Source organism: Acipenser ruthenus, chromosome 12 (genome assembly GCF_902713425.1).
Source record: "Acipenser ruthenus chromosome 12, fAciRut3.2 maternal haplotype, whole genome shotgun sequence".
NCBI lineage: Eukaryota > Metazoa > Chordata > Actinopteri > Acipenseriformes > Acipenseridae > Acipenser > Acipenser ruthenus.
The window spans coordinates 1,281,236-1,353,324 of record NC_081200.1 but is presented as its reverse complement, the minus strand read 5'-3'; the positions used below and the strand labels follow the sequence as shown (position 1 = coordinate 1,353,324).

The 72,089-nt window shown below is 42.0% G+C and overlaps 1 protein-coding gene across 4 annotated transcripts; it reads right to left on the bottom strand.

Moving 5' to 3' along the window:
* Positions 1-15,182: 15,182 nt before the first annotated feature.
* On the bottom strand, positions 15,183-55,080 carry LOC117417149 (ephrin type-B receptor 3-like). 4 transcript variants are annotated; one of them, XM_034029021.3, is made up of 16 exons: positions 54,447-55,080; positions 35,598-35,662; positions 31,727-32,399; positions 28,927-29,082; positions 27,501-27,836; positions 25,866-25,990; positions 25,567-25,729; positions 24,988-25,096; positions 24,096-24,148; positions 23,818-23,940; positions 23,212-23,501; positions 20,236-20,451; positions 19,977-20,126; positions 19,422-19,615; positions 17,586-17,741; positions 15,183-16,530 (listed from the first exon to the last, which is right to left on the bottom strand). In XM_034029021.3, exons 1-16 carry the CDS (start codon positions 54,508-54,510, stop codon positions 16,422-16,424), a joined length of 2,982 nt encoding a protein of 993 aa, XP_033884912.2. In that variant the 5' UTR covers positions 54,511-55,080; the 3' UTR covers positions 15,183-16,421. The 4 variants fall into 4 exon arrangements, with proteins under 4 accessions (XP_033884912.2, XP_033884913.2, XP_033884914.2 ...); XM_034029022.3 differs by having other exon boundaries at positions 23,212-23,459; XM_034029023.3 differs by lacking the exon at positions 17,586-17,741.
* Between the last annotated feature and the right edge of the window lie 17,009 nt (positions 55,081-72,089).

Here is a 72,089-nt window from a genome sequence, read left to right as displayed (position 1 = left end):
AACAGAAAAGTATGCTGTATATACACATTCATTTGGCATCAAACCTAAACTTGGTTTGAGGGTTCGCTGCCTGGCCAACTGGACGAGGCTGAGACCCCCATTTGATAAAACATAAAAACTGTTAAGAAAGGTGGAGATGGGGAGGTGGTGGGTTACGATGAAATCAAAACGCAACTGAGAGATAAGTGAAGAGGGTATTTATAGTGCTAACAATTTAAATTAGCTAATGTGTAAATTGAATGATTCAATTTGGTGATGCGGAGATTGGTGTCTGACCCTCCTCCCGAACTTTAATTATAAATTTCATTATATATATATACTGATTTTCAAAATAATTCTGTATGGGTGGAAATATTTAATTCAACCATGGTGAAACATACACACACACTGTATCTGTACTAATGATGGTGTAACAGGATATTAAAGGAAAGGAATTGAACAAAGTCTCCCTTTAAATCCCACTAGTGTGCTGTTGTTTCTTCTGTCTTATTGCATAGTTGCCGTCTCATTACTGTATTCTACAGTCAAATAATGGAACAAAAGCGACACTTCCTCTCAGTCAGGAATAATACTATATATATATATATAGATAGATAGATAGATAGGTGCGTGCTATTGGAGCTCCCTGCACAGGTCATGCACGTTCCTTTATTCAGGGCTCTCTAAGTAAACCCAATCCTCTGCTCAAAGAGCTGAGTAAATAGTGAGGGCAAACAAACAGCCTCACTGCCTGCTCCATTATGAAATGAAAGGACAGCAATGCACAGAGACGGGGCTGCATTCAATAAGAAAACATATATACTTTACAGAGACTGGAGACATTGTCATTATATCTATGCTTTGCAACCTGTACAGCAATCTGCAATGGTCTAATAGATTGCGATAATGAAGAGAATGTAATAGTTTGGATATAGTTTAGTTTCCTGGCTGTTTTGGGTCCAGCGTGAGTCTAATATTTTAATAGCTATGAGAAATGGGAGAGAAACGAATGAATCACTAGCAGCACCAGTGCTGAAGTGGGATTTACTGCCTCCCTCCCAGTCCCTGAACTTAAAGCACTGGACCACACTGGCTGCCACAAAGCTCCAAATACTTGAAGAGAAGTAGATAATACAAGTGAAATATGTGGAATCGGATTTGTTTACTGCAGGACTGCCCTGGCCAGACAGTCTAGGATATCAAGGTACATGAGGCACAGTAACTGGCCCTACTTACTGTACTGTTTGTTTTTCTTTCATTTTCCCATCAAGTGGTGTTAGATGTGTATTTTGGAAGAAATAAACTCTCTTCAGTTATCCCAGCAATGCTTCCTCTGGCTGTTGCCTAGCTACGGCACAGCCAGGAAGTGAACCCCACTGTTGGCTGGGCTTACACAACTGGAAAACATCAGGGAGTGGGCCCTGGGCTAGGCCCCATCCTTGGAGACTGTGGATGTGCCAGGATCCAGATTGGATTCTGAATTCAGCCTCTTTTTTTAATAGACACCCCCTGCTGGCATGAAAGGGACTTCTGGGAGCTGTTACTCATGCTGAACTGGCGAGCTGATGAAAATATTTGATCTCAGAGTAAGAAACAATCAAAGCAATATGGAACTGATTCGCAGATAGAGGGGGATGGTGAGGGGAAAGAGAGGACATGTCAATCAACGACAGTATCCCTACACAGCTGAATTAAACAGTCCTGTTGCATTTTACATTAACGAAAAATTACTTATTGAGCGTATTATTAGACTCTGCTGCTGCTGGTAGATGCAATAAAGGGAGCTTTGCAGGTGATGACATGTTATTGTCGTTGATCGGTTCAGGGCAGACCGCTGTGTAGAAGCTCCTGGGGGGCAGGAGGTTAATCTTTATTTAATCAAACTAATCATGAGGTCACTGAGATCTACCCCAAAAATGTCTAATTTAGCAATGAAGAACACAGTATAAGCTTTTAAAAAAAAGTAATTTACAAATGATTAATATGATTTTATATCACTGTGTATTCATGTTGAGCTCTTTTAACCTGTTGTTTTTTCTTCCTTTGCTGTGTTTTACTCACATGCACTGAAAGGGCCAGCCTAGCACAGAAGAGCTGGAGGTCGTTGCTGGAGGTTGTAAGGTTTGTTCCCGGTACAATTTAAATAATGATTTTAGATCCTGGAGAGCTGAGGTCTCCCCTCCTTGGGATTTAAACGGGATTCTGCTCTCCAGGGATTACGGTTGTGATGACTGTACAATTTGAATGGTTAAAGCAGAACTTCTGCTGGTTGAATGATTTGGGCAACGGATTGAGCAGATCCTGTCTGTGAAACTCACCTCAGCCACTGAGAGATGCCCGAGGGTCACGTCACAAGCCCCCCCCCCCCCCGAAACTGGGAACAAGCACTGAGACCCTTCATGACAGTAATGTACTGCTGCTTTCCATGGAGTCATCCTGGGTCAGAAATCTCTAACATGAAAATGTTACAATGTCAGAGCAGATTAGTGAAAGGAACAGCAGGCTGCTGATGAGGTTTGAGATGCCAGGGGGCAAGACCCTTGTCATTAAACTTTTACTTCCATGTCTCTGTTCTGCTATTAGATGCCAAGGTATGCCCCTGGACAAGCTGGGTTCAAGAGCACAAGGAATGTGCATTAAACCAAAACCAGACAGAATGTGGGACCGGACAGAATGTGGGACCGGACTGAATTGGTGGTATTCTGTTTTTTGGACAAAATTTGAATCACTTTTTGTTTAGGGAGAGCGAGGCTGGTCTTGTATCTACCAGGGATTGTCTCACAGAACTCGTAATGCTGTGAATTATTAAAGAAAGCAGGTGTCTCTTTTTAAGCAGAACTTCAAAGACGAGAATGTGCATTTGAAGTCTCCCACGAATACCTGGTCTGACTGGATTTCAGGAAAAAAAAAACAACAACATCTGACTGTGGATCTTGAACCTTTTGTTAATCACCCACTCTCAAACTGAATGGATTAGGCAAGAAAAATGAACATGTTTTATACAAAGGAAAAATACTCGTGGTAAAATGGAGAATTAAACCACAAGAACAGCTATGTCATTTTGGTATTCTGCATTAAAAAAAAAAAACTATAGAGAATAATATTTTTTAACAACTTGGATTAAGTATGTTACTCCATTCCAGCACATCTGGGCACTAATGGCAACACCATGCATTATTTTGGCAAAGGGTTCATAGCTTTCGCTATTTTTTCAAACATAATTTAACTGGAAATTCACAGCTCCTGACAGCTACCATGGGACTGATACAGACAACACATACAATCTTCATTTAAGAGTCATTTATGGCATAAGCACTTTCCCCTCTGGAACTGTGTGTCCCTGATACCTGCCAATCTCCTAATTTACAACAGGGAGAGTAAATGGAGCATTTCAGTTTTACAGACTTAAAACTGCCAGGAAATGGACTGGTCTAAAAAAACTTTCCTGGTTTAAGACATGCAGTCATACCTGGGCTAAACAGCGAGCACCTATTGAAGAAGATCTTTAACCGTGTAGTTAACATACAATGGATTGTACAGTGTAAGTAATTAAATATGGTATTATGTAAGGAAACGTAGAATCTGTGGAGCCTAGACTAGACTAGGGGGCAGTGTGGCCTATTGGTTATATATTTGGGACCAGAAGGCATTGCAGCCTATTAGTTAAAGGCGAGTGACTAGAATGCAGGGTAGCATAGTTGGTAGAGCTGAGAGACAGATGCAATGTTGTCTTGTAGAGCTGAGGGACTGGGTGGCAGTGAGGTCTTGTGGTTCGAGCTGAGGGGTTGGGAAGCAATGTTATCCCGTGTTTATGAGGACTGGAAGGCAGTCTTCACTAGAACATCCTGCTGTTTGCTTCACTCTATAAGACGTTACAAACAACTAGCAACAAAAAGCGGCCTCTCAAAGCGGCTAAAAAACCTGAAACAAGGGCCATTCAAGGAAAAAAAAAAGTGTTGCTAAACAGGATTAAGTGGGAAAGTGAGGTAATGAATACGTATGTGAAATGTATGTGAAAGGGTAGATTAGTCATCTGTGTGTTTGCAAGCCACAGCGATTAGCAGACTTAGATCTCTAGACTGGGCTTCACTGCCAGAGCACTGTGGACAATAGGACAGCTAGGCTGCAGGGACCGAGTGAGGGAGAGTGGAAGAGAAAGAGAGAAAGGGTGTGGAGGGTTAGGGAGAGAGGGATGGATTTAAAGAGATAAAAGAGAGAGAAGAGAGGGAGAGGAGGGTAGAGAAGAGGAAGAAATGAATATGAGAACACAAAGTACTGTCTGTCTGCAGCACTGCAACCTGGGTCAAACCTTCCCCACAAGAGAGAACTGTTCTTCATCGATCTCGACTGCAGAGATGTGCATTCAAAACAGTGCGTATTGTGTACACCGCTCAGTGAATGGGCCACTCTTCTTATCTGTGTTAAAAATCAGGTTCAATTTAGAATTTTAGTCTGGCTTTATACACAGAGTAGAGGGGTAATTGGGTTCTATCTCATCAGGGTCCTTAACAAATAGAACTTCAGAAGCTTTACATTTTAATAGACTTCCAATGACTACACTATGTTAAAAAAGGAAATACCTTTATTTCGGTTTGGTATAATAGCTACACAATACAAAGATACATCACTCTGTCAGCTTGCTTAATAACTCACTCATTTATTTATTTGACACCAGTTTCAGATGAAAGTGGGTTTAAATTGTTGAGTTGTTATCACTGCTGGTGATGCATGGGATCTGCTAATGGTTCTGACAGTCTTTCCCCAGGGTCATACACTGGGATTATAATGGTTTCCCAGTGGAGTTCAAACATTTCAGTAAAGTGAGGTAATGATTTTTACAGAGTGGGGCCACTATTGATTAATGTAATATAGCTTTATTTGAAGGACTTAATTATGGCAGTATGGGAGCTCCTCCGCCCCTGGGATTCCTGCAAACACACAGACACACACACACACACACACACAAACACACACACACACACACACACACACACACACACACACAAACACACACACACACACAATAGCTATAAGGCTAGATGTTTTATTGGTGTTTTTTCCTCAAAAAAAGAGGATTTGGCGTAAATAGCTTTGAGAATGTAGTCCTATGTCTTTTATTTGAGTTAGCAGGCCAGACAGATATGTGTACCGAGCTGCAGCTACTGATGAAATTCAATAAGCAGGATTGCCATGTTTAGAGATGGGAAAACCCTTCATAGTGTAGTCCTGAAATGAAGCCGTCTATGACTGATTCTATGGATGTGTACAGATCATAGTGGTAACCATGTGGGCTCTGTATTATTTTACACATAAACTGTACTTGCCGTGCTTTCTGATGACTATTGAGTATCTCGCTGTGGGCAAACAGACAGAGCTGGTCAATACCAGCCTGCTTGATGAATGTGCCTCTTTTCTGCTGTTGGAAGCAGTAAATAGGATGATCATCAGCAGTAAATAAGGGGATCATTAGTAATTTACCATTGAAAACACCACACTGCAAACAGACTTTGTCACCTTCTATGAAGCTCCAGTCTCGATCTGAAATGTGCGCTTACTGTGTTTTGTTATAAGAGCAATATTAGCATCAGGTCTTTAGGACTCCACCTACAATCAGCTGTAATTGAAGCTTTTCCAAGAAAGTGGTGCCGAGAAGCCTGTTACACCAGCAGAGAGAGGCTGTTAGCTCTTATCCTTACAAACTGCAATATATATATATATATATATATACATATTGCAGTTTGTAAGGATATATCCAGACAGATAAGTAGGTGTTGTGTGTATCTTAAAAAAACACAGAAAAATAACTGCAGCTGGACAACTCAAGTCTTTAAGTAGCAGGAAGCAGCTGCAACCTTTCATTCATAGCGTTGCATCTTCCAAACTGAAGTACAAAATCCAAGCAGAGAACCAAAGAAAAGATTGCAAGTGCTAAAAGTGATAACATTGCTGGTTCTACTAAGAGGTAGTTAGCGCTTTTTGGAAAACAGCTTAATTTATCAGATGCAATAAAATGGTCTAAAAATTTGAAGAGGCAGAGGGGTCCTGTGCGTCTTTCACCCAGGGATAGGGTAAGAGCCAGGGGGTCATGTGACTTTGACAGACACACTTCAGAACTCAGCATACAAGAACTGTGGGTGTGCGTTTATGTCTGTGTGTGTGAGCACAAAAAAAACATGAAATGGAAAGACGTCTTTCAGACTGTAAAACAACAACTAATCAGGGTCATTAAATCAAACAAACCTACAGTGGAGTGGAGCAGGCAGCTGGAATGCACAAACTGACATCAATCTAACCTGCCCCAGCCCAGGTACTTCAGCACGGGGCTGTGGAAGGGCTGTCTGAAGTCTTTAAATAGTAAAAAGCATGGTACTACATGCATTGCAAGCATAGGGATAATGGTAAACCTTGAAAAAAAGAAAACAGTAACATGCTGAACACATACAATGGATTTGCTATGAACGGTTTACCACCTTTATAAGGGCTGCTTGTTTAAATTAAATGGTAAGAAATAAAAACTGTGTAGTGCAGTGTCTGAACACTATAATTACTGCTCTGCACATCCCCAGCGGTAACGTAGACAGAATGATTAAAAAACAAACAAAGAAAGCTCCAGCTCGACCTCAAAGCGTCCCTGAATGCCAGTTATTTCCTCACATCGCTGGTATAATTGTGTGTGCTTGAAGGTACTGGAGCTGCATGTCAACACATTGTGTACACTGGCACTGCTGCAGGCAGGCAACTCTGTGCTGGCACCGTCTCACTGCCTCATTCTTTTAACTTATTTTTCTTTTTTAAATGGTTTACTCAGTTATTTTACACAGTGGCCTCCTTTAGTGCTCCATGTAAAAACATTAAGCTGAAGGTAAACTGTTCATTCAAGCACTTTCTACTGTCAAACATAGTGGATTGAACTGCATTGCCACTAGTTTCCTCTTTATTGGTGCCAGTTATTTAAGAGTATCAGACGTCTAACTTGAAGCCCCTTTTTGGCAGAGCTCTGCTTGCTTCACGGCCCACCCAGTAAGGTGCCTGCAAGGGAGGGAAGCTGAATGGTCAGGGTCAGGCAGGCAACACACAAACAAATGCATACAGAATAAAAGATCTTACACGAAAATACAAAACAAAAGTCACTTAATAGCAGGTTCTTAACAAAAGTGACCTTTCGTAGCAAAGCCTTGTGAAACGTATTGTACTAAACTGTGTTTCCACAAGTTTCAGATTTACTATCACTAATTATTTAATAGCTTCCAGTATCTCATGTGAAGCCTTTTTGATGACCCTTATAGCACAGTCTTGCGCTCACTCCTGAGTTCCTCCTAAACTGAGCTGCTAGGCAGGATCCAGCCTTCTATAATCACTGGCATTTTGCTGGAGGATTGATTAGCCCTTAATTGAATAAATACATCACCAATCAAAGGACCCAATTTCCTCCATTTCAGCCACAATCTCACGTGTAAATTAACAGATCATTAAGGCTCAAAATAAACTCTTTCTCTCTTCTGTCTGTCCTTCGCTCTCTCTTTCCCCCCTCCCTTATCCTCTCTCTGCACCCCTCGTATCTCTCCTTCCTTTATTTTTTTAATGAGATCACAATGTTACTAAAACCCGTTACTAAATGCAGCAGTAGTTGCTTATAAATATTTCCACATGTTGTTTTTTATATGGCTGATGGTTTTACAGAAACGCAGCTCTCTGTATGCTGCTGATTAAGTTTGAAACACACGTGATTTTATTGTGTTGTACATTGCAATTGTTTTGTATACATTGCTATTGTCTTTTTTTTCCTTGTAAATGATGCCTCAGTCTCTATGGGTAAATCTCCTGGTTAATTACATTAATGAATTAATAAAACTCAGCTTGGGCACTTGCAAGGAGGACTGATCATTTCATGTTGCATTAAAAAAAAAAAAAAAAAAAAAAAAACAGCTTTCTACTGAACAGCCCTCTCCATGTCCTCCTCTGCTTCTTCGCTGTTTCAGGGAGATGTTGCTAATGTGTGTTGATTAATTAATTCAGTGGTTCATTTGGGGGCTCCTTAATGTCAGGATATTGTAATAAGGGGGAGGTTGTTTTCCAGCCGCCTCAGCTCCAGTGAGCTCATTTACAAGCGGGGCCTGTGGAGTTGAAAATGCTATTTACACAGCATGTATCATTAAAACACAGGACAAATATTTAAAATGATTTCAGAATCACAGATTCTTTCTTTCTTTTTTGTTGTAGGTAATTGGGAGCAAGGGGCAGTTTCTCACTGCCATACAATTTAGAGTATTAGCCTCCTTCTTATCTCCTATCTGTGAATAAGGCATGATACCTTCTCATTAGAGATACATTGCATTGAACATTATCATTCCATTATGATATACAATAATAACAGACTGGCTCAGTGCAAGGTGCTGCAGTGGAGAGAGGAGTGCTGGGGTGTGTATTCCTGCCTGCTCAGCTCAGCTCAGGACGAGCCATCTCCTCCCAGGACAGTTCCTGTGCAGCAGAAGTCTCCTTTGCACTCACAGTGGAATGATCTACATGACTTTAACACCTTTAGCAAACGTTTTTTCTCTCCACTCTCTCATACTCTATACCAGTCTTTTCCCCCATTCTCTTTGTCTGCAGGTCTGTGCTGTGCACGACCCAGCTCTCCCCCATTATCAGCAGCGATCATTAAGAATAGCCAACAGCAGGCAGCTGTAATTACCTCTCAAAGAGTCTCTCTCTCTCTCTCTCTCTCTCTCTCTCTCTCTCTCTCTCTCTCTCTCTCTCTCTCTCTCTCTCTTTCTCTCAATTTGTTCTGTAATGACATTAGAGTCAGAGAACAGGGACCAGCCACTGCTCCAATTAGCAAGGCAAAGAGAGAGGGGGGAGAGTGAGAGACAAAGGGGCATGTGAGACAGACTGTGTGCAGGAGGGCAGGCAGCGAGAGACAAGAGTGAATGTGCTAGAGAAGGGGGGGAGAGGGGAGCTATGAGACGAGAGGGTAAAACAGAAAAATGAAACAAAACAGTATTTCCATTGGGAATATGGTATGGTATGGCAAACTGAGACAGTACAGGACAGAACAGAATAAAGTAAGGACGGTGTGGGACTGTGTCCAGCATGAGTGTTAGACTGACAATGGTGCAGTGCCCACTGGTGAGTGCCTGGATCTCTCATTACCCCACACAGCACCGCTGGCACTGCACCCACTTATCAAGGGCAGGAAGAGGAAACCAAGAAAACAGAGGTGAAGAACGTCTCATTTTGAAATGACCTGAAACAGAGATGCAGAGTGTTTACTGGAAACCTCTCACCTAATTAAACGGGTTGCATTGCCACGTCGACACAGGGCTTCTCTTATTACAGTAAATGCTCTTTAAAGATTAATCTGGAAATAACAAAGTTATTATTTCGCGCAACACTTTCTCATGACCTCCGCGAGCCTTGCAGGGATCAACAAACAAACCCCAGTCTGGAAACTTAAACCCAGCATTCTGAACACGGGGGCTCTGCCTGTTCTCAGTCGCTTGCCTCAACAAACAACAACAAATCTAATTAGTGTCTACGTTACTTCTGCATGCTGGCACCCAATGATTTTAAAGGACAAAGTCTGGAGTCAAAGTTTTGATATACTCCAAGAGACCCCATTCCCTCACCCCCGTCAACAGCTCCGTAACTCTGAGCTGTTGGAGTCTGCTCTTCACCTCCACTTTTATTAAGAGGAGTTGCGATAGCAGGATTCTTTTTTGTCTTGTCTCCCATTTCGATACCCCAAATCTCAGGAGTGAGCGTTCTGTTCAGGAGCTGTGAAAGTAGGTCTTTAAAATTCCAATCTCCTGGCAGGTTTTTAATGAAGATCCATGTCAGACTGCAGGGGGTGGCAGGTGGCGCTGTAAGTGCCCAGAGCTAGAAACGTTACTCTGCATCAAACTGTAAAACATTTTATAGACTGCAGCTGATCTTAAATTTCCCCTGGACTGGGAGAATAAACTACCTCACCCACGCTCCAAACCATTATAAACCAGCATGGGCTACAGGACAGGTGGGGAGAGAGATAGAGGGAGAGGGAGAGGGAGAGACAGGGAGACAGACAGAGAAAGAAAGCTTTAACCCAGAATGCATTTCCTACAAGTTCAAATAACGGAAATAAAAATAGCAATATTCTGTGGGATTTTATTTGAGTTTTTATTTGAAATGTAAAAAATGAACTGGGGCCAGCTCTGCTTATCTTGGAAATGAGTCAGTGCGTTGTTGAAAAGCATTGGGTTTACCCAAACCACACCGTAGCTTTACTTACACACATATCAGACATTCCTGTTGCTTTGAACACAAATAAATGAACTAGCTAGAACTGAAATACTCTGGTATTTATCAAGGTGCTGAGATATAAAACTTGGTGTACCATATTTATACTGAAATAATTGATACCAATAACATTTTTTGTGTTTGTTTTTACCTTTGAAAATGACATGGCATGATATTTCTGTTCTAGAGAAAAATAATAATGATAATAAGCAATATTACAACAGAGATACCACTTTCAACGAAGTGCTATGCTGTGCCAGTGTTTGGAATTCCGTGGAACCTGTCTTCATGCAAATAGTACAAGTTATTTTGAGAAGTAATGGGAGGCTTGATGTGGTTTTGTTGTTCCTTTTGATAATGGCTTATGAGTCATGGCATGGTTTACAGTGAGGACTTGTGGGTGTGGAGGAACTCGTATAACATGAGACAGTGCTGACTACAAAACAAGAAACATTGCAATTGAAGCTCTCACCTTGCTGTCAAGGTCAACAACCAAACCCAACTGTTTTACCAGCGTGTGATCCCAGTGACATCTGGATCTCATTTTAAAGACACCAGCACTGCACAGTTTAAACTGACACAGGGTATTGTTTTTGACCTAGGCACTGGGACCTCGTTCAAATCCAACTTGGATAAAGACCGACCCCGAAAACCAACCACAGCAAAACCGAAACACAAAGCGACATTAGGACTTCCATTTTTATGTTGCCAATCACATAACGTCTGCCTACTGAGTTTGCATTGTGTGCTGTGGTAGTCATGCTACGTTGAACTGCCATTTACAGAGCTTCAGTGCATGGACGAGTGCCGTGTCACAGTACTTATTACATAAAAGGTCTGTATATACTGCCTGGCATCCCCAGGTACAGGTGAACCAGGCAGTAAATGCCAGACCCCATTAAGTCCCTGCTACATTTTCTTGGTGTAGTTGATTATTGCACGGCATAGCCGTGGGGTTTTAGCCGGATGGTTGCCCCCGCTGACGCTGTGCTCCCACTATACTTGTTTGATCCCCCCTTCCCCGTTACACAGGTACAAAAGCTTTAAAATTATAAAACAAAGTTACTCAAGGAGCCGTCAAGAACAACACGGCATGTCTTCCTATTTCTGTTCCAGCATCACATATTTATCAATCCCATGCTTGACAAACACTCCTGCACAGAACACACTGAAACATTTCTTCATTATTCTCCTCCTAATGTGTGCAATGGGTGGCTGGGGAAGTGTTTGCGACTGTCCAATCAGCAGGCAGTCATTTGGTTATTGAAGGTGTAAGTTCAGTACAGGAAATGATCCTTATTTGCACAGTGTGAGAATTTCACCAAATGTCACATCTCCATGATTTCATTTTCCCTGCCTGCCACTTCAAATGACTCACCACAAACAATAACTCAGGCCAGTCCCTAAATCTAAAGACAACGCAGTGCAGCCTGAAAGAAAATCGAAAAACGTTTCCAATCAAACTGCAGGATTAACATACCTGCCTTCTTGCAGTGGGATATGCAAGCATGTATCATCTGTGCGGAAACCTCAGTAATAATATGATTCTCCCCTTCCAACTTCACCCCCAACACCCGCACCCAAAAAATAAATAAGTATAAAAAGAATTAGACACAGACTCAAACATTTATGATAAATTTCTTAAATAATTTAATTGCAAAAGGGATTTTTTTGAAAAATATTTCTACAAGAATGCATCTTTTTTTTCACCATTAAATACATCTAAAAAAAAAAAAACCTTGGAAATTTTTACTATACAGGTACAGTACTTTTTATGTTTAAATTGGTTTCAAAAGTGACTAAAAGACGAGAGCATTGAGCGTTTAACTGAAAAAAAACACACTTAGGAAGCTCAGAGCGAAAAAATTAAGAATATCTTTAAAAGTGAAAAACAAAGTAACGCTTTGAAACAAGTTGACGACAGGCTTGGGGTGTGGTTGAGAGTGCTTGCATGGCTGGATGAAGAAGGGGAGGGGGGTTGGGGTGTGGTTGAGAGTGCTTGCATGGCTGGATGAAGAAGGGGAGGGGGGTTGGGGTGTGGTTGAGAGTGCTTGCATGGCTGGATGAAGAAGGGGAGGGGGGTTGGGGTGTGGTTGAGAGTGCTTGCATGGCTGGATGAAGAAGGGGAGGGGGGTTGGGGTGTGGTTGAGAGTGCTTGCATGGTTGGATGAAGAAGGGGAGGGGGTTGGGGTGTGGTTGAGAGTGCTTGCATAGCTGGATGAAGAAGGGGAGGGGGGTTGGGGTGTGGTTGAGAGTGCTTGCAGCACTGGATGAAGAAGGGGGATTGGGGTGTGGTTGAGAGTGCTTGTAGCACTGGATGAAGAAGGGGAGGGAGATTGGGGTGTGGTTGAGTGCTTGCAGCACTGGATGAAGAAGGGGAGGGGGGTTGGGGTGTGGTTGAGAGTGCTTGCAGCACTGGATGAAGAAGGGGAGGGAGATTGGAGTGCTTGTACCTCTGATATGGGACACATTAGAGTACACTTGTAGGGCCTGGACAGTATCCTGGTATGGGAGTTTAATGTTCTGCTCTGATACTAAAAGGGTAATGTTTTATAACAAATTGCTAGTCTATTTATTGCAATACCAGGATCAAACTGGGTACAGACATGTGTTTGGTCTGTGTCATCTCTTGTGGGGCTTTGTATACTGAACCACTACAATTCCAGGGCTGGGAATATGCGTTCCACTACATAGTAACAACATTGTAACTACACAGTACTGTTGGGTTATAGGTTTACATGAACTGTCTCTAATTACTGTGTACTTATATAGTAGTCACTTAGTAAATATATCTGTACTTACACATGATTACAATGTTATTATGCATAGTTAAAATGTACTTACTTTGTATATCTTTGTGCACAATATAACTGTAACCCTAACCCTTTTCTGATACAATTATGTACGTACATTTATCATGCAGAAAGATTAATACATTATAACTATGCATAATAACATTTCACTCGTGTGTAAGTACACATAGATTTACTAAGAAACTACTATGTAAATACACAGTAATTAGAGACACTTCATGTAAAGTGTTGCCATGTTATAACAATGTAATTGATTCCAATTTCCAATGTATCTGTCTGTTCTAATGCAATCCTCTTTGAGGTATACTGTTCTTTATTTACTCTTGTGCCCCTATCCCCATTTACCAGCCCCTGTAGCCCTATCGCTCTTCTCTGAGTGCAGAATAATCCCACTTCTGACTAACTAATAGCAATACAGGGACTGGTACTCCAGGGAACTGCATAGAACATCTCTGTACAACTAAATTGCATTATCTGCACACCTATCAAATAATAATCATAATAATGAAAAGAAATGAAAAGCCCTAGTTTGTTATGGTTTTAAGATAGGAACATCATTTTTTAATTCTACTCGTGGCTCCCGTGTGGATCTCGCTGTATTATTATTATTATTATTATTATTATTATTATTATTATTATTATTATTATTGAAGGCTTGGGTGACTTTTCACTAGAAAAAGAAAATCAAAATATTGCATAAAATTGTTCCTGCCTGTCAACAAACAAATAAAATCCCATACGGTTGCAAGTTGACTCCCATGATGGGGTTCAGAGTCAGGGGGTCCTGTTGCAGTTTGACTCGCACTCAGTACACAGCTACCAGTTTCACTAAACAACCGAACTGTACTTCAATTAGTTCTCATCTGTCTTGCGGCAACTTCTGGGCTTCTAAAAAAAAGCCAATCAATATACACCATAGTGACGATGACTGACTGTATTAAACAAGGATGTGATGTATCCCCCTATATCTAGATAGCAATGTATCAGAGGGTTTGCAACCATGTAATCACTTTGAAAGACTTAGGACAGCACAGTCTTATATTTGATTCAGAGGATAGAATTTTTTTTTTACTTTGCATATTTGCTACCTATTTCAGCTCCCCGTTCCCATGGACAGACACAGAACCCCTCAGCCTCCGCTAAATGTTGGCAACTGTACATCCTGTAGACCACTAACTGAATCTCAGCAACTTGGCAAAAAAAAAGGGGTTATGTATATATTCATTTATATATCTATATATACAGTTTATATGTATATGTGTGTGGTGTAGCATATCTATATATACTTTATACAAACACACACACGCACACACACACAATGGTTGTTACAATGTCAAAGCAAAGTGCAACTCTTGCAAAACTCAAATAATATCACCTTTATCATCATCATCATCATCATCATCATCATCACCATCATCATCATCATCATCATCATCATCATCAGCAACAACAACAGTAACAATAACCCCATCAGAACTCTACACACTTGACCCCTCAGCTGAGCAGCCCTGGATGTGTTGCTATTGTTTGCTTTTGCACCAAGAATGGAAGTAAATGATCATATAGCGTTGTGAAATCTTTTGTCAGTCGTTTGAGAATCTGCATTACTGTCCTGGGTTCTTGTGGTTTTTGATAGGGCTTGTGAGTGTGTGTGTGTGGGGGGGTAAACTGGGTATCTTTTTTACTATTACAAATGTACTTTGGATGTGGCAAGCTTTCTTTCATTGCATCCTTTGCTGAAGAAAAGCTAGGGGCTGTACAAGCAGCTTCCAGCTTCTTCCTGTCAGACTGGGCCTCATTGCACTCATAGTTTAAAGCACCTGCTGTTTACCTCATGGGAACACTGAACAGTATATTCAAAAACATATTTCAAATGCACTCATCAATCTTAATGTCCTGAAATTGCAATTGATCTGAGAACCCAAGCGTTCAATGAGCTGCTGGACTTGTTAGACAGGCTCCAGTGAAGGTAAGTACACAACAGGCCATACTTGCTTTGCTTTACAGTTTGTTAAGTACATCATCTGTGGCTTATATAGCCTTTTCTTCTCCTGCAGCACTCCCCCCCCCCCCCTCGCCCCAAAACAACACATCAAACACCCCCCTGCCCCCCATTTCATTTTAGTCCGTGCACATGAGCTAAAAAATCACTTCTTGTTTTTTTGTTGTTGCTGTGACTGGCTTTGTTTGTTGCATTCCTGTAGGTACTTAAAAAAAAAATCTGTTTACAAAAAAAAATCAGTTTGTATTATTTACTTTAAATCCACAGCCTTTTTTCCTTCAGTGAAAAAAAAAGGAAATCCATGGACGTTCACTGAAAATGAAGTCCTCTGCTTCCTTCTTGTCCAAAATGACAGTTGTGTCCATTTTTTCCACCTAAATATTTTTGTATTTGTACTTGGATTTTGGATTAAGGAGACACTTTGAAGCACTTTTCAACATGCATGCAGATTTGTCATTTCTGTTTGTTTTTTACTCTCTGCTGGCGGCTGGAGAGGGGATTGTGTGCGTGAAAGAATCTAAACACTCCCAAACTCTAACCCTAACCCTAACCCAAACTCATACATACACCCCAAGAGAGGTGCACCAATCCAAAGCCCTGGCTCCTGTATCACACCATGCTGCAAACTCACACAGCTAACCCAGTAAGCTTCAGTGCCTTTAGTGTAGAGCAGTGTTAAGGTCCATGACAATCCCTAAAAGATTAAAGAGAGGACTAAACAAAAAAGTGTAATAGTAAACGTGTTTCAAAAACACTGAACCCAAGCTTGGCCTTCTTCTTCTTCTTCTTCTTCTTCTTCTTCTTCTTCTTCTTCTTCTTCTTCTTCTTCTTCTTCTTCTTCTTCTTTCCATAATATTCCTATCTGGAGTCGTTCCGCCATTCCATAAGAATTTCATTAAAGTTCTATAAGAGATTCTGTCCATCCACTCATGGAAGTTCGAACACAAAATCCAACAAACTTCTAAGGGTTCTGGTGTTTCCATACATCATCTTCAATATGAAGACTTTAAAACCAAAATGCAACAAAAACATTAAAAGATGTAGGATCAATAAACCCTTGCTAGCTTTTCAAAGTCCAAAGTTTCCTCCTGAACCAAGTCTTTCTTTCTTTCTCTGGGAGTTTATCATTATTATTTTTTTAGCATCTGCTGTCCTGCAAACACACAAACGCATGCATGAGCATGTCCCATGGCACACACATGAATTGAAAATACAGTAACATAATAACAGAGGAAAAGTGTCTGAGGCACTGCAAGCCAGGGTTCAATTGATAGAGTGTTTCAGGCAGCTGGGGTCTGATTTGTCGTATCTCTCTTTCTCCAAGAAAGTTCCGTGTTGGGGATGCTCTTCTCTCAAACCTGGACGGGCAGTGTTTGGTTCATCTGCAAACGCATGTCCTGAATGCTGCTGAGGATTTTCTTCTGATGCCCTGCTAGCGTCACCCCTATCCGCAACAAATCTCTGCAAAACAAGTAAGTAAATAAATGTCCAGGCTAGATTTAATATCATAGAGACAAAGAAAGAATCTGGTTCAAGTTGAGTATAAATGTCACTATGCCAGCAACTAGGCATTGAAAGTCAAACATAAGTGATATTCATGCATTGTTTGCTTCTAAAAAAAAGAATAATAAAAATAATTGCTTGTCTCAAAAAGCCATTAAACTTCATACATTGGCTGTGGTTTCTGCATGACTGCTAATCAGAAGCCTGTTTCCCTGTTAAACATGCCTTATCACTGTTATTTTATACAAATTAATTACATTTTTTTCCTATAGCTGGGCTTCCTAATAATAGCTGCAATGGAGGATAAAATTATAATAAATGAAAACCATCAGGTGAATTACAACGCATTTAGAACAAAAATCATTATTTTGCACACCTGTCACAGAGCCAAATTAAAATGAATTACCGTCCCCCCTACCTATTTCCAGCACCCGCCTTTCTTGTGCTAACCAGTTCAATTTTTTTTTATTATTGTCATCATCATTAATTTATTTAATCAAAATAGTGCAATTAATCTTTTCCTTTTTTCCAGCAGTAAATGGAAGGGGAGGTAACTGTTTAATCAGGGCTGTCTTGGCTACCTTGATTATTTTTCAAATTGATTTTCCTAACCTAGCTTGAGTGAAATAGCCCATCTGGTTACCAGCGGGGTCGTGCCTTCCTGTATTTTTACAGCTTTGGAAGGATGATTAATTTAGCACAAGCAACACCAGCAGACGAGTGTAGTTAAACCATCGTTCGCTCAGACTGAAATTAAGCAAATGCCCTCTAATTGCAATTTCAAATCACTTAAATGGCATGCTTCATTATCACTTAAAATCGATTGATATCTGCAAGCCTGACCTCGCCATTACCCCCGTATAACTGCAGTTTAACATCACCATAACGGCTTGGCAAAGCAGGAGTTAAACTGCTGACGCTGTCTAGTTAGGCTAGACCAGCAGTAATTACACATCCTGAGAAGCGCATTGTAACTGCTGTACTAGGTGCTGTGTGCTGTGAGTGGCACTCACTCTGCTGTCATCTGGGCGACCAGGTCAAAGGAGGCAAAGCCGGCGTTCAGGAAGTTCTCTTTGTAGCGACTCATCTTGATTGCATCCAGCCAGTCCCCCACAGTGGTGAAAGTGGTGTAGTCGGGTACACAGCGGTCAAGCAGGGGCTGGGACACCCTGCAGGGACAGAGAGAGACAGCAGGGGGACAGGTTAGCAACGTCTATAGTCCCGAAACACATCCCAAACCGCCCTGCAGGGGCCAGAGCCTCCCGTCCCGCTGCAGAACCTCAAACTCCATGACCTTTCACCCCGTCAGGCGCGAGAATCACAAGACCGTTGTCACACAGCAGTCTGAGCCACTGAAGCAGGTTTTGCATGGTCAAGAAGGGTCCTAACTACAGCTTTGCAACAGGACTTCTCTCCTCAATCCCTGCATTGCAAATCCAAATCCTCAACCTCCCTTCCAACAGAAAAGTCCAAATCGACAACCTTCAGCACCGCTTCCAAATCAAACAGCTCCTCGCAATTCTGTCATTTCAATAAGCCCTTCGCTCCCATGAATTTTATCTCGTGGCTGTACTGGCCTTATAGAGACAGAGATATTCAGTTTCCTATGCTGTCAGTCCCTCACCTTTCACAGGCACATAAAGATCTGCATATTACCTAACTTTCCTTAATCATCTTAAAAAGTTAATAACAGAATATAGAGGACCTACTGAATAAAAGTGCAACCAGCTGTGCCTGTGAAGCTGAGATAGAAAGAGCGAGTATTTAATAAGCCCCAGACTGACAAACTCTCTACTGACTTCATTAATGAAAACTGGAGCTACTTAATGGATCATTGTTGCCCTTTCCCTGAAGTTTAATTTAGAGCGGGCAGTTATGTAACCAATACAGCTCTTTGTCTCCCAAACGCTCAGCAGCATGCCTTCAGATCTGATACCGATCTTACTTCATGGGGGGGGGGGGGTTACAAGGTTACCAGTCTTATCATTTTGTGTCTGACACTCACCAGATGACTCTCAAAGTCAGTATAAATATGCACCCGCACACACATGAGCGCACACGCGCACACACACACACACGTGTATCTATATAGGATTATTTTTCAGATAGTAATATTAATATGAGAACCTTAAGTGTGTCAGAACAATTCATGTATCACTTTTACATTTTAAAAGAACTAATACAGGGGGGGTCAATGGTCTGGATGGCCTTCTGAAGCCCATGGCTAAAGGTCTGGACCTGCTTTTTAAAAAGGCTGTTTCATTAATGAAGATCCAATTATCACATCCCTGCAGAGGGAGGCCTTTCCTCCAGGTCGTTCACAATCTCATTAGAAAGCTAATTAAAGATGCTCCCCTTTTGCTCCCTTGATCTAGCTAATTATAGACTTTAAATCTTTCCAATGACATCAGCATAAACTAACTAACTTAAAACTGAGCCAAAGTCTGATAGAGTATTTCTCTCTCTCTCTCTCTCTCTCTCTCTCTCTCTCTCTCTCTCTCTCTCTCTCTCTCTCTCTCTCTCTCTCTCTCTCTCTCTCTCTCTCATCAACCTTAAAGATTAATTTAGTTTTTTATGGAAAGCGAGAGACTACTCCTCTCTGACTGCATAAGACCCTGATCTCTTCTGTTTATTAACAGGGCAGGTATGACACAAGTAAATACTCACGCATACTGAAAGACTGACTCTACAATAAACACCAGAGCTATTTCACGTAGCCCTCCAAGGGTGTGCTGGCAGTCTTCATTTGTATCTTTTGCTATTGGTGTCCACTTCTCTGAAAACCCAATCCCTGTAACCCTATGTAACGTCCAGCAGCGGGTTTAACGCAGCAAGTGCAAGATGCTCACCCCGAGTGGACACTGGAGATGACCTTGAGGCTGGCGGCGTTGCGGATCAGCTTGTCCAGCGTGTTGACAATCTGGGCGAATTTGGGCCGCAGGTTCCGGTCCTTCACCCAGCAGTCCAGCATGAGTTGGTGCAGAGCCGTGGGACAGTCCATTGGCGGGGGGAGCCGGTAATCCTGCTCCACCGCATTGATCACCTAGAGAGACAGGTGGGGAGGGGGGCAGAGAGTTAGTATGATCCATATACTCTACTGGTGCAGAGCTATGATTGGCCAACACATATTCAAAACATGAAAATACGCTGCTAAATAAATTAGTAGTAAAAAAATAATAATAGTTTAGTTGTTATCATTTCATAAAGCACTGTTAGGTCTATTTTAATGATCTTAACAGTGACAGACGTAAATACTGCTGTTGTCAGATATTACCCCTCTTAACATCACTAAATACAATAGCAATATAGCTGGACTCTCCATTAAGTTCTGCCACTGTTTTGGTTGTTAAAAGAGGGCTCTATGTTCACTCTGCTGGTTTGGACTCGTGATCTCAAACACTTACGTCCTGGTTGGACATGTCCCAGTAGGGCCTCTCTCCGTATGACATCACTTCCCACATGACAATCCCATAGCTCCACACGTCGCTGGCCGAGGTGAACTTCCTGTACGCAATCGCTTCGGGCGCCGTCCACCGGATCGGGATCTTACCTCCCTGCGGGAAGAAACATGCCACATGCCTTACACCTCCTCTCAAACTGAGTCCTTTTAAAAGGCCAAAGCGGTGTATTTGGGAGTTTGGTATTTGGGGTCTATACTCTTACCAGCGAGCTGGTGTAGGTCGGGTCCGTGGGATCGTCCTCCAGGAAGCGGGACAGTCCGAAGTCGGACACCTTGCACACCAGGTTGCTGTTGACCAGGATGTTACGAGCCGCAAGGTCCCGGTGCACGTAGTTCGCATCCGAGAGGTACTTCATTCCAGCCGCGATGCCACGCAGCATGCCGACCAGCTGTATTACCGTGAACTGACCATCATTCAACTGCAAACGGAACAGGGAGAAAAAACGTTACAATCTTCATCCTTATTAACAATAGCAATATAAGCAGATCACTGCACATTGACCCCCGTTCAGCCAAGGATAGAGATAATGTTTGGAAAAACAACAAGATCCATGTGAACCAAAATAATCCATTGCTGAACTGAGAACAAAAAAGCACACACTCTTAAAAACTCTTGACTGACGGCAATCGTGTTTCTTTCTCACACAGACCATCTGGTGCTGTACGTGTATATGTAACAAGTGTTCACTATGCAAATTTGCGCTGCAGTATTATTATTATTATTATTATTATTATTATTATTATTATTATTTATTTCTTAGCTGACGCCCTTATCCAGGGCGACTTACAATTGTTACAAGATATCACATTATTTACATTACAGTTGGGTTTTTACTGGAGCAATCTAGGTAAAGTATCTTGCTCAAGGGTACAGCAGCAGTGCCCCCACCGGGGATTGAACCCACGACCCTCTGGTCAAGATCCAGAGCCCTAACCACTACTCCACACTGCTGCCCCAGTTCTTGCTTTCACTGTACGTTTCTCGAATGTCATAAATAAATAAATGCATGCATTATTTGGGAATATTTCTCATTAGAAAGAGGCCCCGCTCGTCAATGTCTGATCTCCCACATCTAAAATAATCCTGCCTGAAATCCTGGCACTCTGCAGGAACTAAAGCAGCAGCACTGGGCCCTGAAGGTCGGAGCAGTGATGTCTGCAGCTCACGTCTTGTCAAGGCAGCAGCAGCAAAGAAGAAAAGGGTTTAGTCTCTGCTTTGAAATTCATGAGGCATCTGAACTGAGCTGCTGAGATTGAGGGGGGAGGAGAGGAGAGGCATGAAAAGAATGTGATAGAGGAGGAGAAAGAAGAGACAGAAGAGGGAGCAGATGCTTCATTTCTCTGATCATTGTGGCAGGACAGAGCATGCATGCAATCACTTGAGGTGTTCTCTAGGAATAAGAAAAAAGGAAACATTGAAACTACATTATACAATAAAACATCTAATTGTACGCAAGCATACTGGTGATAGAAGAAATCACTGCTCTGTCGAACCCGAGTCTGCAGACAGCTGACAAAATGCACTCTAGGGCTTCATTCTGGAGAGTCTGAGAGTACGATTTAAGACGCTGGCTGCTGCTTCAGACTAACTAAGCATTGCAAATGTTTTCGATTCACTCTGATCCCCCTAAACCTTTTGATAAATGAATGAAAATGTTCATAACAATTAATTTTGCATGCAATATGCTTTTTCTTTTTTTTCTGGCTCTCGGGTGTTTAATTTTCCTGCATGCAGTGATTCGTGTCTCTCTGCGAATGTCTCTCGGAGGGGGTGATGTATTATTGTCCCAGCAGCAGTGAGGTTCAGACATGGTTTATATATATAATCCAGAGCCTGTCTATTCTGGAATCTGGAAGTCTTGTCTGTCTAAAACCAACGTGAATCTGACTGTGCAGTCTGGCACCAAATCATGTGACTTTTTTCTAAATTTACAATCAAGTATTTTGTGTAAATAACGACCTGACCCACAGATATGGTACATCTACACCAACATCCTTGTTTACATAACGGAGGAAACAAAATTAATGCAAACCTTGAATTAAAGGTTATACCATTTATAGATTTTGCAATACCTCTGTAATTTAGCATACCGTATACATCGGGCACAATTTTCCGGTCCCAAGCAATGCCGGCTTAGACAGGCTTCACTGTACAGCAATAGAAAAAGTAAATGGAAAGCTAGTGTGCACAGTTAAGTACAGATAAGACCAGGAATCCAAGTGCACTCGCTAGACAGGTAATTATTAACACCTGTTCAAACGTACCTAAGCATTTACATAGAGCAGCCTATGATTGTGAGAAGCAGATGGATAGTTAGGTATGAAGAACTCGCTGTTGCTCTTACAACAGCGAGTTCTTCATACCTTACAACAGCGAGTTCTTCATACCTAACTATACTGCAGGATCAGAGTGCAAACCTGCGGTCCAGAACAGCAACCTTCAGCTTAAACAATGTCAGGAATCTGTTTACTAAAAAGAACATTCCCTGCTTCTAATTCCGCTCCAGGTAAAGTTAATTGAATCTATCTCCTTGTCTCCCGGCCCATCCCAGAGCGGCACCTCTAAGGAGGTTGTCCAGCCCTGCTGCCCTCCTGACTCTCTGATGCTGTAAGTTTAACTGCTGGCAGAGCTGTCACCCCTCAGCAGTCCTCTCTGCTGTAATTAATTACGCTCGCACGCCAGCACGTGAAAACGCCTTTGATAATTTTTTGGCTCCTCTAAGCGACAGCAGCAATGGCTACGGTGTCCAGCCGGTGATCAAAGAATATGAAACAGCTCTCAGAATGATAAAAGACAGCTCCAAACAGGCAAGCTGCCAGCTCTGTCTTTGCCTTTCTCTTTGTGTGTTTATTTATTTATTTATTTATGTATGTATTTATTTATTCATTCATTCAAGGGAGGCTGTCAATAGCACAGTCTTTGCTCTTTCAGACAGCAGACAGTGAGCATGCACAGTGACTGAATCTGTAGTAGAGTACAGGTGGAAACAGTACCGCTGTTAAGAAGCAGAGCCAATTTTATGTTGTGAGAAATTGCCGCTGTAAGTTTCTGTAGGGCGGAGGTGTAGGGTTAACCACGTGAGTCAAAACGGAGGAACGACAACTGTCAATTTCATGCCAAAAAAATGAAGGAATTCGTAAGGGCTTATCAAGAGTGACCACGGAAGGGAATGACCTACCCTAAGGAAAGAGTCAAGCGCCCCGTTCTCCATGAACTCTGTGACGATCATGACTGGCCGGCTCTTGGTGACCACTCCCTCCAGGTGGATGATGTTGGGGTGGTCGAACTGGCCCATGATGCTGGCCTCGCTCAGGAAGTCCCTCCTCTGCCGCTCCGTGTAGCCCACCTTCAGAGTCTTGATGGCCACGATGATCTCCCGGCGGCCCGGCAGCTTGAGACGCCCGCGGCACACCTCCCCGAACTCACCTGCGGAGCGGGAGGCAGCAGCGTGAGACACACAGGAGAACACTGAGGGGAATCACAGCAAATGAACAGGTTTACAGCACTGCTCACTGCGGCGATTCACACACACACACACACACACACACACACACACACCTATAGAGCTGCAGGGAGTGTGTTGTGTTACAGAGGCAGTTTGATCTAGTGCTAAGAGCTGAGGTACATGGAGGGAATGTGACATAGTGATTAGAGCTGAGGGACATGGAGGGATTGTTACCTTAAATAGTGGTTAGAGCTGAGGCTCTGGGATGCAGTGTGGCCTAGTGGGTAGAACTGAGGGACTGAGCTACATTCTAAAACAAAGATAAGAGCGCCTAGTTACCTGCTCCAATAACTTCCTCGATTTTCACACAGGAAATGTCGATTTCTTTGGCGAATTCTCGGATCGCTTCGTTGGGGTCCTCGTAGGTGAAGGGATCGATATAGACCTTCATTCCAGGGGTGACTACAGCAATTAAAATAAATACATTGATAATTATAATTAGGAACATTATTAGTAGTAGTGGTAGTCATAGTAGTAGCAGTAGTAGTATCAAACCAATGAAAAGTATATTTTAAATACATTTGTTACAATGTAGGTGAGTTATAAAGAGAACTTACTATACTGCTGTAGCTTCTCTGTGTATTCAGACTCTGAACCATTCCTCTGTTTCCTAGTTAACAAGACAGGAGGGACATCAGTCAATCACAAGTGAATGAAATCATGACATAGCGCTTTACAGTTTGACGTGGGATCACAGCTTCAATGGGGATTTTTATGTATTATATTAAACTGACCAGGATATTATTTGAGCGTTTTGTTTTTGAAACTGTACTTGGAGATCTCTGCTGAGTCACACTGTATGAACTGACTTGCTGAGTCTAAAAACTGGGAGCAGGCATGATGTAATTTCCTGGGAAGATTCTATTCTGCAGTAAAGCTCTTGAAACTCTTTAAAGAGTGTCTGTGTTGCAACTCCAGCCCCCTGTCTGCGGCTTCATGACTCCAGCCCAATGTCACCGTCTTTACCTCCACTTCAAACACACCAATAAAAGAGCTAATGGATTCTGGAATTAGACAAACCTTTTAAATGTGTCAGAGTCGTTTACATTCTGCTCAGTACGTGGGTGAGCAGCAGCCATGAACTGAACTGGCTGAGGTCAAGGGGTTTCTCTGTTTATAGGTCTCAAAACAGATAAAACTGCACAGCACTATATCACAGACTCTCCTTTATCGAGGGAGTGCATTATGATTCCTATCTCTCCAAGACAACCATTCCCTGTGCACTTAAACAACACCTGCTTGTTTCAACAGATACGCCTGTAAAGGGTATTGTGAACTGCAAGCTTGATTTATTAGCAAAGCATTCCTTTAAGCAGTCCATAAAAGTTTGGTGAACAGAGCCCTGAATCTGCTTGAAAACCACCCAAGCAAATGAAGTGCTGCAGCGGCGTGCCCGGTGCAGTGTCACAGACCTGATCTGAGAGGAGTGTGGCTGTGGCACATGCTCACCTGAGGCACACGATGGCGATGACCACCACGGCGATGATGAAGACCAGCCCGGCCGTCGCTGAGCCCACGATCAGGGGCAGCTGCTCTTGAATATTCTTCTCCGGGTCGCCTGTGAACGTGCCGGGAAAGCCATCAGCGTTTATTAACATCCATAATGCAAAGACTCTAATGTGAAGCTATAAGAACTGCTGAACAGATCCACTATTCACTAGGACAGCCCTTATACAAGTTATACACTTCCCATAGTAAACACATAACAAAGTGTAATAAAGCACAGTGAAAGCATCGTAAAGCATAGGTAAGCATTGTAAAGCCTGGATAAGCATGGTAAAGTGTATTGGTAGACGCACAGTATAACCATGGTAAAGCTGCAAAAATTACTGTGGAGGAATCAACAAAGGAATCAACAGTGACTGACTTCTGGGGACCTCTCTTGCTATATTAAAACTAATTGAATCAATATGTGAATGCATCCTCACTGGTGTTGGTTAGCATTACCCTACAAGGTTGTCTGAATCAGTGTGGTGTGTTTGCCTGTGTGCCCTGCTAGCTCTGGTGTGCGTGACAGGGAGAACCTACTCTGCAGGTTGGTGCTGAAGTCGGAGGAGCTGCTGTATCTACCATATCCAGCCACCGTACGGGCTCGGACCTGGACCACGTAGGGAGTGCCAGGCTTGAGCCCCTCGATCCGGGTTGCACTGCGCTGGCTGGTCACCGTGTGGGCAATCGCTTCACCGTGACCCTGAGAGAGGGAGAGACAGAGAGAGAGAGAGGCATAGATGTTATTTAATGCTGCCAGGGATTGGCTGAAAATATCAGTACAGATGAGATAGTGAGAAAAGAATATATCTCTAGCCTTTCACACTAGCTTTGCTCACCTTCTCGTGGTACTTTATCTCGTAGTCCAAGATGATCCCGTTGGGTCTGTCTGGGGGAAGCCAGGACAGGCTCATGGTGCTCGCTGTAGCCCCCATCAGGTGAACAGTGGGAACCGCAGAGGGAGCTGCAAGAGGAAACCAGGCAGAATTTAATAAAGCAGGAGCAGCTACTGTACTGTAGATGTTATCACACAACTTTATTCCTGTGTTATGATTCATCATTCTATAATTTCCTATTGAACTGGGAACTCATTTAAAAATCTATTTTCTTATCTCTACAGGACATGTTGTATCAGATAAAGGAACTGCACAGCATGCTGGTGGGGGTATTAATAAACACAGAGAGTGTGCCTGCCTCGTATTAAACAGAAACCAAAACAAGCCAGATTCAGATCAGAAGTTCATCGCACTTACACCTCGCATACACCATGATGTTCCTGTCAGCCTCACCCTCTAATTCGAACCCCCTCGGGGGACAGTAGCTGCTAATTCCACCCATTACAGGCAAGCTAATAAACTAATCACATGCACTGGAGCTGTGGAGCCCGAGGCCAGGATTTCCACCACTGAAGCTTACCGACATCACCTCAAACTGCCCTCTCTCTAGCTATCCATCTCTTGCTTTCTTCCCTGTAAGCCCCCTTGTTTCTCTCACTCACTCTCCATCACTCTCTCTTTTTTCTCCCTGTCACTCACCTCTTTTTGTATCTTTGTTCTTCTCTATTCTCTCTTCTCTCTCCCTCACTTCACTGCAGCATCTCAAAATCATTTCTGCTGCTTTCATCTTTTAATTGTCATTCCTTCCCCCCCTCTTCTCTTGCTCTATCCTTCCTCCTTCCCCTCTTCCTTAATTCTAACAAGGTATTAAAAAAAACCTCTGCCTGATCGCAGTGTCAGGTCACCCACAAGAAAAAGCCCTCTGGACAGATACCCTGTATCTCCAGTCCCAGGATTAAGGGGCCTCCTGCTGTTAGTTACTGTGTAACCATAGTTACTTGCTACTTATACCACTTATTTATTTTTTTGCTTAAAGGTAGATGAATATTCAGGGTTCTCTCACAGACATCACTGGGAAAACCCTGCTAATCTGTTGAGTGAACATGACTAGACCCCTCAGTACTGGGTTCTCCAACACCCCCTGACCCCCAATTCGGCCACCCGGGGACGATCCTTGCTTTTAATTCCATGACCGCTTTTGAACAATCAGGATTAGAGGGTCCACAATCCCCCCGGCAAATAACACGGGATTCCCAGTCCTTTGTACTCAAACTGGTATTGAAAACTACAGAGAGACAGAGGGGGAGAGAGGGGGACCGGGGATAATCCCTTTACTGACAGAGCTGCTGTTAAAAAACAAGGAAGAGACCAGCGCTGACAAATCTATAGAAGAAAAATTAAAACACAAAAACTGTGGGTGAAAAGTGAGACAAGTTTTACAGAAGATGGATGGACATCCCAAGGCGGTTACCCTTTGTTATACGAAACAAATCAACACCAGTATTTAAAACCTTTCTGTATAACCTATGGACACTAGATGGGGCACCATCATGCTTTGATGCGATGTACCCATTTAAACTGATACAAGGCTAGCAAGACAACTCCCCAGACCCTCAGGCTATATCGGTCATCACTCACCGGCCTGGTTGGTGGTAATGTTGACGGCTGAGAAGTGCGGTGTGTAGGGGCTCTTGCTAGACACTCCATTAACGGCCTGGATCTCGAAGCTGTACTGCGTGTGTGCCTGGAGATTGGTGACGTAGACCCGCTTCTCTGTGAGGCCGAGGTGCCGTGGCGAGATCGCCACGTTGTCGTCACACCGCGTGCACAGGCCCTGCTCCACGCTGCACTTCTTGCAGATCACATTGTACAGGAGGTCGTCACGGCCACCAGAGTCCCGTGGCTCACTCCACTCCAGAATCAGGGAGGTCTCGTTCACATTAGAGATGACATTGCGAGGGGAGGAGGGCACAGCTACACAGCAGGAGAACAGAGCGGGGTTAGCAGGAAGATGAAGAAGATTCCCAAATGGTCACTACTGTCATCTCAAATATGTACCTCTACTTCTAAAACCACCAACATCAACCAATGTGAACTCAAAAGACCTAAACTTTCCAAAACTGCCCATTTACCGTTGCCTCGGCTTTCATGTTTCCGCAAAACTTTGTGTTAAAAAACAAGCAATTAATCTCCATGTCTGCAATCCTCTTACGCATGGCTTTTTTTTTCAGTGTTGTTTAGTTATTAATTCATCCCAGTGTCTCGTTTCGAAGGGGTCCTGGTGGAATGAGCTGCTAGCACTGGAGATGATTATTTTTCGCTTTAATAAGGAGTCTTCTCATAAAGTACGGCAGCTCACTTTATAACGAGCTCCTTCAACAAGCTATTAAACACATCGCACACTTCCCCTGAGCTCAACACTACAGGGGGTGCTAATTTCCACAGCAGAGGTTCACAGTTAGGATTTAAACAGGTGTTGCAAAGAAGCTCTCCTTTTTCTACTCTACCAGTCTAAAGGCATTGAATTGAACGCAGTGCAATTGGTGCAATCCAGCAGCACAGTACTGTAGCTGGACTGCAGTTTAATCACACTGTAACTGCAGTGGAACCCATACAGCATCTGCAGCAGGACGAGCACAATCAGTTCCGAAGCACATATAATAAAAGAGCTGATAAACTTTTACTGCAGCACTAATTATGAAGGTAAATAAATGGCTAATTGTGCCAGAAACACTCACAGAGTTAGGCTGGGTTATTTGAAGAGGTAGGCAATTTACAAATGTAACCAGGACACTTGGAACTGAAATTTAGCTGCAGATCTGTTATTAACAACGCCTATAATCCGTCTTGTTTTGGCTCATTGAATGAGTGTGTGTGAGTTTGACAGTTGTCTATTACTCCTCCTTCTCATGTGACTGTGTGTGCATGTGTGTGTGTGCGTGTGTGTGTGTGTATGTGTGTGTGCGTGCGTGCGTGTGTGCGTCTGTGTATGCGTGTGCGTGTGCGTGTGTGCGTGTGTGCGTGTGTGCGTGTGCGAGGAGGGGTCTGCCTGGTTAGTACTCACTGCTGCAAGCCATCTCGGCCGAGTCGCTGTCGGCGCGGAAGTAGCCGTTTCGGCAGGTGCAGACAGTGGCGGAGCCCGAACTGGTGCGGCTGTTGGGGGGGCAGGGCGAGCAGAGACCATCTCCCTGGCGAGACTTGAAGGTGCCAGGGCTGCAGGCTGCAATGAGGAGAGACAAGGTTATTACATGTGTGACAAAAAGGATGAGATTTGAAAAGCAGGGCATGAAAACAAGCAAGTCACCCCAGAGGCAGGCAGAGCAGTAAGCCCAGAAGTGTGTAAATGTAAACAGGTGAAAATGTAAATGATGGTTAATGCAGAAGATCAGAACCTGCTGAGGGCAGCGGTGCAGGATAGGGTGTGTTGAAGCTTAACATTGTAGGTACTTTAATGACTATCTCAGTCAAGAATGAGAACATTCCAATTCTCAAGGACTTAAGGACTAAAGACTGCAATAGAGCTTTTTTTATTCCATTTATGCCAGCACAACCTCATGGAAGCACATTATAATCCGTGGAAATTCATTTGTGATGCTCAAGTAAAATACAGCTTTGGGTGCCTGCGAGGGGGCTCAGTTCAGCTCTAGTAGTGGAGCAGGCCAGAGACAGTGAGAGGGAGAGACAGATAGAATGAAACAGAGGCACAGTTCAAGGTTTAAAAGCCTTCAGAGGTCAAGTGTAGTCGATATCTCTGCTAAATAAAGACCAAAACATATTGAGCAGGTGAAACTGAAACAGTCATAAAATATGAATTTAAAACTATGGCGGCTGAGCTCAGTTCACACGCGTGTGAAGCTTACCCAGTTACATTCACATCGAATACACCCCACACTGAATGCAAATGAATCACAGCCTTTGAAAGAAGAGGCTTGTTGCGTAATAAAATGATTGCACTGCTATACAAAAAGTTGAATTTCGAGTCTTGCAGCCTATTGTTCCGTGTGTATTACGCAAACAGCAAACTTTTCTATTAAGAAACCAACCACAGACAACCACGCAGTGACTTGTACAGTTGACCCTGTCTCTTTGTATTAGACTGCGCGTGAGTGGGAGAGAAAGCTATGAAGCACAGCTGGAAATGACAGATTCAGCACTATGTTATTAATTCTCGTACACATCAGGAACAGTGTCAGGGCAGAGATACTGAAGCAAAGTTTCAATTGCAATTGCAAACAGAGACAGCAGCAGACTGGTCCTTATTCCTTAAATCTTGTGCTATACGTCCTCTTTCTACTTGGCAGTGAACGAAACCAGCGTAGGTAATACGGTGTAGTATATGCGTTGTCTGTTCAACATCAATTGAGGCGCAAGTGGAGGAGCACTGTAAGTTTGGGCTAGGAATCCAGAGCTGGGGACAGCCTACACAAGCCAAAGTTCTTTGGGTTGATTTAAAAAAAAAAAACTTTTTTAATGAGCTAGAAATCAATTATTTTTGGCCAATTAAACTTTGTCAACTTTTTTGATATCTCCTTACCAGATATGAAAGGATTAATAACTTTTTCCCCTAAGTTCAAATGTATTGTCCCAAAGAGCAGAACATGGGCAGCCTCTCAGGAGCTTTTCCCTGTCTCTCCCTTGTATTACCAGGGCTTCTCTGGGCAGCTCTAGTTTGCCACCTCACTGTAACGGCAGCAGCAGCTCAGGAGGAACTTACATGTGTGACAAAAAGGATGGAGGAACTAATTAATCCCCAGCCCATCCTTCACATTGCGCTCAGTCTGCTCTGTCAAGTCACAAGCCACAGACAGCGTTTATCATCTCCAATAGTTCCATCTCCTCCCACTCTCTCTACAGTAGTGTTTAAACAACATGGATCAGGTTGAATTCTCCCATAATGGACCTTAAACAAGCCTGCTGTATAACCAGCACTGACAGCCACAGTAGGTTGTCAGTCCTCAGCATGTACCCAACACAGCCCCTATAGACATACAGGAGTTTAATGCTTTAAAATCAGACAAAATGCAAATCCTGCAGCTAAAATAAAAATTATACAAATTTTGGCTGGAATTGGTTTAAAAAAAAAAAAGGGAAGGACTAAAATCTGCTGCCGCTGATTAATATGCATGCTGGTATCCTCTTCACATGAGCAGGGTATTAATGAGCAAAGCAGCCTTCGGACTAGCGATATTTCATGTGCAGGAGAGGGGTGGCCGTGAGATTTATCCCTCTTCGCTCATGGGGGCTTGATTAGTCTTTTTATTGGGCACAGTCACTGGGGTTTTAACCTTGAGCCGTCAAGAGCAAACAAATTAGTTTTTAAATAAAAAGCAGAGAGATTTACAGCTGTGCACATAATAATAATCAGACCTCTGAAGGTGGAAATGCATTTTGAATCCTTGGCTTAAGCTAACACAGTACCGCTGCTGTACAGACAGCAGCCATGATAGTGAGAGAGGTAGGGAAAGGATCTGAATGATGAATTTGATAGGATTGGTGAGGGTCTGAGAGACAGAGACCTTGGCCTGTTTTCCCCCTTCCTTAGTAAATGTATTGTATGGGCAATTCGCCCACAATGAGAAGCCTATCTTCTTGCAAATTCTGTACATTTTATTTGAATAGATTTATAAAAATAAAAAAAGAGTTGATACTTAATCAACATGTTGTTGTTAGTTTCTTTTTAGAAAAGTTACCTAACCTTAGGTGCCAAACTTTATTTAATCAGTGAAGTCTGCCAAAAAAAAAAAAGAAGAAAAGCACATTCTTCAAATAAAGCTTTGTGGTGTATTTTAAGGTACTTGTTCACAATATGTAATTAATTAGAAAGTGAAAGCATTTCAGAATGCACCATGGCAACGCACACTCACCTAGGCACTCAGTGTCCTTCATCGCGGGTTCAAATCCGGCGGCGCAGGTACAGGCTCCCACGGGAACCATCCACTCCCCATCTCCGTTGCAGTACAGCTTGAGAGGGACGGACACCTCCAGGGCATTAGGGATACAGGTCCCTGGGGCGATGACAAGAGAAGTGGGCTCCGCGCCTGTCACCGTCTCGGGGAACTGGGCGAAGTTGGCAATGGTGGTGGAGCATTTCTTGTAGAAAACTCTCACGGAGATGAGAGACATGCAGGCCCCCAGGTCCTGGAAAGCCAGGTAGAAGCCAGTCTTGGACAGAGGTCCGAAACTGCGCACTTTGGTGTTGACCCGGCCTGACTCCAGCTTGGAGAAGCTCTCGTCCGGGGCGATGGTGTCCACCTTGACGTAAGGGTTCTCCATCCAGAAGGGGCTGCTAGCTGTGGCTGAGTCCAAGTCAGACTCGTAGTAGAAGAGGTTGAAGGTCTCTTTGCAGGAGCCGGGGATGTTGGGTATGCTGTTGCAGTCCCGGACTGTGAACTTCATCTCCACGTACACTCTCTGCATGTCCTTGCGGTGGATGAAGCCAGTCCGCAGCCAGTTGTTCTGGTTCAGCTCGCGCACATTGCACACCTGGTAGGTGCGGATGGGGTTCATGGCCTCATCGTAGCCGCTCACCTCCTCCCACTAGAGGGTGACAGAGCGGGACAGACAAAAAGGAAAAGTCAGTTCCAGATCAAACAAAATCACAATAGTTTTAGAAGCTGACTAAACAAGTTACAGAGATAACATTACGTTACGCTAAAATTATTTCATGGATCCACTGGTACAAAGACATATACAACTAGACATGAAATTGAATGTAGTGTAAGTATAGCACTAATACCAGTGTACTCGAGAGTCCTTTGAAAGGTTTTTTTTTTGTGTGATATCAATCTTTTAATAGATGTGTTTCTTAAATCAGTCACAAAGGTATGCATTGAAAATAGCATGAATTCTTTTGTCTCTGCCTCGCCCTTTCTTAAGAAACGTATTTGTTTCTTAATGTACTTGCACTGTCAGATAATCAAACCTGTTTCACCGAACCTCCATTCTCATTGTGATGCCTGCCAGGGGAGTGGGGAGGGGGAACCAGCAGGGATCTGCCTGTGTTTATGGAGTGGGGAGGGGGAACCAGCAGGGATCTGCCTGTGTTTATTACAATTTCTAAGCAAATGGGGGGCCAAACTAGGGCATTGCTTTTAATCAGCATGGGGTTTAATGAGAATAATTATATGGATGCACGTGTGACAGGCTATTTATCGAGCCATCACCGAACTGGCAAATAGACACTTCTTCATTGAGCTATCCTAATAAGAGATGGCTTGAAAGAAAAGAAAATCAGTGGGGGTGGAGAGAAATCAATCATCACACGGCCAATCAATAAACACTTTAGAAACAGTGGCAGGGCTGTGTGTGTGTGTGTGTGTGTGTGTGTGTGTGTGTGTGTGTGTGTGTGTGTGCGTGTGCGTGTGCGTGTGTGCGTGTGCGTGTGTGTGTGACTCTATTTAGTGTATCTTTTTGAAAGTGAGTAAAATGCCAGGTTTGGCCCTGATTAAACATTTAAATGCTGTCTGAATTTAGATGCGATTTAGAAAATGTCAGAAACATTTGCTCACATAATTGCCCTTATTCTTTTAGAAAACCTTTTCTAACAGTTTTTTTTTTTTTTGATAAGCAGGCTCATTTTGAAAACATAAAGGGTGCTACCCAAACCTGGGCTTATCTTGCTTTCAACCCCCACTGCCACTGCTAAGCAGGCAGACAGGAAAGGTGTTTCGTCTAACAAAACCTTGGAGAGCTCAAGAACCTGGGTGGTGTTCACAAACAGGAGTAAGAAGCACTCGGAGCATCGCTCAAACTTAAACAAGAGACTCTTGAAAGCTGTTTCCTGTTGTCTGGCGGTGCAGGAGGATTGAGCAAGCAGTGAAGAGAGGAGGACTGCACAGAGTGGGCTGCTCAGCAGCACTCAGCCTGCTCAGAGTATGCTTGTCATCACTGGAGCTTTCTTAGGGCAATACAGACCAAATTAAGCTTTAAAAAAATAGTTCTTGAGCCAGGAATGTTGAGGACAGGTCCGCAAACACCTGCCCAAGCTGAGAGAGCACTTAGTGCAGGCCGACCGACTGCAAAGCACAGCGGTCTTTGGTTCTGCATAACAAGGGAATGAGCCTGTTTGACTTTCTGTTGTTTCAGTAGTGACAGCTCACATCAACAGTGCCATATATCTCTCTGTTAAAAACAAAGTGAACTTAAACTGCTGTGAAAGGCTTTTGTTGGTAATTGAAATTCCATTTCGGTCTGTGTACAGAACCAGAATAAGCTCACGGTGAAACAAAGAAGAACAGATCAAACTCAACTGGAAGTCTTTTTTACTCAATCGCTGTGGCTTGAAATTCTGACTGCCCCCCACTCCCCAGAGCCCAGCACATGGCTGCACTATGTAACTGACAGAACTATAGTACACACTGCACAGTGCATCACTGCTGCACACACTGCACAGTGCATCACTGCTGCACACATTGCACAGTGCATCACTGCTGCACACACTGCACAGTGCATCACTGCTGCACACACTGCACAGTGCATCACTGCTGCACACTCTGCACAGTGCATCACTGCTTTCCTCTTCATACATCTAAGTCCCACCCCTTGCATACGTGCCATGCCGTTAAAACCATGTTTAGAACTCTGTCTTAACCTTGTCAACCTGTATTACAAAGAGTGTGGTGACGTATCGGGAGAGGGTTACCAAATGAACATCTGGTGGGAGCGTGTTGTGTAGTTTATGCCTCTTGGTCCCCTCCTACCCGAAGCCTGCTGTTTTGTGCAGATTGATCCTGGGGGTGAAGAACAGGCTGCCGAGGAGGGCTGCAGGGGGTCAGCACTGTCACTTTCTTTGTTGCCACTAAGTTGCTCGGAAGTAAAGGGGGATTGTGAACAGCTGGGCTGGGTGAATGAAAGTAGATGCAAGCTTAAAGCAGGCTGGTACAGTCAAGTCACAAAGCCCAGGGCAGCCCCGGAGCATCTTTAATGTGTGAGAACTAATAAGATTGACTGCCCTCGGATCAGCACAAAACAGAGCCATGGAACTGCAAACCAGGGGGTTAAATATCCTGGCAGCTCCAAGCGGTTTTTACTAGGGTCATACCTAGAACAAGCCTGCACCAAGCTTTCAGTTAGACAAAAAGTTGTATCAATCCTAATTACAGTGGAAGCAGCCCAGCATCCTTTTCCTTTTCTTTTTCAATACATTTGTTTTCTAGGAATAAAGTCTTGGGACATAAATCCCTTTTGCAAGAGTTTTCTGGAGCCTGTATCGGGTCAAATCCAATCCACTCAATAATATTAATAGAGTTATTTTATAAAAATCTTCCTCTCTGCACCTCTTTGGCAGCACGGACTGTCTTGTGGTCCCTCCCTGGAAGGAGGCAGGATACAGAGATAGGGGTTTAGTGATTCAGCTTCCTGTTCAAATAAAGCATAATGCTTCCACTGGGCTGCTGGCGGGCTGTCAGGAATATGGGGTAGAGCGGGGGGGGGGAGATGTTGAGCAGGGGGCTGCAAAACAACACAACACCACAGTGCTGTGTCTATAGCATCATGCTGGACCATGTTCACTGAGTTTGCATAGAACAGAAAGAAGCCCCACTATAGAGCATCTGTTCCTGTTATCAAACTCATGAGGAAACAACGTCGGTGCATTTAGCTCACCTTGTTCCCATGTACCTGCCCATAATAGCTTGGGTTTAAAATACCATAAGATATGGATCTGAAACCAAATTATTTGAAACACATGGATAGACTCCTCAGATCAGGCCCCAAAGTCAGAGAACCCTGTCTTACCCCAGACTCTGGATGGGATGTCCAGGCTAGCTCTGATATGGCCCATTTCGTGTCCATTAACGTTTCTGAAAAAGAAGACAGAGAAACCAAATTAATACACATAAATCACAACGCCAGAGTGGCCCCCCCCCCCCCCCCCCCCCCCCCCCCCCCCCCCAGTCCAAAAGCAATCAGTTGTAGCCCCTTTGGTTCAGAGGACTGTAACACAATAAAATGGCACTGCTGTAGTTTATATACACGCGTTTGTTGTTTGAATGTGGTTTAGTCATTTCTAATTACAAGTGTCATATGGAAGCCCCTCATGAAGAAGACAGCCTCCTGTAATTTACTACACTTGCAGATTACCCTTTAAACAGTCAATAACTTTGTTAAAGTAGAACTTTTATTAGGAGGAAAGAAGAACAAGTAAAGAAAAGGAAACCCACTGGGGAAAAAAAAGACTGCCCTGTCGTATTGCCCAGCTACCAGGGATCTCAATGTTACCACCAGGGGCTAGCTGGAGGCAGTGGTGCAGTGACATTTGCAGGGTAGATGACCCCCTTGACCTCTTCTCATGGTCGGTAACCTCAGGGGCCCTTAGCAGTCCGAGTCCGAGAGCTACATTATTAAAAATCATACCACAGTGCTTAATCAAAATGAACATGTGTTGTCTCATTATAAAAACACTCTAGGATAGCTGAATAAGCCCCCCCACACACACCTGCAGTTGCTTCTCTGAGCTCTATTACAGTTTCGCTGTAGCTCTCGTTCTCTCTCTCTCTCTCTCTCACTCTCACTCTACTGTACTGTAATCCTTCAGGGACTCAGAATGAACTAATGAAAGAAGAAGAAGAAGAAGAAGAAGAAGAAGAAGAAGAAGAAGAAGAAGCAGCAGCAGCTTCCTCCACTATCCTCGCTTCAGCAATCCATCCATCAGTCGGGGTGCTAATTAAACCGGAGGCTCGCGAGGGAACCTTCCATTCTTTCTACCTGTCATTCTGCTTCCTTAATATACTGTTTATATCAATAGAGGTGCTTTGGGAAGAACAGGCTACTAGACACCAGCCAACTAAACTCAACTTGGAATAGAATCTCCTAGAAAGCTAATTAAGTGTTCCCGCAAGTTGTTTCTTGCTTGTAAGTTTTGAAACAGTGCGAAGTTTGAGCTAAAGCAAAACCTACAACCTAGTAGTTAGAGCTGAGGGACCGGTAGGCATGTCAGAGGTCAAGTAGACCCAGAGCTGGTGGGACATTGTTCTTCTTGCTATGTGCCAGGTTGGATGGAGGTGACCCCCAGTACCCTGCAATTAAACAAGCATGTCAAAGCTAGAATATGAGTGCAGTATCACTGAACACTTTCCTACTTCATAATGCATGAGCCCCAATGAAGGCATCGGCTCCCGAGAGACATTTAAGCAGATCAATTGGGACACATTTGCACCCCTAATAAAATATGTATTAGTCCTCACTCCTTAATACAAATCTTCAAGAAATTAAAAAAAAAGTGAATGCAGGGTAGAGAGAAGAGGAGGAAGAGGGTCTGTATCTCTGAGGTTTAAAAATCAGAGATCGAGTTACTCAGCACTTCAGGAGATAGAGAGAGAATGGGAACGCTACTAAAAACACAGACACACTCACACACAGAGATAACAACAACAGCAGCAACAGGCATTGAAAACACAGACACGCGATGCAGTGAAGGGCATCTGTTTATGCTAGAGTCTGCAAAAAAAGAGAGAGAGAGAGAGATGAGTAAGTGGAATACGTGGAAGTTTCAGGAGTTTTGTGCTGTTTTGTTTTAAAACAATAAAGCTCTCTCTCTCTCTCTCTCTCTCTCTCTCTCTCTCTCTCTCTCCCTCTCTCTATCTGCTGTTTTAGATGTGAAATCCTTCCTGTTGCAATGGGAGAGTAGAGTTAATGGCCGAACAAAGAGGGCTTTTATTGAGTGCCGGTGAATCTCAATGCCGCTCATCTGGCAGGGCAGGGAAAGGTACCACAGAGTTCAAGCTGGGAAGGGAGGACAGGGAGTGTGGGTGTTGCAGGAGAGATTCTGAGTCTCTCCTCCTCTCTCGTCAGATAAGATTCCTGTACAGTCATAAAGAGATTCGGTGATCAGATGACAGGCTGCTGCGTAATTTGATCTTTTATCTTTAACAAGTTTTCCAAGTGGGGAAATCAGTACATCTACTGCAGCTTATTCTGCACAGAATAACCACTCCACAGTTATCAGAAGCTATGCAGCACTTAAAGAAAAAGAAAAAGAAATGACTGCGCTGTTTAGGGAAGGCTGCAATAGACCTTTTCTCTGTAATAGCACAAAGGTACCCTGAAAAAAAGAAAAGACAAACAAGGCAGTGTTCCTGCTCTGCTGCTGACCATTCAAACCAAGATTAGCACTGATCCCTGCCTGCCCACGCTAGCACCAAGTGAGGTGGCAAAAACCTGAGGCAGTGGGAACAGGAGAGAGGATATTTCCATTCACCGTGACACACAGTTCTGAGAAACAGGATGCCATTCTGACTCACAGAGCTAACAATCATTTCCATTGTCATATATTTGATTGAAGCTGTTGGGATAGGACTGAAAGTCACTTTCACGAGACTCAGGTGAGGTAATCTTCTTTACCTACCTTACCCCCACCCCCCACCAGCACCACCAACCCCCATAAAATGAGGCAGCTGCTGGCCTGACTGCCTGGGGAATGGCAGTCTCAATACGTGACCATTAGTCATGAATGATCAAAAACACACACACCGACACACTCCCCTGGGCAACAGGCAAGGAGTCTTTTTATTTAAAACCTCTAATGACAGGGTCTGGATAATAACAGTCCACAGAGCTGAAATGGAATTTCTTCAAACCCAAATACAGAGGAGCATTTAAACAACACAACAGACCTGTTTGAGAGGGGAGGGAGGGGTGTGGAGAGGAGAAGAGGGGAGGGGAAAGAGGGGGGGTCCTGACTGCTGAGCTATGCTTTTTAAATGATTGAAAGTTTTAAACCACCAAATATAATTTAAAATGTCAGTAAAAAAAAAAAAAAATTTTAAATAAAGTAACTACTAGCAAACAACGCCTGGCTGGTAACTTATAAAAATGTGATTTATGAAGGCATGTTACTCTGTAATGAACTGTGAACCTTTGACTGCCCAAGTGTTCAAACATAGTTTAAAAGGTTAAGAAGTTAGAAGAAAACATGTGAAACAAAAACTACAGGCGCCATGGAGCGAGATTTGCCAGGGAGATAAGGCAGCAGTAGGCCTACAGCATTTCACTCTTTTGCTGTCCATTAAATGACACAGCTGAGCAGAATTCCCCATTTCAAATTAGCTGACCCTCCCAATACCAAATTAGCTGTGCTGCTTTTGTTAGCTCTGTACAGTATAGTGCTGAGAGCTACTTTTTGGACGATTCTTGTTTTTATTTTTTTGCATCTACTTCTATACTATACTTCGGCTAAAATATAAATCGGACATCAAATAAAAATAAAAAAAATCCTATTTAAACTCAAATTGTCCATCCCGGATTCTTTCGTTAAGGTTTAAAGCACAGTAATTAGAATCCGGAGGCTGCGAACAGACAGCGATAATTGGAAACCACGACTTTCTCCTAATTCTCTTGCATTGGAGGATGAGTGAGGATGAGCGAGGATGAGCGAGGCTGCGCTTTCAGCACTGGCACAGCCGACTGTGGTCATTAGCATCCAAATAGCTTGGGAGCGGAGCTAGCTGGGTGAATCTGGTCCTGGAGGATTGGAAAATCAGTGCCCTCAATACCAGGGAGCACAGCAGGAGAGATTAAAGCTTTACTGAACATTGTGTTTTTATAATAAACTCACTGTGGTGTCTGTGGTGGAAATGCACTGTATTTACTGTGGTCCTGGTGCAGAATCCAGCACGGTTATTGGATTCATTGGGGGTTTCTTGCGGTTGCACTTTTTTTTTTTCCTTATTTCATTATGCATGTGCTGTTTACTATGAAGGGATAGTCAAGTAGAACCAATATCATTGCTAGGTAGTTTTAAAACAAGCTTATTTATGGCAGCGAGGTTCCTAACAGTACCAATACTAAACCTGCAATTGCTCACTCTGCTATGCTGGTTTTATCTTATTATATCTCTGTGACACAGACTCTGCTGTGCGAGTTCTGGCTTGCAGTGCAGGGAAACAACCCGGGGCTCTGGGTGAAGAGTCCTAATTACACAGGACGGAGGTTGGAAGCTCTGCCCCCAGCTGTAAATCTTGCAGTTTGAAGACCCCGGGGGTGCTGTCTGTATCAGGAGACCACCTCACTGTTATTCTCTGTCCTTCTGCATTTTAGGGGTCAGGCTTATTGTTTTGCTTGTAATAATGGCTGATTCTGAAGGTTACCTTTGATCTACCAGAGCTCAGATATTCACACCCTGACTCACAGAGTGACTGCCTCGTTCTGTAAGGGAAATCAACGCTGCACTGCAGCCCGCAAGGAATCTGAAGCAAATTGTGCAGAGAATGGCAACAACATCACAGCAGCTGCCCAGGTGACGTTTGCAGACTCTCCCACAATGGCTGCACTGTACGGGTGCATAAGGAGATGCAAGCAGCACTGAATATTAAGGTTACAGTCATCTCCCTTTCGAAGTGCTCATGTTTGATTCAAAATGACTTTTTATTCACCACTGTGGGGATTCTGCTACACATTCTAACTGCCCACTCACAATTGATGATAATGGAGAAAACTTTTTTAAGGGGAAATCTGTAGCTCTCTCTCTCTCTCTCTCTCTCTCTCTCTCTCTCTCTCTCTCTCTCTCTGTCTCTCTCTCTCAGCAGCAGGGAGGTCATTTTTATTTTCGATGGCCGAGTGCACATGCATAATTACTCTGAACAAAAACACATGAAATCCCTTGGAGTCAGCAAAGCCCTGGGCTTAGAGGACACTGCTGTAACCCTTGGCTTTTTATGTGTAGCAGCAAAGCTAAAAATAAAGAAATAAATAAATAGCTATTAGTCTCTGATATCTTGAGTCTTCGCCTACAGCAGTTTAACTCTCTGCATCACATGACATCATGTGGATGGATTTGATTTGTTGCGAATAACATTTTTTCCTAGTAAAGTTTTTGTTTAATAAGGGATTATATTTCTGTTTTGTAGTTCCAAATATCACAAAAATGGTTAAAGGGTTAACAAACAAACAAAGAAGAAGTATGCAGATGTTTAAAATACTTTAAATAAAATTATATATTTTAAATAAATTGTGCCACCACTGTATTTGTGTTCTCTTTTTATTGTTTTCCTTTTATATGCAAGGCCTACACCTCCCATGATTTGGAAAGCTGCTAGATTTATGAGTAGCCCCCCCCCCCCCCCCCCCAGACAGGCCATGAGAATGGGAAGAAAGGCTGTCAGTGAGTGGCGTGGAGACCTGCGGCAGAGGCCGATTGTTCAGGCCTGTGTCCTGTGGGGGTTTTCTCATTCACCTCAAATCAAGCAACTTCACCTCTGTGAGACAGACAGGGCTGCGTGATGCCTCATGACCCACTTAACCCTGATCCTGGAGCCACAACACAGTTACAGTATGTATTTGAAGCTCAATTAATCACACACTGAAAGAGAAATGTCTATACATTGTATACGACCCAGAGCACACAATACCAGTGTATTAGGCTGCTTGCGAGAACTACAATCCTTACCCAGGGTAGTGAGGTGTAACTACACCAGCAGTAATTATTTTCACCTCTGATGATCGAGGGTCGGATTTACTATCAATATTGCAAGATTTCCTCACCAAGCAAATTCAAATTAAATGACTTTAGCTAAAGCTCCTAACTGCCATAGCAACAAAGCATCCATACACACTCCATACTCCCAGTCCCATAGCTCTAACCACTCGGCCGCACTGCCTCCCAGTCCCATCGCTCTAACCACTAGGTCGCACTGCCTACCAGTCCCATCGCTCTAACCACTAGGCCACACTCCCATTTCCTCCTTGCAGATCAAACAGACAGGGATACTAGGTCAACAGTCAACATTCAAACAAAACTCTAACTCTTGTATGCAAACTGTATCCAAACATGCAGATATACCGGTAATGCAAAAAACTGGAGATATATATTCACTCCAGCAGCAGCTAATTTGTTTCCTGAATGTGTCTGTTTACACAGCTTATCCGGGGCCTGGTCACGCTTCCACAGAATACAGAGTTTGTGGAAAGGTGTGACACTTCACAATACTACTCGCTTTGGAGATTCAGCTTTCCACTGCACTGCACAGTACTGTTGTACTTACATTTGGAAGCCTTTAAAATAGGCACTAGTTCCAAAATAAAAATGTCACGCCATTGGAGGAACAGAAAAAAAGGTTTAAAAAGCACACACACAGACACAGACACACACTCAGGTTTATAACACATTTTACTTCCTGGGCTTTCCACACTGATGAATTCCTTTGTTAACTGAATGCTCCCTCTGAAACATAGCAATTAAATTTGGGAGATCTGGCAGCCTTAGATAAACTAGACATGAGTCACAGAACCACACACATACACTGGCAAACAAGACTTACAAGGGCACACACACGCACACTCACACACACGCGCACTCACACACACACACACACACACACTCGCACACACACACACGCACACACTCACACACAAACGCATACACACACGCACACACACATAAACACACACCCGAGCACGAATGTAATATTTGTAAAATGCACTGAATACCTTATCAGGTAAGATATCTTGGTCACACATTAAAAAGACTATTCATGGCAATTTAATGTTGACTACGGGTAAATAAGTGTAATTACTGAACATGAAATCCATTAGAAATATAGGCTGAATTGTTAATAAATACAGCTGGTAACTCATCTATACAGTACTGAATCACTAAATGAAATAGACATATACTATATAATCCTCCAGCTAACAAGTCAACTATAGTTACCACAAACAACATGCGCAACAACTACAACAAAAAGAGCGACTTGTTTAAAACCATTAATGACAAACTGAGCCCAAGGCAAGTTAGGGACCTTAATCCCTATTGCTCTCCATTACTCCAGTTGTCACGCTGCAGGTCTCCTTCACTTATTAACACTGTGAACGGTTACCTGTCTGCTCATTAGCATTCAGGACAAGGAAGAGAACGGAATGCACTTCAACGCAGTTTAACACACCGAGGAGCAGGGGAAACTACGTGGGCACTGGCTCTTGAAGTTAAGGTTGGTTACGGTGTGTCTACAAGCCCGTTCGTTTTGACTCCTCGGATACAAAGGGGGAAACAAATACCGAGGGTGTTTTTGGAAACCAAGCGTGCGTGAAATTGAGAAAAACAGAGCAACCAGAATTTAAACAAGCAACACGGTGCGGAAGATGGTAAGGACACCGTCCAGATGGGATTGTCACTCTCCAGTCAGGAGAAGGACAAGAATGTCAGAAATGCTGCACTGTCTCCTAGCTTTGTGGCTCTAATGGAGGAGGGTGGGACGCTGGGAGAGAGGGGGGGAGGGGTGCAGAACCCACGGAAATGGAGCTGCAGATTGTTTAGTCTGTTCAACACTTGTTTCTATCTTATATGAGCTTGTCTGCTGTTATAAGCGAGCTGAACCTGATCTTTTACTGTCTATCTCTCTCGCTCTCTCTCTACTGGAGACAGCCAGGCCATCTGCACTGCTAACGAGCAATCTTCTTGTCATTTAAAATGAAAGCATGCTTCCTGTAGGGGATCGCTCTCTCTCTCTTTCTTCACTTTGTGTGTGAGTCTTCCTTTTCAAGAAATAAACCAATAATTCAGAGAAAGTGCTGAACTAAAGTGTCATTAATGTCTTCCTTTCATTACCCAGGTAGTGCAGAGCTTGTACACAGAGTACTACAGTAATCAGGGCCTGAGGCACAAGGCATGGGTCAGTAACACTGCAATCCAGAATGAGATAAATCCTGGTGATTTCAGAGCTGAAACAGAGACGCTTTGAGAGACAGAGAGGACACAAGCTGCAAACAATAGCTCAGGGGGTAGCTTCGAAGAGGGAAAATTATTACATTCTTAACTCTGGATTTCAAAAGAAAGGGTTTGTTAAGACTGGGAACCACTGAACACAAAAGCCTGTAGCAACATTAAACACATCCTTGTTACTGCACATGCAATTAATGGTCACCCTTATTGCTTTCAATTTTCCAGAGCAGCTGTTAAACTACAGCATCTCTACATTCCTCTATGGTGTGCCAATGAAATTCACTTCCACTGCAGGTTTAAATGTAGGTTTACAGAGACTTGCAGGAGGCGTTCTGTACGGCAGTCAATTAATTAGCAGCAAATTTAGGCTGTACACAGCAGCAGTGTCATCTGTCTGATTTTTGGGAATGCTGTCTCAAGATAAATGGGTGAGTGAGAAGGGGAGGGGAGAGGGGGCGTTTTGTTTTGTTAAAAATTGTTTTGCTGTCTGGCTCAGAAATAAAGATGGATTAAATGGATTTTACTGTAATAACAGCGAACTGCTGCGAAGGCTATGAACTCACACCGGCGCGCTGGTGGTTTGACAGTGCACCTGTAACCAGTAACCAGTAGAAACTGCTACAAATCCCTGCTTCTTGCACTCGGGTCAATGGCGAGCCACTTCTTTTTTATATATGGAAAAGTGAATACGATGGTGATCTGAGCTCCCTCTGTGATAATCAGTCACAGATCGAAGAAAGGAGCAGCGTGTAGGGCCTAATTGACGGGGGGTGTTGATTTATTTACAACCCCCCCCCTCACCCCTCCAAGGACCCAGGCTGTCTGGGGAGGCTTCCAGACAGGCAGCTCACTCTCACAGATTTATTGAGGGGTAAATTGAATCTCTGATAAATCCTTTTAGTCACATTGCGAGGGTCCCTGCTGGGGATACAGTCCCTCAGCTCCTGAAGAAGATTGTGGCAGTCTGTTCTGGGGTTTTATGATGCTTCAGATGGGTAGGGTACATGGCTTCTCTATCCCAGTCAATCGGGACTCTGACATTACAGTGCGATGCTCAGTTGCAACAAGACCCACAAAATGTGCAAACATTTATCTTAGCATTGCTTTAAGTTATGGATGAATAATTCACATGGGCTATCCGAAGTTACAGGGAGGTCTGTGAGCAATGAGATCAGTGCGCTCTGGAAAGAAATCAGTTTTAAAATGCTTAATTACAGCCGGAACAGGAACGTCTTTTGAAAAAGGTTCCCTGTCCCGGACCTTCGTCCACCACTATGCACCTGTTCTTAAACTAGACTAGTGAGCGCCTGTAGTTAACAGTGTGTGTTGCGTGGGAGGGAGACGGTTTATTACAAGGAATAATGGAGTCTTTATAGTAGATATTGCCTTTGAGGGAGGTACCAAGAGAGACGAAGGGAGAGAAGGCAGCAGAGATAAGGAGAGGCAACCAGGCGTTTCTATAAAACCTGACAAAACAACAGCTCTCAGGTTACAGGTGACCAACGCACTGAAATGAGCTCCCAGTACTGCAAAAAGCAGCTTGTGCCCTCTGTAGGTAGGGTTATGGGCAGCTCTCAGTTAGTGTGGTACTGCTGTGGTAAGAGAGCAATCCAGTGCAGCAGTGTGGAGAGACACCTCCAATCAAAGAGGTAGCCAGCGATGTTATCTGTTAAAAGACTTTCATTAAAATGCCATTGTTTAATTAAAAAGTACAGAAGCACTGCCTGGGGCTAGTCTGTCTCACAGAGTATTCCTGCTCAGTGTTTTTTCACGTTGCGATTATGATACGCGGTCAGTGGCTCTGACCTGAATCCCCAGCACAATGTTGCCATTGATATCCTCTTTGCATGTTGGCAGTTTCATTAAAATGAGCAGATTCTTGCAGAACCACGTAATGGGAGAGAGAGGGGCGGGAGGGTGTTTTAATTCTTCATATGCAGGGGGTGATACCTAACTTGGCACAACTCCAGAGAAAAAAGAGTATTATCACTGTGTACACCCACTCCACCAGAAAATAAGCTGGGGCAGCAACATGGGCAGAAATGAAATCCTGGTGCATATGTTTGCAGGAGCTGTTCAGAGAACGAAACCAAAAAACAATGCACTTATATGAGATAGACAATAAAGTACAGAACTTTGGAGGACAAAAATGTGTCTTGGGGAATTGTACAAACACCATAAGCAGTTATGACAAAAGATCTGGGATTGCTATCTTTAGCAGCCCCAAGACATGCATTTTTAATTGAAGTCGAATGCACACAACACAGGGTCAGATGGGTTGGTTGTTTGCTTGTTTTGTTTTTTCTTCTGAATTCCCTCAGAGGAAAGACCTGCGTGAGAGGAATCGATCAGCCTCCCTACCCCCACCCTCTCCGCAATGAATAGCTCAATCGCTCTGATTGATCGGCAGCGTCTCCGTTTAGAGACAAAGTATTCCGCTAATCCAGGGAATAAAGCAGAGGAGAAACAGCAAGGAGAAGTGGTGGGGAAGGAAAGAAGAAGGGGTAAAAGGAGAGAAGGGAGAGAAGTCCTTCTAAAACACTGCACAAAGATGTCTGAACGCCTCTCAAAGTTCCTGGCTGTGTTTCTGAATGAAAACAAAGTGTACTGGCCTGTTTGACAGGCGATGAAGTCCTGTCCCCCGTCCCCCTCCACACACACACACACACACACACTAACTTGCATAGTGCCCTCTTTCTCAGTCTCTCCCCCTCTTGTTTACTGAAGGGCTTCAAGGTAAAGAGCTGTGAATATCCTGCACAAGCTGCTTTGCTGAATGGAGCTGGGAGGAGGTCCCTCTATGCTCTTCCAGTCTCCCCCTCCCTGAGACACTGTGACCCAACACAGGCGCTCCTTAACCCAACACCCAGGAGAAAGGGATTCTATCCCCTAACTCAGTTAAACACAGGACATGCTCACATCATCTTCATGTATATATAGTAAAAAGCAGCAGACAAGCTAGTCTAAGCTGTATTTAGATTTTCTAACTAGTCTTGTGATCTGTTTGGCAGCTCTAATCCTTCTTGGTTTTTTTTGTTTTGTTGCTCTGATGTAATCGTATAATATTAAATATTATCGCACGGCATTGTTATTCAATCTTGCACCTTCACTGAAATGCATATTTATCTATTATTTATTAATTTTTTTGTTTTATTTATTTTTCTCAGAGATGTACTGATTTGCAGAACAGAATGTGCAACATTATTTTTCTGTGATAAAAGTTTTTGAAAATGTTTTGAAGCACTAAGAGCCGCGTGTCCTCTATAAAGAAACCTTCACACAGACATGGCAAACTGCAGCACAAAGTCCCAGTCCACACACTGTGAAAGCCAACCTGAAAATGCTGTTAACAGTCTCAATCGCCACTGAGTCTAGGTGCAGCAATGTTTTCACTGAGCTGTTTCGATAATTATTCCAACACACCCCTTAGACAGCAGATCCCAGAGGAGAAGAGGAGGAATGCTCCGTCACACAGTGTGAAGGGGAAGAAAGCTGCCATTAAGAGCCAGCAAATGTGCCCTTGTGTTCTGCCATTTCCCACCCAAGCACCTTGCTTCAAAAGAGAAGTGAAGAAGAAAGGTCAGATTTTCTGAGCTTCGGCTGCAGTGCTGAGGTGCTTACAAGATGACAAATACAAAATACAACAAACCCAGCACTGTAATAAACAACTTGAGTGCATGCAACAGTCCTTAAATAAACTGTTTATTTCTAGTTCGTAACATCAAGACAGTGGTTTCTAAACAAGTCCTTTTTGATAGGACCAGATCAAATACACGCTTTCAAGACCTTTTGTTTGTTTGAAAGAGAAAATAATTTGTGATTTATAAAACGTTTTTTTTTTTTTTTTTTAAATTAGAGATCCTATTATTATAAATAAAGACTCATAAATAAATAAACAAATACATATTTTACAAATATCATCCACAACTGATGTAATTGTATTAGTGATCGGCTCATTTTTTTTTTTTTTTTTTTATAGACATGCAGGGCCTGATGCAGCCTGCAAATAATTGCTGTGTTGCTGATCACCAAGAAAACTGAAAAGCGTATGAAGACCCGTCATGCTATGGGTATTTTAAAGAAAAGTGAGCAGGTTTATAAGCAATAACAGAACAGGTGCAGGTTTGGGAGTGAGGGAACACACTAAGATAACCGTGCTACAGAGACTGACATAGCGACTGCTTATAGCGCTTTACTAGCTGGGTATTTAAGATGGCGGAATTATTATTATTTATTTTTTTTAAAAGAAGAATACATTGTTTATAGTAGGTCTGAGGTCTCAAGTAGGGATAACACAGGAATCGATATTTAAAGCAAGTACAAAGTTAAAAAGGCTCATTTTCTGAAAAATTAAACAGTTGTAAAAAGAAAAAAGAAACTATCAAAAAAACACTTTCTGATAGTTTTATACTGTCAAGTTGTTTTTTTTTTTATTTTGTTATTAAGGACAACACAGTTTTCTTAAAATTATATATATATATATATATATATATATATATATATATATATATATATATATATATATATATATATATATATATATATATACCCAGACCATAATCTATACAAATAATGAATTCAATATGTGTAATTATAACATCATTTGAAATGTCTAATACAATGTTGCTGTAGGAGCAGTAAAAGCTATACCACCAGGATTGTTAGAAAAGTGCACTGTGGGGTACAGCACCCCATCCTCTGCAGATTCCTTGTATTTCTGTGCTCCACAGGAGCCGGTGTCTGGGAATGATTAAGATAAGAAGGGATGGTGCTGTTGCAAGCTCGCGCGAGTGGGCCTATCGCTCAGATAACACTGCTTTGAGGAAGAAACATTAATGTCGGGAAACGTTAGCTCCAATTACAGGAATACAATTATTCCTGTGCTCTTATCAATGTGTCCGTTTGCCAAGTAATGTAGGTGTTGTTTTATCAACTAAAGAGCTCCGAGAATATATTTTAATAACTTAATAATTTAAGTGCTAACCGGCTATTTACTGAGAAAGAAAGAAAGAAAGAAAGAAAGAAAGAAAGAAAGAAAGAAAGAAAGAAAGAAGAAAGAAAGAAGAAAGAAAGAAAGAAAGAAAGAAAGAAAGAAAGAAAGAAAGAAAGAAAGAAAGATAGAAAAATACATGATTTCTAGTTTATATACATTTTGCAACTTATTAGGCCTATCGTTTGACTGTTTTACATTCAGTATTGTTTTTTCAGTAGTTTTTTTTCTTCACTTTCGTAATTTGCTTTAAATTTGTTTAGCTAATATTTTGGTGGTGTCGCTATAATCATTTTTTCCATTGCTTCTGCCAATGGTTTTAAAGCCCTTTTTATTTAATTTTCCTTCTGCTTTCCTTCTGCTTTCTTTCCTTTCTAATACAGGATATTTTGTGTTTTATTGTATTATTATTATTATTGTTATTATTATTATTATTATTATTATTATTATTATTATTATTATTATTATTAAAAGTTTATATTAGATTTGCGAAGGGAACCAATTTCTCTATGCTCATACCACCACCAAACAACAGCTTAACATAAAACCACGGCCTTTACTGTATGTTTAAGTAAAATTCACATAAATACGGTTTTATTTGTGTTTTTAGTGTCCTGAGTTATGCAGGTGAGACCTTGTAATTATGGTGCTCGTTGTGAAAACCGTCGCTTCTCAATTAATAGGATTTTGCAAACTACACTACGCTAATTTATACAAGACTAGCAAGGTTCTTTAGTTTTTATTTATTTGGTGTTTATAATACAATTAAGCATGACGCCTCTTATTTTGTTTTATTTTTTGTATATATTAAAAATAGTTTTCCCAGGAGTTAAAGCTGTTCCCCAGTGCCTTCACACAGAGACGCGCCTGAGTAACGCATTCAGCTTTGCTTCCATGAAAAGTTCCTATACATACATGATGATCGTTCAACTTGATTCAGTTAGGGAATGGCTTATAAAAAAAATCACACACAAAAAAAAAGAATAATACATACATAAATAACTAATAGATTTCCCAAAGAAATGAAACTGCGTGTGCCGTCTCGATCTAAAGGCGCGCTTGCTTGCACTGGCTATACTAGTTAAACTGAGAGTACAACAGCCAGACGGGTTTTGTATTATATATTTATGTATTTTTATATGTATTTTATTTTGCTTAAATCGATGTGGTTTGTATAATTATCCATGTACAATATTGTATTGAGTTTGCCTGTGCCGGCTCTAGGGTACAGCAGCCGGATAGCAGATACCCGATTGATCTTCAAATTTACACAGAGACACCCTCGGCTATCGCCGGTCGATCACGGCTCATCAAGCAAGTCATTCATAACGTTAGCACAATTAACACTTTCACTAATTAACCTGAGGAAGGTTAATATTCACGTAAACATGCATATTGTATGCCATTCCATTTGTATTATTTCACACAATAGCTATTGTCCGAGGAAGGATGATTTTTTTTATTTTTCACCTATTAAGATAACGTTATCTGTCTTACAGGCCTACTTGATAAAGTGTGTGTCAAGCCATTATCATAAAGTCATGGTTTTAATGCTGGGGTCTAACCTCTGCTTGACCCCCAGTGCTCGGTAGGGGGTACAGTACACACAGTTTATTTGTACCGGTCTCCTCTCGTAGAGTCTAGAAAGAATAACACAGTGCCGAGGCTTGCTCAGCTAAACACCAGCTCGTAGTTAATTGCAGACTTATTCCCTTGATACTGTCAGGACTTGCACTAACGCGAAACGCACCTTTACTCAGCGCGTCCCGTCGTGCTATTCTGAAGAGACCGGGTTGTATTGCGAATCGAAGTGTATATTAAGGGTTTGTTTAATGTATCAATTAGCCCACCATGCCTTTCAAGTGTTAACGTGGGAAGTTACACTCCTTTCATTTTAACAAATGCAGCATAGACTATAAACAGCAAACGCAGTCAAGGATTTGAAAGTGTTCAGGTGTGAGGAGGAAGCAGAAGGTGGCTGCATGCCAGCATGCCAATTGTATTGATGTATTTGTTTGTTGTTTTATATTTGCATTTACAGTAAAACATAAATAAATAATATGCTACATGTGTGTATGTAAGTATGTATGCATGTATATAGACATATATATTGTGTATTGGGACTATATGTATATGAATACAGTCCAACTCTGATCTGGTTGTAAAACCCAGCTCGCCGCTTTAGTAACCTCAGGGCCCGGGCCTGGTTTAATTTGCATCACAGTACTCTGGAGGCTGAAATGCATTATTCCAATCTTTTACCAAACGGCACTTCTGTGTAACCCAGTTTCATTCAGTTCGCTTCGAGTTTATTTACTCAGAAAGGCCATTCCTCCTTTTGTGTAATCGATAATGGGGCTTCCGTAATCCAGAGTGCTATGTGATTGGCATTCTTGTATAATCGGTCACTTCTTTTGACCCAGAGTTTCAATGTTTTGCAGAACTCGTTCTAATACTGCGATAATGATGGATTATAGGTCTGTCGATATTCCAGAACTCTGGTCATCGCATTCGCAAGGGAAATATCACGTGCTTCAAACTGAGGATAGTAATTAGGCCTATAGATGTCTGAAATGCATAATTTATAATACACATAGGCATTTTATCTAAGTGCAAAATCACCAATACAGTGTGTCCTATCTGTATAGTTTATAATATTTATACTGTATCATCCACGTTATTCAGCGTGCCATTTTAACAGTCATTCTGTTTTATTGGAACAGCCCGAGGCAGTAAGAATATGGAAGGCCTTATTATTATTATTAATAATAATAATAATAATAATAATAATAATAATAATAATAATAATAATAATAATAATAATAATAATAATAATAATAACACACAGTGTATGTGCAAACGTGCAATACTGAGGGTAATGGAATGTGTATGCCAGCAACATTTTTTTTAAAAGCCAGTCCTAAACCAGAGCCGTGGATACTGTCAATGGAAGGGGCTCATTAAGGACAGCTCGTTCCTAACAGCCTTTTAATATCCCTATGCTCTGGGTCATTCATTACAATGGAAAGACGCAATTCAACCACAAGACCTCAATTAATAGAAAACAGAATGTGTCAGTGTTATGCATCTGTAAGCATACAAAAACAAAACATACAAGGCGGCTAGTTTATTGGTTACGTTTAAGTGTAATTAAAGGACAATAGCATGTTAATGACGGTTTTATTCAACCCTTTTCAAAGGGTCTTCAGACAAACTGTGTGAAAGTTAAACCCGAGGTCTGATTCACATTTCCTCTGCCGCTCAGGTGAAACCTGAATACTCGGCTATGCGTGCCTCGTAGCCCTTGTAGTATATTTTTAGTCACCCTGTGGCGGAATACATTTTTCTATACGTGTGGTTTTCGTTACACTACTGCCAAAGCGATGTTTACCTCTGCTAAATTACTGTGAAATAAAAACACGAGATTCCTTCCCCAGATAGATCGTTACAAATCTGTCCTCAACTTAGACCCGCACCATCCTTCAGTGTGACACTGCAAATACTAAACCGTCTCCACAAGCAAAACAGAGAGGTCTGTTGTAGATATGAATAATTGGTTACAAACTCGCTGTTGTTTTCCTCATAATACATATTCAGTTTGCTAATATCCTATAAAGGTTACATTACTGCAAAGGCTGGTGTCAAAAGCAGATTGCTTCTCGCCTGTAAATCGGAGGCACAATGCACCAAACAGGAAGGTATATCTGCAGATTTTTTATTTTATTTTTATTTTTAGAAGGTAGGTGTGTCACTTCTGTACAAATATAAAGCATATCGTTCACATAGCCACAGCATGGCATGTCCTCTCTCCATTGCCCATGCCTCAGCCTATGTATGCAGCCCGGGGTCAACCATTTGTCCTGGTCACAGCTTAAAAGACAGCGAAAGAGATCCATAAATCTTACGCTCACATTAAAAGCTTAGCTAAACCCTAAAGTAAGTCAGGACGAAAATGTCATCACTTAATGTGGAAATATATTGCATGAACAAAATGTATCAAGTTCAAGACAAGCAGACCTCCCTCAAGTGAACACGGTGGTTCTAGAAACCGGATCACACGTGCTGCATTTGGGGAAGTTAAAACTGCAGATAACACTTCTTGCACACGATTAAAATTGAACGAAATGCAATAAGTCAGCCAGTTAGGAAGTAACCTGTAAACATAATAAATTACTGCCTGAGTAAGACAGCTATTGATAATATTATTTTTTTTTAAAAATAAAGCTTTATCTGTTCTAGATATGGACAGTGGATAATATGACCATGAGGTTTATGGTGTGTATTTCAGATGAATACAACCATTGTTTTCAGAGATTTGCAGAACTGTTGCTTTTGTAACATTGCTGATAACGCGGCCGCAAACAAGGCTGTTCTTTGAAGTTTATCAATTTTGGCATCATAACATATATTACCAATGCCCGACGTGGCACTTCATGGAACATTCAAATTACTGGTATATACAAATAAAAAAAAGAATAAAGAAAGAAGAAATCTTTAATTAAGGTATATTATCTTATCTAACTTTTATTACATTATTGTATTGCACATGGCCGTTTTTTTATATTTGTATTACCAGTATTTTACTCTTTGATGAAAACATCTGGTGTCCTGAGATACAGAACAAACCTCTTTGTTAAACTGTATGGGAAAGGGGGGGATGATACAGACTGGTTAGTGACTGTTTGAAAGGCTCTGTATCACTGACATAATTGTGTACGAAGTAGGAGTGGGCAGATTCTCAGTAAATATAGTTTCATACCTGTGTTCAAACATAAATACTGTTGAGCTCAAATGTTAGGCATCGATTTCAACAAAGGCATTAAAGACACATTTTTACTGATGCGCTTCTCTGGTATTTGTTTTACACAGCAGTCTCGAAGCCCGTATATACAGTATATCTGAAACGGATTTATTTAACTTAAATATATATATTTGCCTTACCGCCGTGACTAAGCCAGCTGACACCGGTTTTTTAAAAAGTATCCTTTCTCTCCAGTTTGTGCCAACAGAGTAATGGATTTAAGAGAGAAAATGTAACCGTGACTTTCTTACGCATTTTGGAAATTGTTCTGCAACACGGGGGGGGGGGGGGGGGGGGTTGAAAAATAGGCTGCTTCAGCTTCCAAGAAATATCCATAAAAGGTGAAATCGAGTGGCATGAAAAGTGCAACTTCTAAAAGCAGGGCAAAGGTTGGAAAATGAAGTGAAACTTTATGAACTGAAATTGGCAGCCTGCATTTACTGAAGTCGCTAATCTACTGAAATGATACGCGCGTCTATACAGCTAATACATTTGGAAAAAAATAGTGGCTGGCTGCTTGGAGTTGCCTTAATCTATCATTCCCAAGACTAAGGACAACTGGTCTGTGTAGAGAAGACATCTCGTTTCCGAGCTGCCAGTATTGTCCCAAACTTCGCTTTCCCAGCACAATCAGACAATTGCATTGAAAATGGGCTTCCATGGCGAGAGATTGTATTGCGCTAATTTTCCTCGCAAAGAGAATACAAGGCGATGCTGTTTGGATATTAAATGGGGCGATGCTGTTTGGATATTAATTGGGGCGATGCTGTTTGGATATTAAATGGGGCTTTTAAAAGTATTAAACAAATTAAAAATATGCAGCCAGGCAACAACATGATAGACGCGCAACTCAACGGGCTGCTGAGTAAAAAGGCGAATGTAAGCAACTTCTGACATCGAGTTTCCAAAAACTGCCTAATAATACAAACCAATGGAAAGGGTACCCTAATGGTTTTGAAATAGTGCTGCATGCTTACTAACTGCGGTTTTAAATAGATAAGCAAATTGACCACAGTGCAATTCCCATCGGAAGACAATTATTTATTAATAATAATAATAATAATAATAATAATAATAATAATAATAATAATAATAATAATACAAACTGGCCAATTTGCCTGAAAAAAGTCTCTTTCTTACCTTCAACAGCTAAAGCCATGGGCAGCAAAATGCTGCACAAAAAGACCAAATAATCCATTGTCATAAACCACAGGGCAGGAACATAAAAAAAACAAGTAAAAAATAGTGTGCCAATAAATCCTGAAAAGTAGTGCTGATGGTGGCCGCTGCGTTCACCGACAAGTCTGCTATACCAGTACCGGTACCCCGGCTTTAAAACAGGGTCTTTCCAAAACGCCAACCGAGAACCCGCGTGTATGACTACGGGTTCGAGCGCTGTACAGTAGAGTCCATGCAAATCCGCGTGTAGGAATATTCAGTAATAGTTCTGAGCGCTATCCACGCATCTCACGGCTAAGCAGCGGGGTTCTGTAGTTTATTCCGGGAGTACCCCCTCCCCGTGTTGGAGCTGGTTTTAGGGAGGCTGTTTCGCGTAGTAGAGATCTGTTTAGGTTCCCTGACTTTGGGAGATAAGTCCAGTAGTGAAGCGTATGCATGCAGTTTAAAGATAGCTCCGTTTCTCCCGCTGTAGTACTGCAGGTAATCTCTATACTAATAATGTAATTCCATGAGCTATCGTGCTAGCTGCTTGTTTCTGCTGCTGTGCTCTCACTTGATGCATGCACTGGAATGAGACTGCTTGCAGTTGGGACCTGAGCCGAGCTCAGAGAAGAGAAAGGGGACGGGGAGGAGGAGGGTTAAATCATCTGTCACTCCTAAAGGCACGCCCCCGCACCGCGTTCCCTATGCTGCGCTGTGCGATGCTGTACTGTGCCCATCCCCCCCACCGCACTCCAACAAAACTGTTTGGATCAGACAGGAGTACAGAGGAAGGGACCGGGATAGAGCAGGTACACGGCGCCCCCTGCGGGCCAAATAAGTTTCCCGTATCTAATGCACTGTATCGCAATGATCTACGCGTAGTTAAAAAAGGAAAAAAAAGAAATTGAGAAACAGACGATTGATGGGAATATATATATATATATATATATATATATATATATATATATATATATATATATATATATATATATATATATATTCACTGCCTCCCAAAGATTCTTCCACAAAAGTCTGCGTCCCTCGTCCACGTTGCTCCGGCGTGTTTCCTAATTTCATCTTGACATCTTCCTGGAGGTCTTCTTCTTGATCTCTTTATATCTCTTGGGATCCAGTCTAGTATCTCCTTGGTCCAGCCATGGTCTGTTCTTCTTGCTACATGTCCGGCCACTTGCCATTTCAGTTTTTTCGCTCTTACATATATATATATATATATATATATATATATATATATATATATATATATATATATATATATATATATATATATATATATATATATATATATATATATATATATTATTAAGAAAATGAACTACCTACAATCTTATATACCATATTATTTCAATACCGTCTATGGCTATGTGAAATACTGTCCGTAATTGTGAGTAAACACGCTGTTATTTACTCCTGTGCTGTGCACACAATAAGAAATCGCTCCATGTATTCCTGTTCAAATCAGTCGTGTCAGTAGTGTGTTGTTCTGCTTATACCAGCGATGTTAACACACACCTGCATATTACTGCATTGTATTACATGCGTCCCCGCTCCAACCCTAGCCCTCACCTTTCATGGTAACAGTTATTACTGGGAAATCTGAGAAACCTTCATCTTAACCCAGTCATTACAGACCTTATATAGGTATTACTGGCAGAGCCTCAGAATTATTTAGAGCGTTGTAAATCCTCGAAGACATCGCTTTATCTTGAACAACAGAGGGGCAGATAGCTACTGCAATACTAGAACTAACAAGTAACTGAACGGCTCTTAGACATTCAAGCTATTCTGCCGTTTCGCGGCTTTATTATTATTATTATTATTATTATTATTATTATTATTATTATTATTATTATTATTATTATTATTATACTATACTACTACTAATAATCATAATCATAATACATTGTACTATCTTGCAGAAGTGAAAGTATGAAATGTCTAGGTTATGTTAAAATATATTTTTCCAGATCATGTTTTCTGATGTATTATCCATATAATAATAATAATAATAATAATAATAATAATAATAAATTAAAGGCCTGCATTACAGAATATTTATTGTACTGCAGTGTTAATGTATCCCACGACACCCTCACAAGACTGTTACCGGCGAGCATCCTGTCATAGCTTAGTAGTGGAAGCTCAGGTCCATTTGACAACGCATCGCTAATACAAAGCAAACTGCTCCCGCCGGGGTAAATGCGATGCATGCGAACACCGCGTTTTAGCCATGCTAATGAACAATCAGGTGTCGTTCTGTTTGTTACACTGACAGTCCCCAAATGTATGAAGTACATGGAATATGACAGACTGATAACTTGTCACTGTACTGCAATATTGTTTGAAGAAGAAGAAAAAACTAAAAAGCAAGCACAGCAAGCAGTTTAGTGTACAGAGCAAGACCATACAGTGTATATCCTATTTATATTTGTAGTTAACATTATTGTTATCATTAATGATGTTATTAAATAATAACACTAATATTGTATCAATAATAATAATAATAATAATAATAATAATAATAATAATAATAATAATAATAATAATAATAATAATACATGTACCCTATAATGGTTTTGCGCAATTCCTTTTTCGCCCTCTAAAACAAGCATGTCTCATTTGATAATCAGACATGGATTCTATTTGTTTGTGCAAACGTGTTCTCGATCGTTTTCTTTCTTTCTTTCTTTCTTTCTTTCTTTCTTTCTTTTTCTTTCTTTCGTTGGTTTCTCATTTGCTTTATGTATTAATTGCCTGTACTTTACTAAAACAGTCATTCACGCGTACTCCCAATATCAAACAGACTAACAAATGATAAATACATAAATGACCTGTTATCTGAGTTTAATAACAATCTTTTGGAAACCCGTATTTTTTATTTGACCCGCGCGGGTTTATGGGAGCCATGGCATTGTATAGGCCTACCTCAATCATCTAATTAACACAAATATCCTTTTAAATCAATACATCAGTTCACAAATGAAAATACAACTTTAAAGAAATATCCACTGGGAAAATACGGAACTTAAAGACGTAGCAACAAGCCCTGCAAATAGCAAAATGCACACTTTATTATTATTATTATTATTATTATTATTATTATTATTATTATTATTATTATTATTATTATTATTATTATTATTATGTAGACATATGTACTGTATTTAGTGTGTGTTGTATATTACATCATAAGTCTGCTGTGTTAGATACCACTGACCAGGCGTCAGACTTCTTGTCTTAAGCAACACAACTTTCCAATAATACTGATTTGAACAAACTCTCGCTGCCTCACTCGCGTTTCTTCCAGCTTAACTGAGCACTTCCCTGTTTCTCAAACAATCTGTGTCGCTGACAGATAACTGGCTATAATAACCTATCGGCCCGCAATTAGGACTCTTGACGGCTTTACAATAGGCGCCTTGATAATGCGGCCCCTTCTACACAAGCATAAAGCCATAGCCGTAGTCCCCGGATCGATCTATCGCCTATACGAACATGACGATACAGACTATTAGTAGTAGTAGTAGTAGTAGTAATAGTAGTAGTAGTATTAAAAACATTATGATGACGAAGAAGAAGATGAAGAAGACAACAATAATAATAATAATAATAATAATAATAATAATAATAATAATAATAATAATAATAATAATAATAGTTGTAGTACAAGTAATCGTAGTAGTGTAGGGCTAAAGAAAAAATAATTTACATTTTTATTTACATTTCATTTTATTTTAAACGGGGGGTGGGGGGGTGGGGGCTGGAGGGGCTGCCCGTCCACTTTTAACAGCGAGAGCGAGAAGAATATATATATATGTGTGTGTGTGTGTGTGTGTGTGTGTGTGTGTGTGTGTGTGTGTATACCTTGAATCGTTCTTCCAAAACACAGTGACACAGATACATTAAATAAATCCACAAATTAAGACGACATCAGAACTGTGTTGATAGACAGTAATCCTACCGTTTCTCTAGCTGTACCGCCAGCTTCTACAGAGGATCACAGAAGCTTTTAACAAATCACATGGGAAAGAATGAGCGCAGAGAAGCCGAGTTTACGTGAGGCAGAGAATGTTGCGACATTCGTCATCTTGTAACGCTATAGACTGTTGAAACATGTCTTACCATTTCATGTCATTTGTATCCGAAGCAGTAAACAACTGTAGAGCTTAAAATAAATTAATAAATTACTGGCTCCATGGACTATAAAGCTAAACAAACACGCTGCAGACAGCTGTTTAATATTCTTTATCAATGTATTCTTTATCAAAGTAAATGCTGTACATGGCATTTTCTTTTTTTTGTTTGTTTTACAAAACGAACATTGAATTTATTTTGAATTATCCATAGAAATACTTATTGCACTAGATTTGACAGAGTGTTGCACTGGAGTTGCAAAAGCATTGCACTAGATTTTCAGTCCAGAACGTATTTCCTATCTCTTCTAGCAGTAGCAGATACAGGGTACACTACTACAAACTAACATAACAATGAAAAACAAAACGAAATCAAATATATGTTGTGCACAATAACTTCCAATAACAGACACTAATATGAGTGAACATAAATCCAAACACAAATTCAAAACATAAATACTCCTGGGTTTCCTGATCTTAAATACAGGTCAAGCCCACTCGCCGTTCATAACTCTTAAAGGGACAGTACTCATCAAATGCTACATATATCATTTAACTCCGGAAGCACAGCGAGCAGCAGAAAGGTGAATCACGGATAGAGTGGGAGGGGGCGAGGCAGTTCCTGGCACAACTATGAACTTCAGAGGAAATGTGTTTCTTTAACATTGAAACTACGCCGTCACTCAGCAGAGACCGAGAGCGCTGAATAATTATTATGTAATTTTCTTTTTTTTAAATATCCGAGACTACATAATATAAACCCTAGTGTATTACTTCAGACAAAAACATGTGTGCTTCTGGTAGCACAGTGAGAACTGATCCTGTCGATCCTTGTTAGGATGATTGCCTTATTAGGAAGGTTAATTAAGTGAACACAGTGCACACGCACTCACACACACACATCACACGGACCTAAACACGTTTTCATACTATAAGTTGCTTTAAAAGACAACAATATTATTTTATGCATTTACCTTTGCTGTGATCTATGACCATGTTATATGTGGTGTCGTACATTCGCACCCAGTGGAAGTCGACGCAAAGCCTGTATTATAGGTTTACATTCCTACGTGTGTGAGTTCCTTCAGTATGAGAAAAGCTCTGGAGTATCTGCATGTTTTTATCCAGTGCAGTGAGTGTGTGTGTTTGTATATGTCTTCATGCTCCTCGGTGTGGATGTGTTCTGTGAGGACCGTGTCTGCTCCTGCCTTACTGTAACAGTAACACTGCTGCCCATTCAGAGCCCTGTTGCAACTCTGTGCTTGTTTCTTGTGTGTTTGGATAAACATCACGGCTCAGGAAGGAGACTGGAGCTGCTCAAGACACTTGGAAAAGAGTGTGCTAATGGGTCAGGCTGAATGAAAGAGAGGAGAGTTAGTGAAATACCAGCCTACAGCCACACAGCACTAAACATAATCTCCTCAAATCCTAGCAGCGAAACAGAGTTGGGAGGCACAACCGGTGCGTCCATTTGGTACTGGAGGGTCACCATGCTGTGGGAGCTGCCCCTCTTGAGATAAGACTTTAATGGAGGACAGGTCTGCTCTGCACATGACAGATTCCACGGCTGTGTTTCAAAGGGCAGGGTTGTTAACCTTGGTGCCTAAAACCAAGCCCAGATCAAACTGAGGACTGTGGCATCAAAGGAAGCCAAGATAGTGCCGTCTTTCAATACATGGGATTTCAGCCACTGGGTTCAATGTATTTAGTCTAAGTTGGTTATAAGGGGTAAGCAGGGTTAATAAAACAGGGGGTCTCGGGGGGATATGACTCCCCATTAGAGAAACAGGAGTCCCCTTTTTACAAGGTATCCTGTTTCTTGTATTGGGATCCTGGGGGGCTCCAATACAATATATTTTATTGTAAAGGATGGGGGGTAAGATATGATAAGATATAACTAAATGATTGCTTTTTTAAAATTATATAATTATATTTTGTATCACATATAAAGGCTTATACAGTACAGATCAGGTTACTTTAAAAAGCTGCTGAGTGATCAATTAGATTTAAACAAAATGTAATATATTCTATATTTACAAATACAAATCAATAGAGACTTGTTTTGGCTGCCCCCCCCCCCCCCCTCCCCCATAACAATATCCTCTGTGTATTCCCAACCCTTTCATACAGGGGGACATATAGAAACAGGGGGTACAGGTGAAAAACAAGCAGGGCTGCAAGTGAAAACTGAACTCAGAATCTAATAACTAATTACATATTAATATGTTCAGCTAGGAGTCAGTTATGCAGTAGCCCCCCCTGAAAGAAAGCAAACACATGAACTCACTTTATTATAGATTTACTCCAGACTGTTTTTTTTTTCAACTTCATGAAAAACCAAGTGTGGCCATAAAAAACATACTCTTCGGCCCTTCACCCAATCCCTTCTCCACTCCACACCTGGAAACCATTAGAAATCCAATAAGCAAAGTGGCAGTCATTTTATTGCCATATGGAGATTTCTCAAAACTACCACCCGACCCCCCTCCCAAAAATAAAGAGAACAAATGCAGTGTGGACTCTGGAGAATCATGTTCCCTGAGGGGGTTCTGCAGTAACTCAGACTGCTTTGTAGCGGATTCCAGAGCTGGACTCCAAACACACAGATTTCACGTATCTGCTAATCCCAACAACCCCTGCAATACTGAACCACTTACCCGAGATCACAGACAGCTATAGGGTATGGATATCCCGAGTGGAGTGTTTCAGTGCTTATTATTATAAATCACCAGTCCCTTCTCGGCCAGTCAAAGCATGTCGTTCCTGAACATTGTTGACACATTTTAGATTTTGCCACACAGCTGTCTTTTTCTCAGGGAGCAACAACAATTTCACAAAACTGCATCTGAGCTGAGAGGCAACGCTTGAAAAGAGTGCTTAACGTGAGCGGCCAGTGAAATATGTACACACTGTGTGTCACCAGGCACCCTGCTTTAGCTGGGTGGTCGAATTGTTGTGAAGTTTTAGTATTTGATAAATTAATACTGATGATGATAGTAATAAGAAAAAGAACAATCAAGAAAAATATTTATATTCATCTAGCATGTGCAGTTGGCCCTGGCTAGTATGTATTAAGTCATCTTGCTCACACATAACATGACAGAAAAGCTCAGTGTTTACTTGGATCGCATTACACTTGCCCACCCAGACAGCAAAACTTGAGAATGGGGTGTTTTACAGCTCATTGGGTGACAGTGCTGTGGACATGAAAATGACAAACTGGGCTGCAGGTTAAACTCCCCTCTTTAATGATTATTATTATTATTATTATTATTATTATTATTATTATTATTATTTATTTCTTAGCAGACGCCCTTATCCAGGGCGACTTACAATTGCAAGCAAATACATTCAAGTGTTACAATACAAGTAATACAATAAGAGCAAGAAATACAATAATTTTTGTTCAAGTGTGACAAACCACAATTCAATAATACAGCAGATAATAGTGATAGTTACATCAGGATATGATTAAGTACAAAATACTACAGGTTAAACACTTGGCAGATTACAATATTCTGAAGTACAGGATTAAATGCAGTAAAATAGGGGGCAGATAAGAGCAAAATAAAGCACATTTAAATGAAGGGTGATAGTGTCCCAGGATACAACAGAGGAGTTCTACAGGTGCTGTTTGAAGAGGTGAGTCTTAAGGAGGCGCCGGAATGTGGTCAGGGACTGGGCAGTCCTGACATCTGTAGGAAGGTCGTTCCACCACTGCGGAGCAAGGGTGGAGAAGGAGCGGGCTCGGGAGACAGGGGAGAGTAGCGGAGGTAGAGCCAGTCTTCTAGTGCAGGCGGAGCGGAGAGGTCGAGTGGGGGTGTAGGGAGAGATGAGGGTCTGGAGGTAGCTGGGTGCAGTCTGGTCAAGGCATCTGTAGGCTAGTACAAGAGTCTTGAACTGGATGCGAGCGGTGATCGGGAGCCAGTGGAGCGAGCGGAGTAGTGGAGTAGCGTGGGCGAAGCAAGGCAGAGAGAACACCAGGCGGGCAGCAGAGTTCTGGATGAGCTGGAGCGGACGGGTGGCGGATGCAGGGAGGCCAGCCAGGAGGGAGTTGCAGTAGTCTAGGCGGGAGAGTACCAGGGCCTGGACCAGGAGCTGGGTAGCATAGTTGGTAAGGATGATGGAGTCAGCTGAGTGATTCAGGTGTTAATCACTGCAAGTTCAAACAGAAAGACAGACTCTGAACTCTGAATCAGTCAGAAGTGGGATTCAAACCAGTAAACTCACCAACAATAACATCCTCACCCTGCCTATGTGTCTGCCAAAAAAATGTGAAATGTGTGTGTTCGAAACAAGGGAGCCAGGCAGGTATTGACAGGCAATGACATTGGCAGCATGAGACTGAAACATTAGTTGTGAACAGTTTGGTAAACAAAGTAACAAAAATAGGAATCTGCTCGCATAATTACCTGGCAATGTGCCTGCCAGGGCTGACTGCTTACCAGTCTACATGATCTATAGCTGAATTGGCTTCTTGGTTCCGCTGTCTGTGAGTACCATTAAAACAAAGGTAAAACTTTAAGGTTAGTTTCAGGGATTCAACTGTAATCATGTATGAATCAATACACATTTATCCCCACACCAATTGAAGAAATGTCTAATAAGCATCTATCTAGGGGGCGTTTTTACATTAAAACACATAAATGACTTATGCAAATGTAACAGATATCATTTTGTTGGGATGTTTGTAGTCCCAGTGCCTCACACCTTGAAATTATAATTGCTGTAAAAATTAACCCTCTGCACAAACCTAGGCTATCAGTAACACCAGCTCTGACTCACTCTGTAAAGTGTTCTTGAAAACCCTTATTTCTGCTGTACGAGACATTCCAAATACTCACTGAACATCTCTCAACAGCAATGCATCGCATCCTGATACCGCGATACTGAAATAAGTGAACTGAACACAACCACTGCATAGTAAAGTTTATCAACAAACAGCGACTCCTATCCCCTCCATTCCTGTTAACAAGACAACAGTGCCGCTAAAGGGGGTGATGTGGCCAGTTTCACTCCTTAGCTCTTTAGAACATCAGTTTCACTTCTGAGCCCCTCAGAGCCCCCCAGTATCTCACCAGTTACTTTTGAACGGGTGGGCTGCGTCCAGCTGAAGTCTGTAATCTCCAGCAACCCCCATCCCCTTTCTAGAGAGGTGGTGTTGCAATACAGATCCCAATATGCAATGTGTATCATTCTCTGTGTGATGGTCCTATTAGAATTGATGGAAGGTAAATTGATACTAACAAAATGGGTCCTGATTTTGCTTCCCGGAAGACATGTAGCAGTGTCATCGTTTATTTAGTAATTAAAGACATTCAATATCCATATTCGTATTTCTAATGATAAGGATCCGGGCTAGTGTTGGAAATAACTTCTACCTACAACTCTCTAAATGCAATACAGTCCAGTATTCTACCTAGAGACCAGCTAAAACACATTCCTCCAGTCCAGTAAAGTGGTACTGTTACTAAAACATCCAGGGACAGTGAGTTCATCTGAACAGGGAAGACTCACATACAGCATTGTTTTCGTTCTTTTTTTCATGATCTTTTGTGATAAATTGTAGTGCTGGTAAAAGTTGCCTGGCTCATTGACAGCACTGGCGACTGAAGTCTTGTATTTATGACGTTACAGAAGTGATACAGATGATGCACAGAGAGAGATATCTGGAGCTTGGAGATGCTTGTGGAGTGAGGTCATGCAATGATTCTTTAAACTCTGCAAAGTGATTAATCACCACAGCCTTAAAATCTGGGAAGAACCGTATTACTGAAAAAAAGGTTTATTTTACACCTTCTAAAAAACTGAACCTAAAAACTGATGAAAGCATTGCTCAGGCCCTCATGAAGCCTATTTTTCAATAGTTTCTGTGGTTTATCATTGACAGTGAAAACTTACCATTGATGTCATATGAATAGACACTGCAATCTATCTACCAATGTGTTTCTACCCATACCATCACATAACAATAACTCAGCTTGAAGAACGGTTTTTCTTTTTGCAGAGACAGGCGTTCAATCTGTTCAAACAGGGCACGAGAAAGGAATTCCTCCACCCGGTGGACTCAATTCAGTTTTATTGTCGTCGGCAAGCAAAGTCTCGGGTCGGCAAACAGATTGATGTGGTTCGGAAGCGTGTTTCTGTCAGACTGCAAAGGGAAGTAGAAATATTTCACACATAACTGAGAGTCAGCAGGCTCTGGAGCTCTACATCGTTTCATCATTCGTTTACTTTTCTTTATTTTTTATCACCCCCCATCCCCCCCCCCCCCCCGCAGGGTGGCCAGCAAAGTTGACAGCCCTTATGGGAACACTTGAAAGCATTGTCATGCCATTTTTCATACCAGTGTATCAAGATAAAGTAAAGCCTATGTATCTGAACCATTAGCCGATTGCAGAATTAACAGACGCAACATCTGTGCATTGGCATGATGCACCCTCTCCATGCTCACTGTGTGTGTGTGTGTGTGTGTGTGTGTGTACCTGTGTGTGTGTGCGTGTGTGTGCACTCAACTTTGTACATATCATCATTCTTCCAATAGGATCAGTATGTGGGGAAACCTCCAGTCCCTCCCCACTCCCACACCCCTACACACACTCCCACACTCCCACACATGCACACACACCCACACACATACACACCCACCCCCCACTCCCCACCCCCACACACACTACCACACTCTCACACATGCACACACACCAACACACACCCACCCACCCCCCACTCCCCACACCCACACACGCTCCCACACATGCACACATGCACACACACACACTCCCACACATGCACACACACACACACACAGTCTGGAAAGGAATCAGATTTTGAGTTTATTTATTTGCTAGTTTTTTTTCCGTTTAAAATTATTTGTGTTGCCAGAAAAAAAAAAAAAACTGACTTCCCTTTAATGCCCCTGGGAATCATCACATTTATTACTATATACCTGAGTGGATCCCCTGAGCTCCACGAGTCACCCAGTCTCTCTCACCTTCAGCATGCCTTTTCATATTGTTCTGTTTCTGCTCAGTTTAACCTGGGCACTGTGCGAGCCAGCATCTGATGAGAGCCATCAAATAAAACTCCTCAATAACAACTAATGGAATTCCTGGGCGCAGATTAAATTTAAAGGCTGACGAGACCTAATCTCGTTTCTTATCTGCGAAGGGTTATTTCATTAAGGTGGCAAAGCGCTTCTTCCGATTAAACCTATTAGGGTGAGCCTGCGAATAATAAAAGAGAAAACAAGTCGAATCAAATGCAGTTGAGGGGGGGCAGGTTGTGCAGTTCAGGCGGTAGAGTGCAGAGTTAATTTGCTGAACGACACCACTGAGATTGGGGAGAGTCTAGAGGACACAGGGGGGTTGTGGGGGGGAGTCGGGGTACAGATTCCTACTACCTTAATCAGCAAGGATGCACTTATCACTAATCTGCCAAATTGGAAAAGCAGACTTTAAGGGGTTAAAGTTGCAATCTATTTAGTGTCTCGAATGGAAAATGAAATTGAATTTGATTCCTGGATCCCCAAGGCACTCTCTCGCCACCTTCAGCCCGTCCACATCTCTGCTTCTCTTTGATTCAATTTGAGTTGAGAAGCGCTTTCGTAATTAAGGTTTTCTTTTTTCGTGGCTGCATTTTGTTTTTTGAGGAGGGAAGGAGGGGAGGTTCAGGCTTTACTTTCAAGCTTTTGACATTTTCAATATTATTAAGGGAATGGATTCTGAATTGGATTTTTGGCTGTTACATGAATTCTGTAACCAGTTACCAACCCCCAAAGCAATGTTCAGAATGTCAGCTCAGCGGCTAGAGCTCCGAGATGTTTTGTGAGAGTTCTTTCTCAGTTAAAACAACACTCATAAAACCACACTGCTCATTCAAAGAAATAACAAAGTTAAGAAAAGAATGTGCAAGCCTTGTGAAGTGTAGTTAAAAAAAAAACACAGTACAACAATAGCAATTCACTGTAAATCTATATTATGGTAAAGAATAGGAAAACATGGTCAGGCACACACAAGCTGAAGTGTCATGCAAATTCGTCATTCATCTTTTATGGGGCAGGGAATCGGAATGTTTTGGCAGATAAGCTGATTTGGGCTGGAAGACAGACCTGGCACTCTGTTGAGTAGCCTTTAATCCCCCTGTGGCTCATCACATTTATTACTGTATAGATCTATATAGTACTGGATCACAGAGCTAGCAAAATCAATACAGTATGGAGAAGTACTGGGGATCTGAGAGCCAGCAAATTCAATAAGGTACAGAGAAATCAGTATACAATTGGGTATCCCCGGCTCAGTGAACTCAATGCAGAATACAGAACTGTACAGCTCTATAGATCTTGCAGGAAAGACACCACTGTTAGTTTAGCAGCTGTCCTCTAGCAGGCATGCTAGTCTCCTTCTGTTTGTCAGTGTAAACACAGCTGGTAAGGTGGGCCAGGCTGACATCTAGAGTCTCCCCTGGGAAGTGCCAGCCTTACCTGCTTCTCATCTCCAAATCTGCATTTCATTGTGTTCTGTTACTGTTTATTAATTTAAGGGTTGCTGTCAGACAACGGTCAAAGAAAATCAGCAATATATATATATTTTCTTAATGCAATAGACTACTATAATGCACAGGGAGTGTACACATTTGCAAACTGGCTATGTTGAGGGGGTTTTTTTGTTTGTTTTTTGGTTCCTAGAAGAAGAGACTTTTGTGGTTTTGAAAGCTGTGAAACTATGAAAGTCTGATTTGTATCCCAGTTAAATAAAGATTGATGATGACGATGATGATGATGATGATGATGACGATGATGACGATGATCATCATCATCACCATCATCATCATCATCATCATGAGAAGGAGCTTGCTGTGTCAGCTGAGCCCCAGGATTACAACAGCAGAGTGGATGCCATTGTCCTGTGACTGCAGGCAGCCAGAGCCTCTCTCTGATCCCCGGACCCCTGCTACTCACAATAACAGCCTGGCCTGCCCAGAGGAAAGACATGCATCAAACCAGGACAGAGCACCATGGTTTATTTGCACCGGAACAACTGGATAATACCCAGTAACAGCTTAGAGAGCAGCTTTAATCTAGTGAAGTAAAGTTACAATTCAATTAGCATGGATTTGCAGTTACAGTTCTCACGTTAAACCACAGCTTCAATTTCATTTTCAATGATGACTCAACCAATTACCACAATGCAGGTATATATATATATATATATATATATATATATATATATATATATATATATATATATATATATATATATATATATATGCATGGTTTACATTCCTTAGAACAGCATCTGTCTTATAACTATAGTTTCAATACACTTTTGTAGTTAATGAAAATGTTTAACACTCCATAATGTTGGTTGCTGCTGCTTTTGATATTTCTTAGATAACATGATTGGTTCTAGGATCTCAGTGGTAAGCCAGGGAGGGTCTGCTCACTGCTTGGATGGGGGCCCCTTATGAAATCCAGATGTTGCAGGAAGTGGTGTTGGTGGCTCTGTAGCATGGTCTTAGGGGTGCTGGCTCTGGGGGCTCTGCGGCTCTGCTCAAAGAAAGGGGAGCAGAGTTTGAATCTGGGCATCCTGGTTAAATTCCACATTTAAAGAAAATCTGACCCGTCTCCTTTTATTATTTATTTATTAGCTGACGCCCTTATCCAGGGCGACTTACAATTGTTACAAGATATCACATTATTTTTTACATACAATTACCCATTTATACAGTTGGGTTTTTACTGGAGCAATCTAGGTAAAGTACCTTACTCAAGGGTACACCAGCAGTGTCCCCAACAGGGATTGAACCCACGACCCTCCGGTCAAGAGTCCAGAGCCCTAACCACTACTCCACACTGCTGCCCATATCCTGTCTCCTTATCTCCAGCTAATTCTGAAAATCAATACCTTATAATAATAGTAATAATACAAATGCCAGTGTTGCTGTTTGGTTGTTTGTTTGTTTTTAATGATATGCGAGACTGTCTTCTAGCAGGGATTCCCTTCATTAATATTTAGAACACTCTGACAGTTGCTGGCCTTGTTTTTAGCGAGATCTGTGAGAAATGAGACAGCCCTCTCCTGTCTCCCTCTGTTCACACTACACCACATTACCAGCAGGTCATTGCAGTTTAAGATGAGAGCTTTTACCATCTTGTGTGATAAACAATCACCGGTGAGAGAGAGAGAGAGAGAGAGAGAGAGAGAGTAATCGACGCAGTGTTTGAGTGTTACTGTAATAACTCAGGCATTACTGTATAGTTGCACGCTGTTGGTTATATATAATTCATTTACTTGTAATCCTCACGTGTAATGTAAACAGGAGAGCCAGACCAGCTCCAGGCTGCAGGCACACTGTTCCCATACTGAACAGATCAGCTGTTTTGATTCTGTTAAATTGTTGTAGCCTATTTTTGAGTAAAAGAATACTATCCTCCAACTTTACGATTCTTAAATCTGACCTGATCATTTCATTGACATGGCATAAATTCAGACAAATAATATACTGTGTTATTATATATATATATATATATATATATATATATATATATATATATATATATATATATATATATATATATAGTATATATATATAACAAACAGTGGAGGACGTACTTAGGCCATGGTAATAGTAACTACATTCTTTTCAATCTATTTAAATCTATGAATGTGTTTGTGGTGCCATTTAATGATGTAACAATCTTCTATTCCTTTCTATTTAACCCTTCAGGCATCATGGTTTTGAGTCTATCCATGCATCTTCTGTATTGTAAGAGTAAGACAGGTCCTTTTCTCTTAGGGGAACAAGCCATTAACACTGAAGGCATGCAACGAGATGCTGTTTTTATAGCAGACTGGATTTAGATTCATAGCACATGGACACTTTTCATCCGGGCAATTCAACCAGATCGGATCACAAAGGATAAGAAATGCATCACCATGCACTTGGGCAGTGCACTGCTTTTCTAAATACAGAGTTTAATGCAAGCCAAAGAAACCGGAATTGTTGATTTAATGCTAGCTGAGCAATGTGAGCGTTTAGTTAAATTGGCTGCAAAAACATTTTCAAACCTTCCAAATGTAACATTTTGCATGAGGTGGACACATGTGTGTTCCCTGGGGCCCGGCCCTGTGTGCTCTCTCTCTCCACGCAGAGTGTGCAAGTATGCATGACTAATCTGCTCACACTGGGGCAGAGGCTGCAACTAATCAGACCCCTACACTCTGACAAATTGATCCCGTGTCGTTCCCTCACACTCCCCCGGACCCCCTCCGTGAGCCCCAGCCCCATTGTCCCTCACCTTTGTCACGTCAGTTTATCCTGTGGCACTGTCCTCCCACCAGCTCAGAACCCCCTGCGCTCCCATTGTGTTTGTGCAGAGCCAGATAACAGCATTTACTCTGAAAAACAAGTGCCCTCCTCAGTGGGGTGATGAGAGGCCCGCTATTGAAGGCTTGAAGTGACTGGATTTTGAAGAGGCACTGAACACTGAAACCAGCGCCCACTCATTTCACTAACCAGCGGTAAATGCATAGCGAGCAGAAACTGCAGAACCTAACCCTCCCCACCCCCCCCACCCCACCCCACCCCCTGCCATTTATAAAACCTTTTCAAGAGATACACTGTGGAGTTTTGAACAGACACGACTAAAAGAAAATATCAACTCTTGCCTAGTTTCCTACAATAACAGCAAAAGGCTTGTTAAGTGTGATTCAGCACCTCAAAGCGCTTTGGGATGCTGGCGATGAGACATGCTATATCACTGTTGTGCTGAATTGGGGTATTGTACAGTTAAAAAAAGGGGGAAAAAATGGGTAGGTACTGTAAAACAATCAAAAACCTAAAAAACTAAAAGTTGAATTGTAAAAAGGGAGGAAGCAAAACAGATCAATAAAATAACAGGCAACAAAGCAGACACCTACACAGCACCCCCACCCCCTCATTCTTCACAGTGAAGTGAGCCTATTGAGGTCTATTCTGTGAAACAATGATAAGAGGATCATATCACAAAAAGGGTACAGACCACAGCTGTTTGTGAATCCTAGCTCTTATTAAACAGCATTATTACTTGCATTGTGTCTAAACTGCAAATTAACACGGTCCCTAACTACACCTTAATTGTTTATCCCTAGGCTTTGAAGCATTGACAAAGCATTGTGAAGGCATGGTCCTGCAAACAATACTGTAGGCATGGTAATGCATTGTCAATGGTAACTAAATTGAGAAACTGTAACCTTAGTGTACAAAATTACCATGAGAAACCTTTATAGTGGGTCAACCCAACTACAATTGTCTATGCATCTGATCAGTTTATTGAATAAACAAATAAATAAATAAATTAATAAATAAAGCTTAATTGAGTTGCGAGGTGTTGGTATGAATGAGGCTGGGGCGTCTCTCAGCAATATAACAGTGTTGTGGGGCTGGTTCACAGGTAGAGACAGGAAGAGGCAAGCAGGTGTGCTTCTGTAATTCAGCTCCTCTCTCTTTGAACTCTGCACAGGAGCCCCCTTCACACAGGGTACTGAGGTGGCCAACAGGCTCAAAATCACCCCGCACCCCATCTCCCGCTCCTCCGCCAGCAGAGACCCCCTCACCCACAGGGTCCCACTTTTGAATGAACAGGTGGGTCTCTAATCTGGCCCCTATGTCTTAGTGCTCAGCTCCCTGTGTTTGGAGAGAGTGCCTCTGATATTTAACCTGTCCCACTGTTTCAGTGACGCACAAAGCCTAATGTTCAGTGTAAAAGGACTCTTTCTCTCGCTTTGTCCAGTAAATAAAGCACGGGGGACTCTGATGCAGTAGCTGCAGACCAGTTTGAAGGAGGTCTGCTCTATACTGTATACAGTCCTGTACTTTCAAAGACTTTAAAAGAAGGGAAGTTCAATCACACAGTGTTGAGGAAACTACATATTTAAAAATGCTTAGAAAATGTGCAACATCATAAAACGCATGCGTTGCTCAAAAAACAAATGACGCATTTTAATGTTGTGGATTCCTTACAAAATCCCGGTCTGTGATATAGTTTGGAGAGAGCTGGTACCTTTGGCAAGACTCTAGCATACCGCAGCAGGGCTGACGATGACAGGGGGAAGGGCGGAGGGGAGAGTTGCACACTGAGTGCTATGCAGGAAATCCCTTCCAGGTGTGAAAATCACTGAGCTGAAAATGGGAACAGGGTGCGAAAGCGTCACTTCCAGTGAATTCCAGCTCGTCCACGGTGGTTAATGGGCCATTTTAATAGCCAGCAGTAAAAACAACACAAATCCACCAGTCTTACCCAAGACAAGAGTCTTGCCAATCGACATCTAGAGAGAGGAGGGGAGGCACAGAAAGTCAAGTGACCTCCCCAGGTTCCATTGAGTATTCATTCAACGTTTTCATAAAGGCACAGGACCCGGACATATCTATTGGACCACTCTTGCTTTGTTTATTTTAATACGGCCCAATTTATCATTGTTTAAGATTATCACTC

What these genes read in the sequence shown, in the direction of transcription:
- LOC117417149 (XM_034029021.3), bottom strand. Translation starts at nt 54,510, where the DNA reads ATGACAATGGATTATTTGGTCTTTTTGTGCAGCATTTTGCTGCCCATG. An exon ending in CATGGCTTTAGCTGTTGAAG is followed by an intron (nt 35,663 to 54,446) that starts GTAAGAAAGAGA and finishes CTTCTTTTTCAG; the next exon opens with AAACGTTAATGGACACGAAA. An exon ending in GTCGCCCAGATGACAGCAGA is followed by an intron (nt 16,531 to 17,585) that starts GTGAGTGCCACT and finishes CTTGTTTTGCAG; the next exon opens with AGATTTGTTGCGGATAGGGG.